General features: G+C 49.4%; 2 protein-coding genes across 2 annotated transcripts; both read left to right on the forward strand.

Moving 5' to 3' along the window:
* The first annotated feature begins 2,066 nt into the window (after positions 1 to 2,066).
* Positions 2,067 to 31,098, forward strand: LOC127676332 (epididymal protein 13-like). The gene is made up of 15 exons (XM_052172258.1): positions 2,067 to 2,151; positions 5,636 to 5,653; positions 8,313 to 8,318; positions 9,363 to 9,371; positions 11,736 to 11,744; positions 15,826 to 15,852; positions 18,497 to 18,553; positions 19,067 to 19,093; positions 21,084 to 21,089; positions 22,933 to 22,941; positions 24,007 to 24,033; positions 25,493 to 25,519; positions 27,272 to 27,393; positions 29,288 to 29,325; positions 31,071 to 31,098. Exons 1-15 carry the CDS (start codon positions 2,067 to 2,069, stop codon positions 31,096 to 31,098), a joined length of 495 nt encoding a protein of 164 aa, XP_052028218.1.
* Positions 31,099 to 47,006: 15,908 nt separating this feature from the next.
* On the forward strand, positions 47,007 to 68,179 carry LOC127673606 (epididymal protein 13-like). The gene is made up of 11 exons (XM_052169393.1): positions 47,007 to 47,151; positions 48,413 to 48,562; positions 55,746 to 55,802; positions 56,317 to 56,343; positions 58,308 to 58,313; positions 60,187 to 60,195; positions 61,180 to 61,206; positions 62,638 to 62,664; positions 64,344 to 64,465; positions 66,359 to 66,396; positions 68,152 to 68,179. The coding sequence occupies exons 1-11, from the start codon at positions 47,007 to 47,009 to the stop codon at positions 68,177 to 68,179; spliced, it is 636 nt and encodes a 211-aa protein (XP_052025353.1).
* The last annotated feature ends 2,419 nt before the right edge of the window (positions 68,180 to 70,598 follow it).

The raw sequence follows: 70,598 nt of genomic DNA on the forward strand, positions 1-70,598 counted from the left end.
GGAGAATGATCTCCTGAGGATGGAGAATCTTAAGTTCGAGGGGAGTCTGGACTACAAGACAAGAACTTGTTTTAAAAGAAAACACAAACACAGCGCTAGAAGAGAGCAAGGCGGGTGAATGACAGACAGCTGCTACGCCGGAGCCCGACCCCTGAAGCCCACCTCACCAAGCTGTCCCCTGAGCTGCGTCCATGTGCCTTGCATGCATGTGCACACACCCACGACACCCTGCCAAACAACTTCATGAGTAAGAGCTTGTAAAACAGAAGCAGGGGCCCAGGCGCAGCTTGGTTGGTTGAGTGCGTAGCGCCTGCCCGGGTTTGGTCCCCAGAACCACATAAGCTGAGTGTGGTGCTGATGCTTATCTCTTCAGCCTTGGAGAAGCAAAAGTAGAAAGGTCAGAAGCTCTCGGTCATTCTCAGTGACACAGTGAATTTCAGCCTAGGCGGTGCTGTGTGAGAGTTTGCCTCAAAAGAAAAAAAAGGAGATCTTGTTGCGGTTGCACATGACTGTAATTCTAGAATACAAAATCAGATTCTGTCTCAAAACAACAACAACAACAACAACAACAACAACAACAACAACAACAACAGTGAGCAAAATCCATCATGGGCTGGAGAGGTTAAGACCACCGGCTGCTCTTCCAGAGAACCTGGGTTTGATTTCCGACCCCCATATGGTTGTTCCCAATCATCCGAACTCTGATGCCAGGGAGTCTGACACCCGTTTCCGGCTTCTGAGGGCCATGAATTTGCATGTTGAACAAATGTACGTGTAGGCAAGACAGGCACAGGTATAAAATAAAAATGTAAGAAAAACCAAGCAACATCCATAAGGGTTGGAAAAAAGACTCAGCAGGTCAGAGTGCTCGCTGCTGTTGCCAAGGACTGGAGTTCAGGCCGAGGACCCGGGACAGCGGCCTGTAAATGCCTGGGACATGCTCCTGGGCCTGGACCTGCTCACGCTCTCTCTTGCACATGCATGCATACACACGCACAAATAAACACACATGCACAGAGACACACACAGAGAGCAAAACAGAGAGACAGAGACATACACAGAGAGAAAGACACAGAGAGAGACAGACATAAACAAGCACAGAGACCTAGAGAGAGATACACACAGAAAGAGACAGAGATACACATAGGGAAAAAAATCAGAAAGAGACAGAGACCCAGAGAGATACACACAGAAAGAGACAGAGATACACATAGAGAAAAAATCAGAAAGATACAGAGACCCAGAGAGAGATACACACAGAAAGAGACAGAGATACACATAGAGAAAAAAATCAGAAAGATACAGAGACCCAGAGAGAGATACACACAGAAAGAGACAGAGATACACATAGAGAAAAAATCAGAAAGAGACAGAGACCCAGAGAGAGATACACAAAGAAAGAGACAGAGATACACATAGAGAAAAAATCAGAAAGAGACAGAGACCCAGAGAGATACATAAACCCAGAGACACACAATAGAGACTCAGAGAGAGAGAGACACATGCAGAGACATACATGTATACATACATGTATACTTACATGTATGCATACATACATGTTCTAAGGCACACACACAGACATGCACACAGAAATATACCCACAGAGAAAAAGAGACAGAAAGACAGAAACTGAGACACAGAGGCATACAAAGAGAGACAGGCACACAAACACACAAAGAGACAGACATACATGCATAGATACACAGAGAAAGAGATTTAAAAACTAAAAAAAAAAAAAAAAACCAAAAAACCAAAAAACAAAAACCCAACAATTAAAATGTAAAACTCAATGTCACCAGACAAGAATACAAGCAAGTGGGCATACAATTACCATAGAATGATGCTTTAAAAAAAATCGCAGGTGCCAATGGGAAGGGGCAGTGGCTAGGCCAGCAGCTGGTGGCGTGGGTGTGGGCCTTGCCAGCTGGCTGCCTCCGGGTGGCTGGAGGGCACGTCTGGGCAGCAGGCTCTGTCTGGAGAGTCCGGGAGAGTCCAGCAGTGATCCTGGATCCCAGAGTCCCGTTGATCCTGGAAGGAGAGCACTGTCTCCCTATCCAGGCCCCACCATGTGCAGACTAGAGCCATTTCTGAAGAAGTCCCTGGTGGTCCTCCTTTTCCTGGGCCTGGCAGAGGCCTGTGTGCCTCGTGAGGGTAAGGCTTCCACTCCACGGTATCTTGGGGTGGGGAGGTCATCGAGGCTGGACTGGGCAAGCAATTTTGAGGTCTACCACAGGCTTCCTCGCTTTTGGTGTAGACAGCCTACTGTCTTCTCTCGTGTGAGTTTCTAGTTGATGACCATCCCCTTGGAGATATTGGAACTACACTAGTCCGAGGTCGGAGAATTTGCCCTTAGAGGAACTGGGAGCTTAGTGAATCGTGTGTTGGTGGGCCTAGACTTAGTGACACTGGGGGCTCTCCCAGGAGGATGGCTGTGTTGGGTCTCAGCAGTGACTTTTTTGCCATATTAGAGAGAGACACGGCGTGTGTTGGTCAGTCTCTTGTCTTCATCTAGTCGTCAGTAGTGACAGAGTCTGCTGGACTGCTCTGAGTGCTTGAAGGGCTCATTTGTGTGGTGCTGGAACTCACTAACCTGATTGTCAGAGTGCCAGTGAGGAAGATGCCTACTGGTTACCATGCAAGACTACACCAGAAAGGCTTGAGCCTTGTCATGAGACTGTCTTCCTCCCACTAAGGCAACAATGATTTCAAGTTTTAATTTGTACTCAATGCTGGGAATAGATCAGGGAAAGGGTGGGCATGGCTCTATCTTGATGTCATTTCCATAATAAGCGGCTGACCACACCCCAGCAGGGCTTTGTTTAGGTAACACTGTTCTGGGAAAGTGACTTTTGAGTAAAGACCCCAGCAAGAAGCAGAAGCTAGGCGACTGAAGGGCTAGAGACTGTTTCCTGCAGACAGGACTGTATGTGCGAAAAGGTGTTGGGCCAGGAGACACTGAGTCCCTTCAAGGCTCTGAGAACAGTCAGTGTGGCAGAAAGATAGTGGATAGAATGAGAACAGAGTGGGCGCAGCTAAGACACAGTAAGACCAGAGTGCGTGGGGGAACCAGGACACGCAGGCTTTGGGGGTCGGATGAGTCTTCTAATCCTCCTCCTCCCTCTCCTTCCTCCCTCTCCTTCCTTCCTCTTCTTCTCCTTCTATTTTAAAAGTTGTATTTTTTGTTTTATGTTTGTGTGTGCATGTGTGTGTGTGTGTGTGTGTGTGTGTGCAGATCAGAAGACAACTGTTAGGAGTTGGTTCTCTCCTTCCACCATGGAAGTCTCAGGAATCTGAACTCAAATCATCAGCCTTTGCTGGAGCCAGTCACTTTACCGGCTGAGGCATCCCTCCCCCTCCTCCTCCTCCTCCTTCCCCTCCTCCTCCTCCCCCTCCTCCTCCTCCTCCCCCCTCCTCCCCTCCTCCCCTCCTCCTCTTCCTCCACCTCCTTCTTTTTCTTTACCTTCTTCCGAGCACCAGTCTTTTCCTGTCTCTCATGAACTTCAAACATTTAAATGAGTCTGGTCAGTCAGTTTCAGGATGTCTCCTAGACTGAATTTCTCTGAGCTTTTCCCATGACTAGATTGAGGTTATGCATTAGGGTTAAGAATATACTGAAGTCACACTGTGCCCTCATGAAATATAGTCAAGTGATTGACAATGGTTTGTCTCTTACCTATGACACTGTATTGACTGGTTTGTGTGTCAACATGACAGTCTAGAATCATTGGAAAGGGGGGAGCCTCAGTGGAGGAAATGTCTCCTTGAAATCCAGCTGTAAGGATCGCACTTTGTGATCATGGTGGGCAGTGCTACCCCTGGAGCGTTTCTACAACAAAGTCCTAGTTTCTGTAAGAAAGCAGGCTGAGGGGGCTGGAGAGATGGCTCAGCAGTTAAGAGCACTGACTGCTCCTCCGAAGGTCCTGAGTTCAATCCCAGCAACCACATGGTGGCTCACAACCATCTGTAATGAGATCTGACATTCTCTTCTGGAGTGTCTGAAGACAGCTACAGTGTACTTACATACAATAAATAAAAATCTTATAAAAAAAGCAAGCAAGCAAGCAAGCAGCCTGAGCAAGCCATGGGCAACAAGCCAGTAAGCAGCGCCCCTCCATGGCCTTTGCATCAGCTCCTGTCTCCAGGGCCCTGCCCTGTTCCACTTCCTGTGCTGGCTCCGATAAGGAGGCGCAAGCCAAATGAGCGGTTTCCTCCCCATTGACTTTTTGGTTACAGTGTTTCGTTGTAGCAACATGACCCTGACTAAGTCAGATGCTGTCTTTGATCTCTTGGCTAAGGTTGTATCTACCAGGTTTCTCTCTAAGGTCTGTTACTATTTCTCTTCTTGTAACTGATACATATTTGGAGGAGATACTGAGACTATACACTTGTACTCTTTTTCTTTTCATGTTGGCCAATGAAATTTAGCAAAATCTGTAGATCTTGCCTTAAGAAGGGATTACTGTAGTGTTTATCAAATAGAGAATTTTCTATTCTCTTTATCCCATATATATATATATACATATACACATACACATACACACACATATATATACACATACATATACATATATTCAATATATATATTGAGTTTTCTAAGAGATGACCTGGAGTCTGGGGAGAGGGCTCAGTCATTAAGAGCACACACCAATTTTGCAGAGGAACTGGCTTTTGTTCCTAGCATTCAGATCGTGACGCTCACATGGCCTGTATCTCCAGGCCCTGGTCAATCTGTTGGTTCTGACTTTGGCAAGCCCCTTTACTCCCGTGCACATATCCTGACACCACCAGACACATAATTAAAGATAAAATGAACCCAAAATATTTAAAAGAAGAGACTGATCTGTTTGAATGTTTCTATCAATATGAACTCATAGCTTCCCGGGAATCCATCGATCATCTCTGATGGGTGGGAGGTTGACAATCACAGCTTCTCTTCTAGATGTGGTAAACTGAAGTGCGTGACTGAGGCAGCTGCAGGCACCAAGTCCCAGAAGAACACCCCAGGGATGCTCTGTTTACCCCTCTACCAGGGGTGGTTCCCCGTCGGCCGAGCAGATGTCCTTAGAACAGAGCTGAGTCCAGTTCCCAGGTGTCTCCTAAGCCCTAAGCGTAGGCCAGGCTGACCCAAGTGAACGTTGGCTGGCTGGGTTGGTAGATGGAGGGATGAATGGGTATGTGATGGACAAGTATGATAGATGGGCAGTGGATGGACAGATGGATGGGTGGACAGATGGATGGATGGATAGATGGATGGATGGAGGTGGGTATGGGTGTATGAGTAGATACAGGTATAGATGAATAGGCAGATGGATAAATAGGTGGATGGAAGAATGGGTTGATGCATGATGATAGGTATACAGTATGGGTGGTAGAAGAGTGGGTGGGGATTGGTAGATGATAGCTACATGGATGGAGAGAGAAGCAGATGGTTGGTAGACAGGGATGGGTTGACGGGTGGACGAGCAGATAAAAGACCCTGAGGAACTCTGATGAAACTGTGTGTGTTCGCCTCCAAAGAGATGGCAGCTGTGGTGATGGTGATGGTTGTAGTGATTTGAGTCTCATGTCTCATTCCCTCCCTGCACCTGCTCCCTGCTCCCGATGGAATCCACTTGAACGATGCTTTTGCCTCCAGTCGCAATGGAAGAGAAAAGTAAGAACTCTCCACCCCTATGTTTGTGCTGTCAGACGGCTCTTCGCAGACTCTGTTGGGCCTGGAGGGAATCTGGGAATCTTAAGGAAGGGCAGAGCTTCAATCTGCTATAAAATCTTGACTTGAGGATCAGAAAAAAAAATGATTAAAAATCAAGCAGATGCCAGGCATGATGAAATATGCATGTAATATCAGGTGGATGCAAGAGAGTTGAAAGTCCAAGGTCATTGTCAGCTACACACTTAGTACAAGGCTAGCTTGGGCTACATGAGACCCTGTTTAAAAAAATAGGTTAGGTTAATAGAAAGTAGCTGGTTTCTCACGTCTGTACCTGCATCCAGTCTGTTAGGATGTGTTACTTTGAGTGAAATAAATTAAAATGTAATCTCAAACGGAAGGAGCTGGAATGTTGTAGAAACACTGTTTTAGCCAGAGAGAATAGATAGAGCATAATGACATGGAAGTAGACTCAAATAAAAATAGGAATAAAGTATGATGCAAATACAACAAAAGTGGGTTAGCACTGGGTAGCACTTTAATCCCAGCATATAGGAGGTAGAGGGAGGTACTCTGTGAGTTCAAGGCCATCCTGGTCTAGAGAGTGAGATTTCACCTTTACATGGGTTCCAGGTATAAACTCAAGGTAAATAAAGATAGGCATAAATATAGGTTATAATAAATAATAAATAATAATAAATAAATAAAAATAATAAATAATAAATAAATATTACAGGATAAATATAGGTTATAATAGAAAATAGAGTATGTAAAAAAAAAAAAAAGAATAGAAATAGAAGAACAGAACAGACTAGGCCTGGCTATGATAAAATATAGAACCGAATCGAACCGAATCGAACCGAATCGAACCGAATCGAACCGAATCGAATCGAATCGAATCGAATCGAATCGACAGGTGTGGAGGAATTTATTGTGGATGCTCACCATTTCTCGCTAGAGAATCAGAGAGGTTGGTAGTGTGGCTCAGTCCAGAAATATAATTCTCAGTCTAATTTAGGGTTTTACTGCAGACACCATGACAATGGCAAGTCTTATAAATGACAGCATTTAGTTGGGGCTGGCTTACAGGGTCAGAGCTTCAGTCCATTTTCATCAAGGCAGGAGCATGGCAGCATCCAGGCAGGCATGGTGCAGGAGGAGCTGAGAGTTCCACCTCTTGCTCCAAAGGAAGCTAGCAAAAGATTCACTTCCAGGCAGCTAGGACTAGGGTATTAAAGCCCACACCCACAGCGACACATTCACTCCAACAAGGCCACACCTTAGTGCCACCTCCTGGGCCAAGCGTATACAAACCATCACTCAGTCCAAGGTACAGGTCCATGGGCCCAGGGAGCCACTGATGTCAGCCTGGGGATTCCAAAGGTGAGGAACCTGGGGTTTTGATGTCCAAGGTTAGGAAATAAAGGACATCACAGATGCAAGGGAGCAAAGATTTTCCCTTCCCCTGCTGGCCTGCAGAACAGTGTACACACCTGCAGACACTCCCAGGGCCACACAATCATTCAAAGCAAATGCTAAACCACTGAGGCTTCTGTTTCAGAAGAAGAGAAGGGCTTGGTGCTGCTGACACCAAGAACCGCGATGCAGTGATGAGATTCTGTGGGTTTGAATAGGCTTGGCCTCCACAGACTCACATGTGTGACTGCCTAGTTCACAGGGAGTGGCACTATTAGGAGGCATGGCCTTGTCAGAGGAAGTGTGTCACTGCGGGGGTGGACTTTAAGGTCTCCTATGTTCATGCTATGCCCAGTGTGGCACACAGTCTCCTGCTACCTGCAGATCACCATATAGAACTCTTGCCTCTTCTAACATCCTGCCATGATGACAGTGGACTGAGCCTCTGACCCTGTCAGCCAGCCCCAATTAAATGCCTTCCGATAGAAGAGTTGTCATGGTCACGGTGTCTCTTCACAGCAGTAAAACCCTAAGACAGAGATTAAATCGTGCTTTCCCAGAAACTCCCAGAGAGTGTCCCTTGGTTCAGTCAACCATCATACCTCGAAAAGTCCCAGGGATAGCTCAATGGTTCTTGGCTGACTTTTTGAGAATTTTCCCCCAATGGCACGTGGAAGGGGAAATGGCCTCTGAGGTTGTGAGTGACCGGGGAGCATGGGCCCTCATCTTTATTCCTGTGGCCGAGGAAAATTCCTGCCACTCGGCTGGACGGAATAAGTGGAAAGAGCTTTTCTGTGCAAATGTAAGATAATTTGATCATTTTGAAAGCAGAGAGAGGGAACCAATGGGCACTCAGTACCTAGCATACCTTGAGCACATCAGATGTGTCAAATGCAGGTGGCAGAAGGTCTAAGTTCCACAGTGAGCCATCCTTTCTCTGACTTTTGTGTGAGAAGGTCTATATGCTCAGTTGTGGCCCCAGCACAATCTTTCAAGCCTGACAGACTGAATTCAGCCTCCAGGACTGTTCTTATTCAAACCATCACAGAAAGTTCTGGACAATCAGTGTTACCACTGCATAAAAGCCCCTCCCTATGTAACAATGGGTGGGTGACCATTCCATGAAGGAACAAAGAAATGCTTGGGGGGAGACTGAGGTCACTTGCATTTGTACTGACCCTACCCTCTTCTTTGCCTTGCTTTTTCTGGATGACTCAATGGTTCGTGGTTTCCGCTTCTCTTCCAGTCAAATGTAAGTCACAATCACTCTCTATATAAGCAAGGGTTGGGGTGAGGGCGGTCCAACTCCAGGACAACTCCAGGAGACAAAACAGAGGGGGCAAACATCTAACCATCGCATTCTAGGAGCAGACTCAGAGAATACTCAACTCAAAGGTGGCCACTTGACCTAAATCTAAAGGTCTTTGGGTAGGGATAGATTTCAAGGCCAGCCACCCTCTCAGATCCAGTAGGAATGGTGCTTTCAAGAGAGGAAGAAAGAATCTTCATTGGTTTCCATGACTACAGTTTGATATTATTGTCAGTAGAATCAAAGAGCTGACCGCTTGGGAGCCCCACTTCTCTGTAGCCGGGTAGACTGTGTGTGTATTTCCTGGTGAGCAGAAGGTCAGGTGGGCGTTCTTCTCTTCTGAGAAGTGAGCATCCTGGCCTCCAGCTGAGAATGAAAAGTTGACAATCAGTTCTTTTTTTCCTAAAGATTTATTTATTTATTTCATGTATATGAGTGTACTGTAGCTGTACAGATGGTTGTGAGTCATGTAGTTGCTGGGAATTGAACTCAGGACCTCTGCTCACTCTGGCGCAAAGATTTATTTATTGTTATATTTACATATACAGTACAGTGTAGCTGTCTTCAGACACACCACAAGTGTCAGATCTCATTATGGATGGTTGTGAGCCACCATGTGGTTGCTGGGATTTGAACTCAGGACCTTTGGAAGAGCAGTCAGAGTCCTTAACCACTGAGCCATCTCACCAGCCCGATGCTCGGCTGTTATGTAGACCATATTCTGCTGATCTCCTGGAACAGGGAGGTTTTCGATTCCCTGGAGCTCCCCTCTCCAGAATGGATACATCTTCAAAGAGATGGGGGAACCAGAGGCTATTTCAGCGCTCCCCATCCTAGCTCTGTGCCCTTTTCGGGGACCTTTGAAGTACACTAAGGGACGATGCACAAAAGATGACTTAATTGATTCTATATTCCTTCTTAACTTTGGTTGGACAAATGTTCCCATGGCCCCGGCTCCCCTCCTTCCGGATGCCTGTGTGCCTACAGTGCTGAAAGGTAAGAGTCTCCCTTTCCCTCCCATCTGCTCTGGTGGTCTTTGTCCCTCAGAAACAATAAGCTGACTTTCAAGCAGCATTTTCTCTCCGGTGCCCAAAGCCTAGCTTCTAGTCTATGGACCGAAGAGAATCTGAGTAGCTAGAATGTCTCCTCTGATGGAATTCACACACGCTCTTCCCTCTCCCGCCAAATTCAGCATGTTCCCCCCTGGATCCTATGTAACTAGTTTGCATCTTGGTGAGAATCAGCAAAGGATCCTTACCCACAGAGGGCAAGGAGAGACCCCAGTCATTCCAGAGCTGTGCCCCCCTCCTTCTTCTCTCCCTCCTCCTCCCCCTCCTCCGCCCCCGCCTCCTCCGGAACAGTCCACACACAGTCAGATAGGAAAGCATTCCAGGAAGCCACATGCTTAGTTGGAGGAACTATCTAAGAAGGGACTACAGAAGACACATGGGTTTGTTTAGCTCAAGGTCATGGTGGGCAAATTAAAGATAGCAGCCAAAGACACATCTGCGCATGTCCATTTTGAATCACAAACACGGTGGAGAAACGGGTTTCTGGGCATGCTCCGCTGGTGTTTTAAGATGATTGGCAGACCATCTCTGAGCATGCTCTGTTCCAGTCATATAGACCGTGGACTGGAATCCTGGTATGTTCATTTTTAATTACAAAAAATTTTTTTTGTTCTTTTGTTGGTTTGTTTGTTTGTTTTTTTTGAGACAGGGTCTCACTATGTAGCCTGGCTGACAGTGAGTTTACTGTATAGATCGGGCTGGCCCTGAACTCACAGAGATCCACCTGGCTCTGCCTCCCAAGTGCTGAGATTAAAGGCATGCACCACCATGTGTAACTAATCACAAAATTTTGACTGAAAAAAAAAAAGGTGGAAAACCATTTTGTAAGAGTCTGTCCCTAAAAATGCCTTTTTGGCTTAGTGGCTAATACAAGCTTCAGGGTGTGACAGAAACAAAAAGCCACCCTAGATCTAATTTTGCCAGACACATGCAGACAGAAAAAGTCTCATGGTCTGGGAAGATGGCTCAGTGGTCAATGGTATTGCTCGAAGAAAGCATTAGGAGTGCAAATCCTCAGAGCCATTAATAAAGGCCAGTGGGCGGGGCTCTGCAGCCTGCCTGCAAGTCCAGCCTCAGAAGGCTGAGATTAAGGATCCAGGATCAAGCAGAGACCAGCCTAGCTCCTGCTCTGGAGCCAGCAAAGGAGGCCTTCCCTCTCCTCCCAGCACAGATGCAGACAAGCAGTTTGCCTGCAGCTCTGAGCCCACTAAATGCAGAGGTTACATCTCTGCTGGTCAAACAAGCCAGTTCAAACCGGATTAGATTAGAGTAAGTGCAGGGTTATAGGTGAATTCACTGGCCTCAAGGACCAAGGCCAGGGAAGTCACCAGGAGGAGAGAAGGGAAGGGAGGGGTAAAGAGAAAGAGCTTGCATGCTCAGGCAAGGGGGAGAGAGGGGAAGGGAGGGAGGGAGAGGGAGGAGAAGAGAAGGAGAGAGAAAGAGGGAGGGAGAGGGAGGGAGGGACAGGGAGGGAGGGAGAGGGAGAGAGAGAGAGGAAGGGGGAGAGAGAGGAGAAGAAGGAGGGGGAGGGAGGGGGGGGAGGGAGAGGGAGGGAAGGGGAAGGAAGAGGGAGGGAAGGGGAAGGAAGGGGGAGGGAGAGGGAAGGAAGGGGGAAGGAAGGGGAAGGAAGGGGAGGGAGAAGGAGAGAGGGGGAGGGAAGGGGAAGGAAGGGAGGAGAGGGAGGGAGGAGGGTGAGGGAGGAGGGGGAGAGAAAGAAAGAAAGAAAGAAAGAAAGAAGGGAGGAAAGAAAGAGAAAGAGAGAAAGGAAGGAAGGAAGGAAGGAAGGAAGGAAGGAAGGAAGGAAGGAAGGAAGGAAGGAAGGAAGGAAGGAAGGAAGGAAGGAAGACAGCTGTCTGGATTTTTAAGGAAAAGCATCCAGGGCAGCGGCCCAGGCTCTGGAGTGGAAAGTTGAGGGTTGGGGGCAGGGTTTGCAAGGCAGGGACTGAGAGGTGTTGGGAGAACATGGAGGCCCGGCCTGTTTTGATTTGTAACATCTGCACCTCAGTCCCTTGCCCCGGGTCTGAAACCAAACCTGTACCCCTCCCACCCCGTCCTGGACTCTGCGGGGTCTCGGGAACCTCACAGAACCTCGGTCTTCATTCCCAAGCGCGCGGCACGACCTATTATAGATTCCGTTTTCCAACAAGTTCCCAGCCCCCAGAGCCTGATGTTGTTTTGGCTTTCTGATTATGGCATTGTCTCCATGACCCGTCCGACTCGACGTCCTGTGCTGCATCTGTCGTCTCCGCCACCCACGCGGTGCCATCTCGCCTGGTCCTGATGCCGGCAGGAATCCTGGGTAAGTGTGTGAGTCACGTCGCATGGGCTGAGCAGTTCAATGGAAAACGTAGGAGCGAGAATCCATAGGCTGGGGACAGGTGTAGTGCTGGGCCTTCCATCCGCACTGGGAGGCGGAGGCGGAGGCAGAGGCGGAGGCGGAGGCGGGATCTCTGAACTCAGGCCAGCCTGACTCCAGGCTAGAAAGATGCTCTCCAAAAATTAAAATTATGGGTTGCACTTAAGGTTGTCTTTTGACCTCCACACACGAACCACAGTCCATGTACACACACACACAAACACACACACACACACACACCACTCAAACATATGCATAGTTTTTTAATTTTTATTTTTCTCTCATACATTACATCCTGAAGAGTCTCCCATCTGTCCACTCTTCCCAGTAACCTCTCCCACCACCCGTCCGACCCAAATCAACATCTACTCTGCTTCCCTGTTAAGAAAAACATTAGAGAGCAGGATATCAGTTGACTATGGCCTAACAATGCACAACAAGTCTGGGCACAGCCTTCACATCCCAGCTGGGCGTGGCAGCCCAGTGAGGACAAGGAAAAAGGTCCAAAGTGCAGGCAGTGTCAGACACACCCCACTCCCACCCACGAAAGCACACAAGAAAGCCAAGCTACAGCCGGTGGTGCGCGCCTGTAATCACAGCACTCTGGGAGGCAGAGGCAGGCGGATTTCTGAGTTCGAGGCCAGCCTGGTCTACAGAGTGAGTTCCAGGACAGCCACGGATACACAGAGAAACCCTGTCTCGAAAAAAAAAATCCAAAAAAACCAAAAAACAAGAAAAAAAAAAAGAAGAAGAAGAAAAAGAAAAAGAAAGTCAAGCTACACAACCACAACATGCAGTGGACCTAGCTGAGATCCACGCACAGTCTCTCTGAGCCCCACTTAGTCGGTTCTGTGGGCTGTATTCTGCGGGGTCCTCCACCCCTCCGGCCCCTACAATCCTTCCTCGTGCCTCCTCTGAGGGGCTCCTGTGGCTCTGCTGGATGTTGGGCTGTGGTCTGCGCATGTGCGCCCGGCAGTTGCTCTCTGCGGGTATAGCCGAGATTCATTAGCAATCATTTCATCGGCTTTCCCCAGGCATGTCTGGCGCTACCCTGGGTCCTTGGGTTTGGTTCCTGGCCGTCCAAGCGGTGTCAGGCATAAGGTCATCGATGGATGTCAGAGGGTTCCCACGGCACTGCATCCACCCCTAAATGCCCTCTCCCCTTCCGTTTCTTCCATCCCACAACCACCTGATCCCTCCAGTTCCTGTCCCTATTTGCCCCCAGTCCACCCCCAAATTCTATTCTAGTTCCCCTTCTTAGAAAGGCCCACTTCTCACCCCCCCCCACCCGTCCTTCTTGTTACTTAGCTTCTCTGGCTCTGTCGATTGTAGCGCGGTTATCCTCTCGTTAACAGCTACTGTCCACTTACCAGTCAGCACGCACCATGTTTGCCTCTCCGGGTCATCTCACTCCGGGTGACCTCACTCTTTTCTACTTCCATCCATTTGCCTGCGAATTTCTTAGTGTTCCAATGGAATATTACTCAGCTGTTAAAAAGAGTCTATGTACCATATTTTCTTTATCCATTATTCAGTTGCGGGACATCTAGGATTTGACTTTCCAGCTATTATGAATAAAACTGCAATATGGCCGTTCCTCAGAAAACTGGAAATCGACCTCCCTCAAGACCCAGCTATATATAAGGCATATACCTAAAGGACACTCTATCCTACCACAAGGACACTTGTTCAACCGTGTTCATTGCAGCTTTATTCATAATAGCTACATATGCATAAAAACATTTATTTATTTTATGTATATGAGTGCACTGTCGCTGTCTTCATGCACACCAGAAGAGGGCATCAGATCCCACTACAGATGGGTGTGAACCACCATGTGGTTGCTGGGAATTGAACTCAGGACCTCTGGAAGAGCAGTCAGTGCTCTTAACCACGGAGCCATCTCTCCAGCCCAACATGTGCATTTTTAAAGGGGGTGGGGGGTGGGGGCTACAAACTGGCTCAGGAGGTAGAAGGTGTAGCTGCTGGACGACCTGGCTTTTCCCAGAGACATACAAGGTGAGAGACCCAACTCCAGCCAGTTGTCCTGTGCCCTCCATGCGTGTTCTGCAGCACAAGCAACTCCTCCCTTTTAAAAATAAAGAACAGGGTAGGGGCTGGAGAGCTGGCTCAGGAGTTAGGCACGTCAACTACTTTTAGAGGATCAGAGTTCAATTCCCAACAGTCCTGTTCAGCTGCCCATAACTGCTTAGATCTCCAACTCCAGAGGATCTGCTGCCCTCTCCTGGTGCCTTCAGGCACTACACTCACAAGCACACACCCACACAGAGACACATAATTAAAAATAAAAATATTAAATCTTGGGGGGGGGGCAGGAACTTCAAGACAGATGACTCCTCAAACAACATTGGAGGTTGACCCTTGACCTCAGTATACACACATATATATCTTCATACACCTGAGCACAAACATACACATAGAGGATTGGTAAGGTCTTTTTAGCACAATGATAGAAGTCCAAAGACAGAACTACTTCAGAGTCTAGCAGGAATGTACTGTCTGACAAACCTGTGCTGTTGGGTCACATTCTCCTTCAATACTGAAGTGCATACACTCCAGCCGACCATGACATCATATACTGATACCGGCACCACCTCAGTTTGAGGGCATCCATTCTCTAATGTTTGTTCAGTGATGAAATTGCCTACTGCTTGGTGTTCAGCCCACACTGGGAGGAAACAGTGCCTTATTACACTGAGCTGGGTCAGAGAGTTGAGATTATTTTTATTTTTATTTATTTTTTGGTTTTTTGGATTTGTTTTTTTAGAGTCAGGGTTTCTTTGTGTAGCCCTGGCTGTCCTGGAACTCACTCTGTAGACCAGGCTGGCCTTGAACTCAGAAATCTGCCTGCCTCTGCCTCCCAAGTGCTGGGATTATACGCGAGTGTCACCACCGCCTGGCAGGGTTGAGATTATTAAAGGAACTCTAAATCAGTGGTTCAAAAACTTCCTGTGCCACAACCCTTTAATACAGTTCCTCATGTTCTGGTGACCCCGACCGTAAAGTGATTTCCTATCTGTAATTTTCTACTGTTATGAATTGTAATGAAATATCTGCCATGCACAGTATTTGATATCTGACCCCTGAAGGGTCGGGGCCCACAGGAGGTCGAGAACCCGTACTCTCAGTGATGTCGACACTGCCTGGTGGGTGGGCTCCTCTTCTCTAATAGTTAGAGGATGGAAAGACAAGAAAACAGTTGGGCACACAGCGGAGGTTTAGTGGCCGATGTCACAGATTTATTGGGTGAAGAAGGGACTCTGCGGAGCCCGCCAGCTCTGCGGGGTTAGGTTTTTATTTGGGTTTAGAGTGTCCCATTTGGTGGCTCTTCTCTCCTGTGTTATTCGTGTGGAGTTACCTATGTGTTCCTTCTAGGGCAGGGACTGGGTCTCTGTCTGTGTCCACCAGCCCGGAAATACCGGATTGGTTGGCTCGTTAGGGTCAGCGCATACATCCCGTCCTCCTTTTAAGTGTGATAAGTCCAGAAAGATGCACCTCATGCAAGGGGAAATGGGAATACAAATCAGAGAAGGGGAGACCGCTGGGGACAAAAGCCACAAAGAAATGGAAGTTCATTCTATATTGTTGGGGCAAAAATCCGTTAAAAAACCAAACTGGGCTTGTCATGGCCCCTCCCCCAGCTGTCCTATGGCCCCTCCCCCAGCCATCCTATGGCCCCTTCCCCAGCTGTCCTATGGCCCCTCCCCCAGTCGTCCTATGGCCCCTCCCCCAGCTGTCCTATGGCCCTTCCCCCAGCTGTCCTATGGCCCCTCCCCCAGCTGTCCTATGGCTCCTCCCCCAGCTGTCCTATGGCCCCTCCCCCAGCTGTCCTATGGCCCCTCCCCCAGCATCCTAAAAGGCCTTGGCCTTCTGGCTAAGGTACTATAGCCTCACTCTCCTGTACTTGGCTGGGAAAGTGCACTCACTGTGGATTTTTTTCTTCTGTTTTGATCGTTGTGTGTTGACATCATTTGTTTTTATTTTGTTTTGTCTCCTCCCTCAGGGTTAATGAGCAGATTGTCCAGGGACGGTAAGTGTGAATCTCTGCTCACAAGGAGCGACACAGCTTCAGAATGACTTATGCTTTGTTTATTTGGTTCTAAATTTAAAATAAAAAAAATTTATTTTGGGTGGTGGTACACCCCTTTAATCCCAGCTCTTGGGAGGCAGAGGCAGGAGGATCTCTGTGTTTATGGCCAGCCTGGTCTACAGAGTGAATTCCAGGACAGCCAGGGCTAAACAGAGAAACCTTGTCTCAAAAAAAGAAAAAGTTATACTGAACATGCACCCATGCCAAGGCATGCGGGAGTCAGATACCTTGCAGGAGCTGGTTTCCTTTCTCCACTGCGTGGGTCCTAGGAATAGAACTCAGATCTTCAGACTTGCTAGAAGGCACCTTCAATGCTGGCCCATATTTATGTCCCAATTGTGTGTGTGTGTGTGTGTGTGTGTGCGCGCGCACATGTATGTGTATGCATGTGTGCACATGTGTCTGCGTGTGTGCATAACTGTGTGCATGCGTGTGTGCACTCGTGTGTGTGCACGCACGCGCGCGTGTGTGTGTGTGTGTGTGTGTGTGTGCGCGCGAGTGTGCGTGCGCATGCAAAGAACAGGGGTGGACATTGCTGTCCGGTTCTACTTCTTTCCGTCTTACTTCCGTGAGACAGCATCTCTCACTCAACCTAGAGCTTGCTGTTTTTCCTGTTGGTTCTGGTCAGTAAGTGCCTGGGATTCTTCTGTCTCTGAATCTTCACACTATTGGGAATACAGACGTAGGTGGCCATAGCCAGCTTTTTATACAGGTGCCACAAGGATCAGAACTTAGATCCCCACACTTGCAAAGCGAGAGCCCTTCCCCACCTACCCGCCTCCCAAGCCTTCTATCTCTTATAGCAACCTTGTGGGGCACTGATAGCTATAATGCTAGATTACACACACACACACACACACACACACACACACATATATAAATCAGAGGTTCCTAATATTTCCACCCTCTAAGACACGTAGGTCCTCATGTTGTTGCGACCACCCCAACCAAAAAATGATTTTGTTGCTACTTCATAGCTGCAGTTTTGCTACTGTTTCAAGTTGTAATGTAAATATCTGAAATGCGGGATCCCTGATATGAAACCCCCAAATGGGTTTCAGCCCACAGGTTGAGAACCACTGGCATAAAGCATTAGGATAGAACAGCAGTCCCTTAATGTCTGTACAATTAGCTTGGAGTTGAGAGTGGGCAAGGTCAGAGTCGTCGGAAACAAAGTAGCAACTGACAAAAGTTTAGCAACCAGGCAGCAAAATGGCTCGCTGGGCAGAAGGCCCTGGCTGTGGAGCCTGAAGACCTGATTCCAGGCCTCAGGACCTACGAAGCAGAAAGAGAGTTAAACCTGGCAAGTCACACCCCTAACTCTGCCATTGAGGAGGCCAGCATGGGCTATGTAGTGAGTACCAGGCTATAGCTGTTACTTGTCTCATGCTGTGACAGAATACTCTGCTCTTAGGAAAGGAAGGGTCTGTTTAGTTCACAGGGGGTGGGGTGGCCTGGTGGGGAAAACATGATGACATACTATTATATGCTCTTGTGTGTGTGTGTTCAGTGTGTGTGTGTGTTGTCCAGGACGGCTCCAGTGTTAATAGTGACACCTCTCATTCTGGGATCCTCTGTAGGAACGTTGGTTGTTCTGCTTTGATTCCTGTTGGTGCGGGTGTGTGTGTGTGTGGGGGGGGCAAGATCTCCCTAAATGATGGCACATGCCCTTAGTTCCAGCACTCGGGAACAGAGGAAGGCAGATCTTTGGTGTACAAATCGAGTTCCAGGACAGCCAAGACCACACAGAGAAACCCTGTCTGAAAACAAAAAACAAACAAACAAACAAAAAAAAAACAAGAGAGAGAGAGAGAGAGAGAGAGAGAGAGAGAGAGCTAGTCTTGAACACCCAGTCCATCTTCCTGTGCCCCCGAGTCATGGATCACAGACGTACACCACCTGAATTTGATTCCGTCGTGTGTATGTGCACGTATGCGGGTGTGCACGCAGCTGTGCACCTGTGGAGACCAGAGTTCAGTGCTGGATGTCTTTTTCAGTCACTCTCCACATTATTTTTTCTTGAGACAGCCTTTCTTCAGGGAACCTGGAGTTCACCGTTTCCTTTCCGTTTCTTTTACATTTATTTATTTTTATTTTATGTGTTTGCATGTTTTGCCTGCTTGAGTGTCTGCGAACCATGCACATGCAGTACCCATAGTGGCCAGACGAGGGCATCAGATCCCCTGGAGCTGGAGTTACAGGAACTTGCAAGCCACCCTGTGGGTGCTGGGAATGAGAACTTCCGGCTGGCAAAAGCCAGTGCTCTTCTCTGCTGAGCCATCTCTCCAAGCCTTCCTGATGTTGTTTTTATGAGGAAATGTCGGAAGAGGCTCACACAGCTAGGAGGTGAAAGAACCAAGATTTGCACACAGATCCTGTTTGGTGTGCAACACCACTCTGGCTCGTAGAAAGGTACCCACAGGTCTTGGCCCCATCTAGCAGTAATCTCTCTGGTCTCGCAGCCCTTTTACAGCCGAGTGCTTTCCTCGTAGGACCATACCCGCACTCTTCCCCATGTCTGGGCTAAGTTCTCTTTTCCCCCTCCAAGCTCTTTCCACTCAGCTAACTCCTGCTCATCTTTCAGGTTTCAGACAAAACATCATATCCTCCTCCAGGACGCATCCCCTGGTAACCAGTCAGGGTCAGCAACCAGCATCCCTTTAAAAGTTCCTGCCCTGCCCTGCAGGTCGACCAGAACACTACTCCCACCTCTGTCCCACTTCACGAGGCGTTTGGTCCCCCTCCCCTGGAGGCTCCTGGAAAACCATGGATATTGTCCACTGTCTCACGTAAACCTTGCTTATGCCCAGCAATCAGCAGTGCTTCATAAATAGTTATTTTAGAAAGAGTGGCTGCAGACTTGAGTCCCTGTCCTATGCTGTACATTGAGACAGTTGGGTTGCCTGCTTTCTGATAGCGTCCTAATCTCTCGTCTCTGTCTGGTCCGGGATGCTTATCTGGTGGTAAAACTATTAATCAATCCCCCCTATGTCTCATCCTCCCCCTCCCTCCATGTCCTTCCCTCCCTCCCCCTCCCTCCCTGTCCCTCCCCCTTCCTCACCCTTCCTTCCCCACCTCCACTTCCATTTCCACACTTCTCTCTCCCTCTCCATGCACCCATGTCGAACACGGCTGCATCCATCCTTCCTTCCAGACAACTCAGAAGAAGAAAGTAAGTCCTGTGATATCTGTGACTCCCAACTCTTCCCTACCCCCACTTTGCCGGGGACTGAACTCAGAACCTGTGTGCTAGTCAGGGCTCTACCACAGAATCATGCCCCAGTCCTCCTTGGGGTACTCCAGCAAGTGCTGTACTGACACACTTTTAAAAAAAAGATTTATTTTTATTATATGTAAGTACACTGTAGTTGTCTTCAGACAAGCCAGAAGAGGGAGTCAGATCCCATTACAGATGGTTGTGAGCCACCGTGTGGTTGCCGGGATTTGAACTCAGGACCTTCAGAAGAGCAGTCAGTGCTCTTAACCGCTGAGCCATCTCTCCAGTCCCACTTTTTAACTTCCTATTTATTTTCTTTATTTTTTCTTTTTTTTTGGGGGGGGTGGTGGTAGTGGTTTTGTCCTTGTTTTTTGAGACAGGGTTTCTCTGTATATCTTTGACTGTCCTGGAACCAGTTCTGTAGACCAGGCTGGCTTTGAACTCACAGAGATTCATCTGCCTCTTGCCTCCCTAGCACTGGGATTAAAGGTATAATAAAGGCATGTGCCATGGTTGCCTGGCTTTTCACTTTCTATTTTCTAATGAGTTCTGCTAAGCTTCCCAGGGTATCCATGAACTGGACTGTCTCTAAATAAAAAGTAAAAAGAGGATATAACTTAGTGGTAGAGCCCCTGCCTAGAATCCCCCAGTGAGGGGGTCCGGGGTGTGGCTCAGTGGTAGAGCCCCTGCCTAGAATCCCCCAGTGAGCAGCTGGGGGCGTAGATCAGTGGTAGAGCCCCTGCCTAGAATCCCCCAGTGAGGAGCTGGGGGCGTGGCTCAGTGGAAGAGCCCCTGCCTAGAATACCCTGAGAGGCTGGGGGCGTGGCTCAGTGGAAGAGTGCTGTGTAAGATCCTTTATGGAATCCCCAGTATCACAACAAGAAAGTTTGTTAGGGCAAGTGATTCGCAAGTTACACAGAGAAAAACTAGAAGCAGTTTGAGGGAACTCTGTTCGGACAGGATTGCACACTGGGAGACAGAGGATGAAGGGACAGCAACGCAGACAGGTTCATGAAGGGGTCACAACAATTTATCGATTTGCTTGGTTCAGCCCATTGCAAAGTTCCAGATTGCACAATATGAGTATTTTGGATGTTTCTGATCGGCTGAGCCAAATCCTGCTTTTCTCTAGTCTGGTCTTGAGTCCTTAATTGAAATGTGAAGCTGGATGAGTTTCGAGTTTCAGACATTTTCAGAATTGTGAGCATTCCATGGACTCTATCAGTTCCGACTCTTACCCTGACCCCCCGCGGCCCCAGATCTGATCCGGGCAGCATGCAAAGCCTAACCTGGGTGTGTTGACTCAGTCTGGGAATCCCAGCACTGGGGAGATAGATGGAGGTGGTGGAGGTAGTTTGGCTGGATTTGAACCTGCGGAAAGAGTTGTGGGCTAGCCTTGGTCTGTGAGTGAGAGGCCAGAGCGGTGACTCGGCGGTTGAAAACACCTTCTGCTCTCCCAGGAGAGCTGACTTAGGCGCCACTCAAGACAGGTCACAATTGCCTGAGGTTCCGTGTGGCTCGCGAGGTCACATGCGCATGCTTACACAGGCGCATTCACGCAAATAAAGTGAAATAAACTTAAAAACAATCAATGAAAACAAGTCCAAGGGACACTATTCAAGCGTCACCTTGGCACTCAAAAGTGTCCTATGGAGCGATTTTGGATTAGGGACGTTCAGCGGGTGCAGGGAAGGAAACTGCTCTGGTTAGATTTTGTTAACGCTCCCAGATAAGGCAAGGGCAAGACTGTAGGAGCTGCTGGCTCTGTCTGCTCGGGGATTCTGCAAGCCTGGTTTCCTCTCTGAGTTCACCAGAACACAAGAAGAGTCGCCAAACACTGTATTTTATGAGAGAAAATGGAAGTGCCAGGACAGAAGGGACTAACATCCATTTTATTTTGTGGCCCGTTTTCCCCACACGAACTCCTTGATTCTGCTTCCAATCCGCCTCCCAGTGAAAAGTAAGTTATCTCTCCTTTATTATTGACGCCCTTTTGATGTTTGTTGTTTGATGGGAAAGTCTCAAGAGCCCAGGCTAGCCTTAAACTGTGTTTATAACCAAAGATAGCCTCTTGATCCTCCTGCCTCAGCCTCCTGAGTGCAGGGATTAGAGGTATATGCCACCATGCCCAGCAAAGAAAATGCTTTCCTAGTTTGTTTTCCCTCCCTTTCTTGTGGGTAGCTGAATGTTTCCAGATATTTGGAAGGAGGAACAAGAAAGGAGCGAACTAGGCATGGCCGTGTCTGCCTATGATCCCAGCACTGTGAAAGCTGAGTGAGGCAGGAGGATTAGCAGTTTAAGACTAGCCTCCGTTACATATCAAATTTGAGGTTAGCCTGGGCTACATAAGGTCTATAGCAAAAAAAGGGGGGGGGGGAGAGGAAAGGAGAAGAGAAAGCAATTTTTAGAGAAATTGACCCCACTGTGGAGGAGACTGGGTGGTCTTCAGGCTCTGCCCTCGTCCACGGACTGTAAACTGGGGTCTGGGACGGTATGTATTACTGGGGTCCCAGTGTTTGAGCAGAGTCTTAAACTGCCCCATTGTCCTAGAGCACAGGACAGCAAGAGTTATATATGTTTATAGGTAGAAAACAAAACCAAATAAAAAACGGGTTCCACGCCTTCCTCCCTGACTGGGGGCTGGGGGTGGGGGTGGGGTGGGGGAAGTGGGCAGGGTCGGGGGAGGCGTGATTGATAGAAGAGTGGAGGTGCTTTTCTGATGTCCTCTACATTGCTGGAACGTGAGTTCCTAGGGGAACCGGCCAGGCGATTCCAGGGATAGGGACGAATGTGTGTTAAAGCAGACAGGTCACAGATAAGCCAGCATCTCTGCATGCAGCCCCGCCTGAGCATGGCCTGGATGACAAGTCCATGTCCCTTGTGGGCGGGCCTCTCCTGGGGGCGGGCCCCTCCGGTGGGCGGGCCCCTTCTCGGGGCGGGCCTCTCCGGAGGGCACTCCAGGCTGAATGGGGAGGGTCAGTCATTGTTAACACCCTTTTCTTCATCTCTTCTGGCCTTGCCCCACAATTCCACCTGGATTTTCCTCTCCGTGGCGCTCCTGCTTAAGCAGTATTGAAACGTAAGTTCATGTGTTTCTTCTTTCGCCTGCTTCCCCTTCTCCCTCCTGCCTGGAGGCCCACAGCAGGGCAGGGATTCTTGGGAGTCGGGGCAGAGCAGGAATGCTTTACTCTCATCTTCCAAAGGGCAGGTGGAGGAACAGCAAGATGGCTCCGAGGGTGAAAAGAGTTTGCAGCTAAGCTGAGTTTGATCTCCAGTACCCACGTGGTGGAAAGAGAAAATTAGCTCCTTCTGTGGCCCTCTGACCGCACACGCGCACACACATGCATAAGACACTGTAGCTGTCTTCTGTCACCCCAGAAGAGGGCGTCAGATCTCATTACGGATAGTGGTGAGCCACCATGTGGTAGTGGGATTTGAACTCAGAACCTTCGGAAGAACACTCAGTGCTCTTAACCGCCGAGCCATCTCTCCAGCCCCGAACCTCTCCCTACCTGTGCACCAGGTCTACATGTGGTGCACAGACATATGCAGGCAAAACACACACACATGAAAGCAAATGCATAAAGAAGCACATAAAGACACTGGCAACTCTGAAGTGCCCTGCCTCGCCCTTGGGCCTTCACCGCTGCTGTCAGGTCTCTCAGGCTCAGCTCTGCTCTAAGGACCACTGACTGGGTATCCCACGCCGTCCATGTTGTGATTTATTTCTCCCTCCTGTGCTCTCCTCTTGCGTGGTGGACTGTGGACTCATCAACACCTCCTGTCCCCTGGATGGACCACAGGGATCCTTGGTAAGTACCTCATTCTTTGTGGGCCCTGGCCGCGTGTAACCAGCTCCTTGCTCTCACCTCCTGTGCTGGAGGGAGTGTGTGTGAAGATGGGAACCTGCGATGTGCCCCCAATGGGCTCAGGACCCCCTGGAAACTCAGGACCTGACTTAAATGCCCAGAACATGCCCTGGGAGTAACGGCGCACGCCCGGAACCCCGGTGCTAGGCCGCCCAGCCGGCTGGCTGAGCTCAAGGCCAATGAGAGACACTGTTTCTAAAAGTAAGATGGATAGCTCCTGAGAAATGACAAGTGGGGTTGGCCTCTGGCCTGCCTGCCATGCCAGCACACACGGCAGAAACACACCATGTGCCCGTACACACATGCACACACACAGGCACACACACAGACTAGTAGGATGCTTCAGTGGGTGAAGGGTCTTGTTGCTAAGACTGGTGGCCTAAGTTTGATCCCCAGGTCCTATGGAAGGACAGAATTGACTCCTACAAATTGTCCTCTGACCTCTACTTGCTTGCTATAATATGCTTGTGCCCATAGTCACGTGTGTAAACACATACACACATACATGATGATGATGATGGTGGTGATGATGATGGTGATGATATGAGATGGGGCGGTACTGAGCATAGTACTACACACCTCTAATCAATCCCAGAGGCAAAGGAAGGGAGAGCTCTGTGAGTTTGAAGTGAGCTCGGGCTACAAAGCAAGTTCCAGGTCAGCCAGAACTTCAGACAGACAGGCAGGCAGGCAGGCAGGCAGGCAGACAGACAGACAGGCAGACAGACAGGCAGACAGGCAGGTAAACAGGCAGGCAGGCAGGCAGACAGACAGATAGGCAGGCAGACAGACAGGTAGACAGGCAGGCAGACAGACAGACAGACAGGTAGACAGGCAGGCAGGCAGGCAGATAGACAGACAGGCAGGCAGGCAGGCAGGCAGGCAAGTGGGCCATAATTCTACAGGGCTCTTTAGGAGACAGGGATTTGGGGTGAGCTGTGGTCCGTATTGACCTGGGTTCTGTCTGGCTACCTTTGAGATTCTATTTGCATTTCTTTACTGTCACAGGTCTGCTGAGCCTCCAAGTACTGAATGGTGAGTTGGTGGCTTCATCATTTCTGGTTTTGGGTATACAGAGGCATTAGCTTTTCAGGTTGGAAGAGATGTCACCGAGCCTACATACCTCAACTCCACCATCGTTAGCAGCACAACCACATGACATCATGCATTCAAGCAACAGACAAACTTCATGTTCCATTTGCTGTGCTGACTCTTCTTCTAGGCATTGAGATAGAAGAGGGAATAAGAGAAATCAAATGTACCAGGTGCTGTTGATGAGCTGAGGGAGGTGGACAGACCTCTAGTGCAGCACTCTGGAGGTGGACACAAGAGGATCAGAAGTTCAAGGCCAGCCTGAACAACTAGAGACCCTGCCGCAAACAAACAAATAGCTGGAGAAATGGCTCAGTGAGAAAATGAACTTCTTTTTGTTTGTTTGTTTGTTTTTTGTATTTTGTTTTTTGGATTCGTTTTTTTCGAGATGGGGGTTTCTCTGTATAGCCCTGGCTGTTCTGGAACTCACTCTGTAGACCAGGCTGGCCTCGAACTCAGAAATCTGCCTGCCTCTGCCTCCCAAGTGCTGGGATTAAAGGCGTGCGCCACCACTGCCCAGTGAAAATGAACTTCTTGCCAAGGCTGACGATCTGAGTTCAATCCCTGGGCTGGAAGTAGTGGCAGGACAAGATGGACCGCTGTTAGTTGTGCTCTGACCTCCCCATGTGTACCCTGACACGCAAACTCATACCACACACACACAAATACGCACACCACCACCACAATACGCACCCATACACACACCCATATACTTACACAGACATCCCTCATATCACAGATATACATACATGCACACTATACATTCACACAAATACTCCCCACTAACACCACCACTACACATACACAAACAGATCCCACACTACACACACATACCCCCTACACATATGCGCGCGCGCGCACACTCACACACACACACACAAACACACAGCAAATAAAAAATCTAACTTTAAAACAAAACCAGACCATGCCGCTGGTGTTTTGGTGAGAGGACAAGGGAGTGGCCCAGTTGCAGGCTCGGGTCTGAAGAGCACTGTTGTCCTAGGGAGTGAGGAGAGCCCGGAGTCGGGGAGACTGAGGTGCTCTTAGAGGATGCTACAGGGAACTGGGCCATTACAGGCCACAGGAAGTGACCTCTAAGCAAAGGCTCGAAGGAACCAAGGCCATCAGTCCACACGTGCAAACTGTATGCATTTGCGTGCATGTGTGTGTATCTGTGGGTAGGGTGCTTCACACAGAGGGAAAGCCAAGGGGCAGCGGAGAGCCTGAGCCGAGCGACATTAAGCAGGTGACCGTCCCCCTTCCACCAAAGGGTCCCGTTTGTACCATGTGCAGCTGAATTTCCACCCAGTCCCTAATTTTCCTTTATTTGTCTTCCCTTTCCCCTTCTCTCCTTCTTTCTCTCCTTCCTCCCCTCCTCTACCCTCTCCATGTTTTTCCTTAGAAGAAACAAGTAACTGCAAAGAAGAAGGTGGGTGGGTCTGTGTGCTCGACCTGGCGACCTGGCTGCGGGGTGGCCTGGTGGTTAGCGCCGCCCCTGTGAATGAGTGAGGTACAGGGTAGTACTGGAGAACAGGTCAGACAGATGCGCCCACGCCCGAGGCTTCTGGGAGCATCCGCAGCCCCAGCTGCCCTCTCCCTTCCTCTGGGCTCATCCGAGTCAGCCGGGGCACTCCAAGGTAAGAAGTGGCTGCTTCCCTGGACCTCCAGACTCCCTCCTCCCCCCTGGAGATGCCTGGGTAAGTTGAGTGGCAGGCCAATGTGGCTGGAAACTAAGAGAGGGGAAGACCACAGATACAATCCCGATGCTGGTGGATCGCTCCGGTTAAACTGTCTTGGATTAGGATGCTCAGTGTGGCTCGGCGGAGTGTATGTCTAGTGGCACAAAGACCACGATCTGGTCCCTAGGGCCGCTCGCAGTGTGGGTGCCCGGGACCCTAGCTCCTGGCAAGGTCGGAAGTGCAAGGGCAACACGGACAGCTTTTGTTTGTTTGTTTGTTTGTTTGTTTTGTTTTTTTGTTTTTTGTTTGTTTTTGGAGACAGGGTTTCTCTGTGTAGCCCTGGCTGTCCTGGCTGTCACTCTGTAGACCAGGCTGGCCTCAAACTAAGAACTCCTCCTGCCTCTGCCTCCCAAGTGCTGGGATTAAAGGCCTGCACCACCACCACTCAGCTATGCCCGGCTATAAAGGTCCAAGGCCAGTTTGATTTAGTGAGACCCCTTTTCAAAACACAAACTAGAGAAATAACATCAGGAAAGGTTAGGTAAGAGTGCCAGGTGTCATTAGAGGGCAGCACAGACACAGAAGCAAGGGAATCTCAGGTCACAGCTGGATGAGGCCAATTTAGGACAGTGAGACTCATCTCAAAAACAAGACAAAACAACAGGTTGTGCAGTGGGAGGCAGAGGCAGAGGCAGGCAGATTTCTGAGTTCGAGGCCAGCCTGGTTTATACAGTGAGTTCCAGGACAGCCAGAGCTACACAGAGAAACCCTGTCTTGAAAAACCAAATTCAAAAAAACAAAACAAAAAAAACAAAACAAAAAAAAGAATAAATAAAATAAAAGGTAATAAAAATAAGATGGAGAGGGACTGCTGAAGGAACTGACGTGTGTATGTGTGTGTGTGTGTGTGTGTGTGTGTGTGCGCGCCCGCCCGCGCGCGCGCCTGCGTGAGTGTGCATGCATGTGCACATGTGCATGCGTGTGTGCACATGTGCATGCACGCGCGTGTGCGCACACAGAATGCACACATATGTGCAACGCACAGAGTAAGATGCACTTGAAGGTGCGTGCTTGTGATCCCAGTCCTTAGGAGGTGAGGCAGGAGGATCAAGAGGTCGTCCTTGGCTACATAATAAGTCTGAAGCCAGCCTGAGGTACACAGGTGGACCCTGTTTCAAAAAACCAACCAAATCGAACAGTCAAAAGGACAAAGAGGAAAATTAGTGAGGTTCCCTAAGACCTACAAGTGGTTTGCTAACAGGGTAGTTGTTGTTATTGTTCTTGTTGTTGTTGTTTTTGTTTTTGCTGAGTACAGGTTAGACTGTGCAAAAGAGCAAACAGTTTGTCTGGAAGTTGAGAGATTACCAAGATGGGAGAACATGGCCACAACCTTGAATATAAATGAAACTTCCAAGCCAGGAGACACCTAAGGGCACACGTTTGGAGTGCCAGGCGAAAAGGGGTCCTGGGTGTGATTAATGGTTGTCAGTGTTTGCCTTTAGTGAAGCCTCCTCCAGCCACCACCACAGCCAGGGGACTTGTGAGGAGCAGCGGATGGAACTTTCTGAGGTGTGCCTACATGGTGATAACGTTCTTCTTTGTGTCCTACAATAAAGGAGACTGGGTGAGGATGGACCTTTCTATCTATGGAGGGAGGGAGGGAGAGAGGGAGGGAGGGAGAGGTGGAGGAAGTATCATGGGAGAAGGGAGTCTGCCCAGAGCTGTCAGAAGGGGGAGGCAAGAGGGGAAGCGGTGGTCCTGCAAAGCCAGCTCGCCCAAGCACTCGCTCGTGTGCGTGCGTGCGTGTGTGGTGTGTGTGTGTGTCTGCGCACAGTCATGTAGGTGTCATCGGACAGCTTTTGGAAGCCAGGTCTCTCTTGCGGTTCTAGAATTGATATGTGTGCCTTTCCAGTAAGAAACCAATGCACACTCGGTGCACACTTGGAGATTAAAACGGAAAATTAGAATAATTGTACTGCTCTAACTAATACCCAAAGAGGAGCCGGCCATGGATAAGAGATTTTACCAACTTGTATCCACCTTGGATATGTGTATTTTACATCATACCAGCCCCAGGGTACATACACTTTGAGCAATTTAAACCGAGATTGGAGCTTGCGAATCTGGCCACTTGGGCAGATATGGGAGATGTACACAGCCGAGATATTGCCAGAATGATGTCATATGTACACTAGTGGTGATTTCCTCAAATGGTTGCTACCCGGGGTGATCCTACCCACCCGGCAGAATTATGCTTTTACTGAGAAGAGCACAGAGGCCTTAAGACAGCCAGGGCTCAGTGGTGGTTGCGACCCTGTGCTGCCCCCTTGAGCTGCTTCTTAGCATATTCCTGGAAGTGGGGCTGCTGTTTCTTAAGTCTGGGTTGCCTCCTTTTGTTATGGGAATGGAGCCTAATTGACAGACAGTCCTGGAGGAAAAAACATAAGCAGAAACTTTCTCAACATTGCCAAACTTTAATTACGAGGTGGAATGAAAATTCTGCAGCCGCCCGGTGAGAAGCACACTTCTTACCTGTCAGCCACACCGGAAGTAGCGATCTTTCCGCTAAATTCGTTGTGTAACTTAATATGTCCAAAGCAAGCTTGTGAGTACATCCGATATAGCGTTAGTCTTACTACTCCAATTTCCGGCATTACTGCCTCATTCAGTCTCAGAGACTGAATTCTTACTGGACTCGGCCACAGTGGCCTTAGTTACTGAGCCGCCTCCACAGATGGATGAGAGCCAGGCGGGCTCTGGTCTCCACTAGGAGTTGTTTCCTTTGAACGGACACTTTGTATCCTCCCCAAGCCCCTCCTTACTCAGGAGAGTCTTAAGGACCAAGTCCTCACATCTCTGCCCGCGGAGTCACCTCTTCAACTCGTGTTTGGTTGGTCGGGACAGGGTCTCTGACTCTGGCTGGGGTGACCTTGGATGAAAGTGCTGGGGTTATGGGTGTGTCCGGCCACATCTACTTTAGGGATGCTGGAGACCAGCTCAGCACGCCGCCGGCTGGGGAGACCCTGTACCAACCGAGCTGCATGCCATCTGAGTTGTGAAAGCAAATCTGTGGGGCACTGAGTATGCAATGAACTTGGAGCAGGAAACAAGAGCAAGAAAAGAGGCGGGGCGGCCAGGCCAGGGGCGCGAGCCAAGGACAACCCTGCTAGCTCTGCCAGAGCAGCGGCCCTCTCCCACCCTAGTGCGCTGAGCCTTTAATACGGTTCCTCAGGTTGTGGTAACATCCACAACCACAACATTATTTCACTGCTACTTCATAATTAATTTTGCTACTGTTATGAATTACAATGTCAACATCAGTGTTTTCCGGTGGTCTTAGGTGACCCCTGTGAGAGGGCCTGACCCGCAGGTGGAGACCTGCTGGCCTAGGCTCCCGGCAGGAGTGCGGCTCACGGACTGGGGTTGAAGGCTGAGGGAGACAGAGAGCTCAGGAGGTGAATGCCAGCTATTGTTTGATTTGTATTTTTTATATTATTTTTCTCTGTTGTCTTCTCTAGTGTTACTGCCACTATTGTAACCCGGACCTGGATTTGAGGTATAGCATGGAGGGCAAGGGCATCGCACCGGGCCCGTGGGTCCTGGACCTCACCTTCAAACCTCTTGTCTGGTTGTTTGGTTTTTGAGACAGGGTTTCTCTGTGTTGCCCTGGCTGTCTGGGAACCTTTAAACTTCTTTCATTACATTGTGTTGTTGTTGTTGTTGTTGTTGTTGTTGTCATTTGGGTATGTGTGCCTCGTGCCTGTATACTGTGCCTGGCGCACGAACGGAGGGGCAGACACTGGAGCAGTCCCTCCACTCTTCCTTACACATCCCGAGAACAGAACTCCATCTTCAGTCCTGGCAGTAGAGTGGCTTCACCTGCTGTAACGGGACTCAGCAGCTTGGCTTTAAATAACTAACTTTGAAGTTAGGCCCTGCCCCATGCTCCCAGAAATATGACTCGATTCAGAATATATCGACAACTGCCTTGCCTATGTAGCTAGGCTCTTCCCTGACTAGATGTCACTGAAAGCAGTCCATTTGTTCTAGCCTACATTCTACCATGTGGCTGGCTGGGCTAATCTCACATCTTTCTGGCATATCTATCGCTTGCTGGGTTCTATCCCAGAATCCTTTCTCTCTCCCGGATGTCCCACCTCCTATTTCCTGCCTAAGCCATAGGCCTTTTGACTGACAGGTGATGCATCCATACAACGCACAAGATAGTCTCTCTAAACCGAATGTCCAAGGTAGGGTTTATAGGCTCAAAGTCACAGAATCGCCCGGGAAGTCCTAAGTTAATTCTCCTTTACTGTGGGCGACACATGTGTACCCCCCAGCACAATATATAAAATAAAATTCTAAGTGGGATTATTGTTATTATATTTTAAAATTATTATTATTATTATTATTATTATTATTATTATTAGACAGTTAGGAAGATAGTTCAAAGGTTAAAAATACGGGTGCTGGTGGTATATGACTTTATTTCCGGCCCTCAGGAGGCAGACACAGGTAGATGTCTGCGTTCAAGGCCAGCTTGGGAGCCGACCCCTGACACATCATGTCTGCTTTTCCTGTCAGGCATATCCGGGCTCCTTGCCTGTTGAGGTGGACTGGAGGGAAAGAGAGCTTAGCTGCGGTGGGTGTGTACAATGCAGAATCTCACCTGGTGGTGAGTGCAGGAGAAACAGTCTTTGTGAGACAGCTTCAGCGAGATAGCTCGTTTAATGGGGTGGGGAGGCTATCAAAACCTTTTGGGAGAAGATGGAAGTTTTGGGGGTGTGTGCACATCACTGGCTGGGGCCAAGGTTCTGGAAATGCTGTATGTACATAAAAAGGAAGTTCAGATGTTTGCTGGACTTACCTTAAGGATGGAGAAAGTTGAACCTGTAACCGGCTGCCTGCCAGGTTACACGACCACTTCAAGGGTGGCAGGCTAGGGGCTCTGTGAGCTAGGATGTGCAGGCGCCACTCCTGCCAGTCTCAAGACGAGGTTTCTGGGGTTTGGTCACACCTCGACCTCACTCTTGCTCCAGACTTGCCCCGCTGGTTGCTCCCCCCCCCCCACAACCCCTCAAATCCTCACGAGGTCTGAGGGAAGTGAGGTCAGCTGGTGAAGCAGTTTGTGGGGGGAGAGGAGGAAAGTGGGCGGACCGTGGCCAGGAGGGGCCGGGTCCGAGAGGGAGGTCTGCAGCACAGGCTCGGGGTGTCCTGTGGGGTTGTTGGGGAGCTCTGAGAATATAGGATGATGTAAATGAGCGTCCCGATGTGACTTTCGCCCTTTCTCCTCTTCCGTAGAGATGACCCCTGCTGTTCCTTCCAGTGAAGCAGCTGTGTCTCCCTCAACCCTCACAAGCCCTCTGAGCACTTCACAGCTAAGGAAGCTCTCATTCTGGCCTGTCAACTCGCAGAGCATCGGTGTGTCCAGAGGCGCAGGAGGAAGCCTGTGTGAGGGCAGTGCGGCGTCACTAACCCAGGAGAGCAGCCGCGTGAGCCTCTGCAGGAGTTTCCCCCACACCTTCTCCTCTGGGTCGTTCTCATCGTTTCTTTACTGCACACGAATCAATAGCTGAATGTTTGTTTCCTACATTCACAAAACAGCATTCGGAATTAATGCCGGGTGGAGGGGTGCTGGGAGTCATCTATAATTGTCAAATTAAAAAACGTGTTACACTTTGATTCCGTGTCTATGCAACGAGTACCGTGTGATTCTGTGTGGATTGAGGGCACCAGCTCAGCAGCTCATCTTTAACGGCTAAGCCGCCTTGCTGGCCCTCAAACAGAAATCCAAGAGCAGAAAGCCCTGTCTGTGTCTCCCTGTTCTCAGATGCTGGCCCAAGCCTAAGTATGCTCTAAACCCGCCATGCTGGGCTTCCTGACTCCAGTGCAGCGCTCCCAGACTGCAGCAGGATGGCTGTGCAGGTCCTAACTTCTGATGTGTCAGTTCTTGGCGCTTGAGTGTCTGTCTGTGCCCCTTCTTATGCTTTTAATGAGACTAAGAGCCCCAAGATGAATCCTGGTATCCCCAGTCTCATGGCTCTGCCGGGACTCCCCTTGGCTTCTGGTAACATGTTTTCCTGCCCCTCCCCTTTTTCGTTTTTTTTTTTAAAGACAGGGTTTCCCTGTGTTTGCCTGGCTGTCCTGGACTCGCTGTGTAGAACAGGCTGGCCTTGAACTCACAGAGATCCTCCTTCCTCTGCTTCCTGAGTGGTGAGATTAAAGGTAAGCACCACCACCATTATTTCCTGTCTTTTAATACTTTAATTGGCAGAGAAAATGGACGCATGTCCTGCACCTCTATTAAACAGTAGGTATGGAGAATCAGGCGTTGAGAGCCATTTTGACTATATAGTAAATTTCAAGCTAACCTGGAATACATGAAAATTTGTCTCAAAACAAAATAGAAGAGGATGGCTCAGCGGATAGGAACAGGACTCCTCAGGCTGGTGAAATGGCTCAGCGGTAAAAAGCACTGACTGCTCTTCCAAAGGTCCTGAGTTCAAATCCCAGCAACCACATGGTGGCTCACAACCATCTGTAATGGGATCAGATGCCCTCTTCAGTTCCCAGCATTCACAGGACAGTTCAGGACTGTCCCAGTTACAGTTACAGAGCATCTTGTGCCCTCCTCTGGTCTCTGTTGGTACTACACACAGATGCAATACTTATATCCGTGAAGGCAAATCACACATATAAAACAAAAACATCTTAAAAAAATAAAGTGAGGTTCAAGGCCATGCCGGTTCTATGCACTGCTTTATCCTTGGCAACCACACTAATTTGGCTCCTAATAAGCTACATTCAGAGCAACAAGGACGCTCATTAGAGCGGGCAGGCAGTGACCCAGTTTGCCTCAGGAGTCGGATTTCGGATTTCCTGTCCAATTTGGAGAACGAAAAACAAACCTGAGTGCTCCACATTGTCGCTCTCTGCTCACTCACTATAACCCAGGAAGCCAGACACAACGTGAGGGTTTGCACAGATACTGTTGCACGAATGCTGTCCCTCGACCTACACCCCCCTCAACTCCAATCCCCTGACACCCCAATCCCCACACCTCGCCGGTGCTCTCAGGAAGGCCATGAGATTCCTTATGGGAATCAGCCTTTTTAGTTGACCTTGGAACCCTGGCTAGGGGAAAAAGCAGGCTAAATGCAGGGCATGCTGTCCACATAGGCGCAGGCTTGTGATTTCCCTCTCCAGACCGGCACAGAGTGCAAAACTATAACTCCCACAATCCTTGGCGCTCTGCCCTTTCTTCTCCTCTCTCTTACCTAAGGAAATGCCAGCATCCTAAAACTATCTGCAAAGCGTTTTCAGTCTCCCAAACCATTCCTTGAATCAGACGTTTCTGCTAACTCCGTTTTACTCACAAGCGCACCTCCTACCCCTCTGCTTCCTCGACACTACAACACCCAGAATTCGCTGCACCACTTTAAGACTACAATTGTGTTGCCTTGGAGACAGAGACAAGCTAGAAGGCCAGTAGGGTATTGGGGTTCTCTCTCTCTCTCCTCCTTCCTTTCTTTTTCTTTCTTTCTTTACTTATTCATTTTAATTTGTTTTTTTTAATGTCAGTATACAAGTTCTAAGTTTCTTTATGGCCTTTCTCATGCATTTTTCCATGGTTTTACTCTGGACTCCATGCCTGATCTTCTCCCCAAACACCTTCCCCAGCCTTGTATCCTTCACCCCCAGTAGGCAAAAGGACACATTTCCGGGTGGCATGAGTGTCCTAAGGCGAGCCCCCTCCTCATTTCCTCTGCGTCTACTGGACAGCTGCGAGTTTGACAGGAGAGACGAGTGTGGGCCTGCAAGGCGCGTTAGGCACGTTCCCGAGGGCCCAAGAGCTTTCCTGAGCGCTAAGTTTCAAGCCCCAGTCAAAAGGGCCACCAGGCTCTCGCAGCCCCACAGTCTGTACGGAGACTGAGGTGTGACAGGGCCCTGGCGGCAGGCACACCCTGCACCCTACCCTAAACTTCTCCAATGCTGGATTGGGTTGTCCTTCCCCAGCTGTCTGTCCCCAGGCAATCTAATCCTTTTGGTGACCTGATAAGGTAGCATCAGAAATCATCAGGGTTGCTCAGGAGTTTAGGACAGCCTTTGCCCTTTACGTTGGGATTTCTAGAAAATGCCCGGTTTATAGTTTGGGAGGGAGTGAGGCCTTAATAAGCAGTGTTAACTGTGCTGTGCAGAGTCTTCAATTACACTCCAAGGCGGGACGCGCCTCTTCTCATGTGTCCAGCATTCCCCATCGCTTTCTTAAACAGCCACAGAAGAAAATGTGCCCTGCCTCTCAGGGTCACGAGGTCTCCAGACCTGAGACAGCGAGGGGGAGCAACGCCCTTCCTCCAGGTTCTGGGCGTGGACCGCCAGAGTCCCTGGCGGAAGCCTAAGGTTGGCAGTACAAACTCGCGGTTGCGCATGGCGTGAAGCGTGTGGAAGTGCGTGAGCCCGAAGTGTGGGACGCTGGGAGAAGCACCCCAGAATGGAGGCGTGCGGAGTGGACTCAGACGCGCACGGCGGAGCCGCTCAGAAAAGCGATTCGCGTTGGAGCGCGCACTCACTTCTTCTGAACAGGTCGCCCCTCTGCACTATGCCCTGTCTATGATAAGATAACGATTCGAACCGAATCGAACCGAATCGAACCGAATCGAACCGAATCGAACCGAATCGAACCGATTCGAACCGATTCGAACCGAATCGAACCGATTCGAACCGAATCGAACCGAATCGAACCGATTCGAACCGAATCGAATCGACAGGTGTGGAGGAATTTATTGTGGATGCTCACCATTCCTCCCTAGAGAATCAGAGAGGTTGGTAGTGTGGCTCAGTCCAGAAATATAATTCTCAGTCTAATTTAGGGTTTTACTGCAGACACCATGACAATGGCAAGTCTTATAAATGACAGCATTTAGTTGGGGCCGGCTTACAGGGTCAGAGCTTCAGTCCATTTTCATCAAGGCAGGAGCATGGCAGCATCCAGGCAGGCATGGTGCAGGAGGAGCTGAGAGTTCCACCTCTTGTGCCAAAGGCAGCTAGCAAAAGATTAACTTCCAGGAAGCTAGGACTAGGGCATTAAAGCCCACACCCACAGCGACACATTTACTCCAACAAGGCCACACCTTAGTGCCACCTCCTGGGCCAAGCATATACAAACCTCACTCAGTCCAAGGTACAGGTCCATGGGCCCAGGGAGCCACTGATGTCAGCCTGGGGATTCAAAAGGTGAGGACCCCGGGGTTTTGATGTCCAAGGTTAGGAAATAAAGGACATCACAGATGCAAGGTAGCAAGGATTTTCCCTTCCCCTGCTGGCCTGCAGAACAGTGTAGACACCTGCAGACACTCCCAGGGCCACACAATCATTCAAAGCAAATGCTAAACCACTGAGCTTTCTTCAAGCAAGTGCATTGACCACTGAGCCATCTTCCCAGACCAGGAGACTTTTTCTGTCTGCATGTGTCTGGCAAAATTAGATCTAGGGTGGCTTTTTGTTTCTGTCACACCCTGAAGCTTGTATTAGCCACTAAGCGAAAAAGGCATTTTTAGGGACAGATTCTTACAAAATGTTTTTCCACCTTTTTTTTTTCAGTCAAAATTTTGTGATTAGCTAGACATGGTGGTGCATGCCTTTAATCTCAGCACTTGGGAGGCAGAGCCAGGTGGATCTCTGTGAGTTCAGGGCCAGCCCGATCTATACAGTACACTCACTGTCAGCCAGGCTACATAGTGAGACCCTCTCTCAAAACAAACAAACAAACAAACAAACAAAAAACAAAAAACAACAACCCAACCAACCAAACAAACAAAAGAACAAAAAAAAATTTTTGTAATTAAAAATGAACATACCAGAAGGATTCCAGTCCACGGTCTATATGATGGGAACAGAGCATGCTCAGAGATGGTCTGCCAATCATCTTGAAACACCAGCGAAGCATGCCCAGAAACTGTTTCTCCACTGTGTTTGTGATTCAAAATGGACATGCGCAGATGTGTCTTTGGCTGCCATCTTTAATTTGCCCACCATGACCTTGAGCTAAACAAACCCCATGTGTCTTCTGTAGTCCCTTCTTAGATAGTTCCTCCACCTAAGCATGTGGCTTCCTGGAAGTGCTTTCCTATCTGACTGTGTGTGGACTGCTCCAGAGGAGGAGGGGGAAGAGGAGGAGGAGGAGGAGGGAGAGAAGAAGGAGGGGGGGGAGAAAAAGGAGGGGGGCACAGCTCTGGAATGACTGGGGTCTCTCCTTGCCCTCTGTGGGTAAGGATCCTTTGCTGATTCTCACCAAGATCCAAACTAGTTACATAGGATCCAGGGGGGAACATGCTGAAGTTGGCGGGAGAGGGAAGAGCGTGTGTGAATTCCATCAGAGGAGACATTCTAGCTACTCAGATTCTCTTCGGTCCATAGACTAGAAGCTAGGCTTTGGGCACCAGAGAGGAAATGCTGCTTGAAAGTCAGCTTATTGTTTCTGAGGGACAAAGACCACCAGAGCAGATGGGAGGGAAAGGGAGACTCTTACCTTTCAGCACTGTAGGAACACAGGCATCCGGAAGGAGGGGAGCCGAGGCCATGGGAACATTCGTCCAACCAAAGTTAAGAAGGAATATAGAATCAATTAAGTCATCTTTTGTGCATTGTCCCTTAGTGTACTTCAAAGGTCCCCGAAAAGGGCACAGAGCTAGGATGGGGAGCTCTGAAATAGCCTCTGGTTCCCCCATCTCTTTGAAGATGTATCCATTCTGGAGAGGGGAGCTCCAGGGAATCGAAAACCTCCCTGTTCCAGGAGATCAGCAGAATATGGTCTACATAACAGCCGAGCATCGGGCTGGTGAGATGGCTCAGTGGTTAAGGACTCTGACTGCTCTTCCAAAGGTCCTGAGTTCAAATCCCAGCAACCACATGGTGGCTCACAACCATCCATAATGAGATCTGACACTTGTGGTGTGTCTGAAGACAGCTACACTGTACTGTATATGTAAATATAACAATAAATAAATCTTTGCGCCAGAGTGAACAGAGGTCCTGAGTTCAATTCCAGGCACAGATGCAGACAAGCAGTTTGCCTGCTGCTCTCAGCCCACTAAATGCTGAGGTTAGATCTCTGCTGGTCAAACAAGCCAGTTCAAACCGGATTAGATTAGAGTAAGTGCAGGGTTATCAGTGAATTCACTGGCCCAAAGGACCAAGGCCAGGGAAGTCTCCAGGAGGAGAGAAGGGAAGGGAGGGGTAAAGAGAAAGAGCTTGCATGCTCAGGGGAGGGGGAGAGAGGGGAAGGGAGGGAGGGAGAGGGAGGAGGAGAGAAGGAGGGAAAGGGAGGGAGGGAGGGAGGAGGAGAGAGGGAGGGGGAGAGAGGAGAGAGGAAGGAGGAAGAGGGAGGAGGGGGAGGGAGGAGGGGGAGGGAAGGGGAAGGACTGGGTAGGGAGAGGGAAGGAAGGGGGAAGGAAGGGGAAGGAAGGGGAGGGAGGGAGGAGGAGAGAGGGGTAGGGAGGGGGAAGGATGCGGAGAGAGGGAGGGAGGGAGAGAGGGAGGGAGGAGGGGGAGAGAAAGAAAGAAAGAAAGAAAGAAAGGAGGAAAGAAAGAGAAAGAGAGAGAGGAAGGAAGGAAGGAAGGAAGACAGCTGTCTGGATTTTTTTACTGAAAAGCATCCAGGGCAGCGGCCCAGGCTCTGGAGTGGAAAGTTGAGGGTTGGGGGCAGGGTTTGCAAGGCAGGGACTGAGAGGTGTTGGGAGAACATGGAGGCCAGGCCTGTTTTGATTTGTAACATGTGCACCTCAGTCCCTTGCCCCGGGTCTGAAACCAAACCTGTACCCCTCCCACCCCGCCCTGGACTCTGCGGGGTCTCGGGAACCTCACAGAACCTCGGTCTTCATTCCCAAGCGAACATCACGACCTATTATAGATTCCCGTTTTCCAACAAGTTCCCAGCCCCCAGAGCAGGCTCGGGGTGTCCTGTGGGGTTGTTGGGGAGCTCTGAGAATATAGGACGATGTAAATGAGCATCACGATGTGACTTTCGCCCTTTCTCCTCTTCCGTAGAGATGACCCCTGCTGTTCCTTCCAGTGAAGCAGCTGTGTCTCCCTCAACCCTCAGGAGCCCTCTGACCACTTCACAGCTAAGGAAGCTCTCATTCTGGCCTGTAAACTCGCAGAGCATCGGTGTCCAGAGGCGCAGGGGAAGCCTGTGTGAGGGCAGTGCGGCTGACTAAATCAGGAGAGCAGCCGAGTGAGCCTCTGCAGGAGTTTCCCCACACCTTCTCTTCTGGGTCGTTCTCATCGTTTCTTTACTGCACACGAAACATCAGCTGAATGTTTGTTTCCTACATTCACAAAACAGCATTCAGAATTAATGCCGGGTGGAGGGGTGCTGGGAATCATCTATAATTGTCAAATTAAAAAACCTGTCACACTTTGATTCCGTGTCTATGCAACGAGTACCGTGTGATTCTGTGTGGATTGAGGGCACCAGCTCAGCAGCTCATCTTTAACGGCTAAGCCTCCTTGCTGGCCCTCAAACAGAAATCCAAGAGCAGAGAGCCCTGTCTGTGTCTCCCTGTTCTCAGATGCTGGCCCAAGCCTATGTGTGCTCTAAACCCGCCATGCTGGGCTTCCTGACTCCAGTGCAGCGCTCCCAGACTGCAGCAGGATGGCTGTGCAGGTCCTAACTTCTGATGTGTCAGTTCTTGGCGCTTGAGTGTCTGTCTGTGCCCCTTCTTATGCTTTTAATGAGAACAAGAGCCCCAAGGTGAATCCTGGTATCCCCAGTCTCATATGATGGCTCTGCCGGGACTCCCCTTGGCTTCTGGTAACATGTTTTCCTGCCCCTCCCCTTTTTCGTTTTTTTAAAGACAGGGTTTCCCTGTGTTTGCCTTGCTGTCCTGGACTCGCTGTGTAGAACAGGCTGGCCTTGAACTCACAGAGATCCACCTTCCTCTGCTTCCTGAGTGGTGAGATTAAAGGTAAGCACCACCACCATTATTTCCTGTCTTTTAATACTTTAATTGGCAGAGAAAATGGACACATGTCCTGCACCTCTATTAAACAGTAGGTATGGAGAATCAGGAGTTGAGAGCCATTTTGACTATATTGTAAATTTCAAGCTAACCTGGAATTCGTGAAAATTTGTGTCAAAACAAAATACAAGAGGATGGCTCAGCGGTTAGGAACAGGACTCCTCAGGCTGGTGAAATGGCTCAGCGGTTAAGAGCACTGACTGCTCTTCCAAAAGTCCTGAGTTCAAATCCCAGCAACCACATGGTGGCTCACAACCATCTGTAATGGGATCAGATGCCCTCTTCAGTTGCCAGCATTCACAGGACAGCTCAGGACTGTCCCTAACTCCAGTTACAGAGCATCTTCTGCCCTCCTCTGGTCTCTGCTGGTACTACACACAGATGCAATACTTAAATCCGTGAAGGCAAATCACACATAGAAAACAAAAACATCTTAAAAAAATAAAGTGAGGTTCAAGGCTATGCCGGTTCTATGCACTGCTTTATCCTTGGCAACCACACTAATTTGGCTCCTAATAAGTTACAATTCAGAGCAACAAGGACGCTCATTAGAGCGGGTGGGCAGTGACCCAGTTTGCCTCAGGAGTCGGATTTCGGATTTCCTGTCCAATTTGGAGAAGGAAAAACAAACCTGAGTGCTCCACATTGTCGCTCTCTGCTCACTCCCTATAACGCAGGAAGCGGGACACAACGTGAGGGTTTGCACAGATACTGTTGCACGAATGCTGCCCCTTTACCTACACCCCCCTCAACTCCAATTCCCCGACACCCCAACCCCCACACCTCGCCGGTGCTCTCAGGAAGGCCATGAGATTCCTTATGGGAATCAGCCTTTTTAGTTGACCTTGGAACCCTGGCTAGGGGAAAAAGCAGGCTAAGTGCAGGGCATGCTGTCCACATAGGCACAGGCTCGTGATTTCCCTCTCCAGACAGGCACAGAGTGCAAAACTACAACTCCCACAATCCTTGGCGCTCTGCCCTTTCTTCTCCTCTCTCTTACCTAAGGAAATGCCAGCATCCTAAAACTATCTGCAAAGCGTTTTCAGTCTCCCAAACCATTCCTTGAATCAGACGTTTCTGCTAACTCCGTTTTACTGACAAGCGCACCTCCTACCCCTCTGCTTCCTCGACACTACAACACCCCGAAGTCGCTGCACCACTTTAAGACTACAATTGTGTTGCCTTGGAGACAGAGACAGGCTAGAAGGCCAGTAGGGTATTGGGGTTCTCTCTCTCTCTCCCCCTTCCTTTCTTTTTCTTTCTTTCTTCACTTATTCATTTTGATTCCTTTTTTTAATGTCAGTAAACAAGTTCTAAGTTTCTTTATGGCCTTTCTCATGCATTTTTCCATGGTTTTACTCTGTACTCCGTGCCTGTTCTTCTCCCCAAACCCCAGCCATCCTATGGTCCCTCCCCCCAGCCGTCCTATGGCCCCTCCCCCAGCATCCTAAAAGGCCTTGGCCTTCTGGCTAAGGCACTGTAGCCTCACTTCCCTGTACTTGGCTGGGAAAGTCCACTCACTGTGGATTTTTTCTTCTGTTTTGATCGTTGTGTGTTGACATCATTTGTTTTTATTTTGTTTTGTCTCCTCCCTCAGGGTTAATGAGCAGATTGTCCAGGGACGGTAAGTGTGAATCTCTGCTCACAAGGAGCGACACAGCTTCAGAATGCCTTATGCTTTGTTTATTTGGTTCTAAATTTAAAATAAAAAAAAATTATGTTGGGTAGTAGTACACCCCTTAATCCCAGCTCTTGGGAGGCAGAGGCAGGAGGATCTCTGTGTTTATGGCCAGCCTGGTCTACAGAGTGAGTTCCAGGACAGCCAGGGCTACACAGAGAAACCTTGTCTCAAAAAAAGAAAAAGTTATACTGAACATGCACCCGTGCTAAGGCATGCGGGAGTCAGATACCTTGCAGGAGCTGGTTTCGTTTCTCCACTGCGTGGGTCCTAGGAATAGAACTCAGATCTTCAGACTTGCTAGAAGGCACCTTCAATGCTGGCCCATATTTCTGTCCCAATTGTGTGTGTGTGTGTGTGTGTGTGTGTACATGTATGGGTATGCATGTGTGCACCTGTGTGTGCGTGTGTGCATATCTGTGTGCATGCGTGTGTGCACATGTGTGTGTGTGTGCACACGTGCGCGTGCATGCAAAGAACAGGGGTGGACATTGCTGTCCGGTTCTACTTCTTTCCGTCTTACTTCCGTGAGACAGCATCTCTCTCTCAACCTAGAGCTCACTGTTTTTCCTGTTGGCTCTGCTCAGTAAGTGCCTGGGATTCTTCTGTCTCTGAATCTTCATATTATTGGGAATACAGGCGTAGGTGGCCATAGCCAGCTTTTTATATAGGTGCCACAAGGATCAGAACTTAGATCCCCACACTTGCAAAGCGAGAGCCCTTCCCCACCTAGCCGCCTCCCAAGCCTTCTGTCTCTAATAGCAACCTTATGGGGCACTGATAGCTATAATGCTAGATTACACACACACAAACACACACACATACACACACACACACACATGTATATATAAATCAGAGGTTCCTAATATTTCCACCCTCTAAGATACATAGGTCCTCATGTTGTTGTGACCCCCCCCAACTAAAAAACGATTTTGTTGCTACTTCATAGCTGCAGTTTTGCTACTGTTTCAAGTTGTAATGTAAATATCTGAAATGCAGGATCCCTGATATGAAACCCCCAAATGGGTTTCAGCCCACAGGTTGAGAACCACTGGCATAAAGCATTAGGATAGAACAGCAGTCCCTTAATGTGTGTACAATTAGCTTCGAGTTGAGAGCGGGCAAAGTCAGAGTCGTCGGAAACAAAGTAGCAACTGACTAAAGTTTAGCAACCAGGTAGCAAAATGGCTCGCTGGGCAGAAGGACCTGGCTGCGGAGCCTGAAGACCTGATTCCAGGCCTCAGGACCTATGAAGCAGAAAGAGAGCTAAACCTGGCATGTCACACCCCTAACTCTGCCATTTAGGAGGCCAGCATGGGCTATGTAGTGAGTACCAGGCTATAGCTGTTACTTGTCTCATGCTGTGACAGAATACTCTCCTCTTAGGAAAGGAAGGGTCTGTTTAGTTCACAGGGGGTGAGGTGGCCTGGTGGGGAAAGCATGATGACATACTATTATATGCTCTTGTGTGTGTGTGTTCAGTGTGTGTGTGTGTTGTCCAGGACGGCTCCAGTGTTAATAGTGACACCTCTCATTCTGGGATCCTCTGTACGAACATTGGTTGTTCTGCTTTGATTCCTGTTGGTGCGGGTGTGTGTGTGGGCGGGGGGGGGGTGGTGGAGGGGGGAGATCTCCCTAAATGATGGCACATGCCCTTAGTTCCAGCACTCGGGAACAGAGGAAGGCAGATCTTTGGTGTACAAATCGAGTTCCAGGACAGCCAGGACCACACAGAGAAACCCTGTCTGAAAACAAAAAACAAACAAAAAAAAAAAATGAGAGAGAGAGAGAGAGAGAGAGAGAGAGAGAGAGAGAGAGAGAGCTAGTCTTGAACACCCAGTCCATCTTCCTGTGCCCCGGAGTCATGGATCACAGACGTACACCACCTGAATTTGATTCCGTCGTGTATGTGCGCGAATGCAGGTGTGCACGGCGCTGTGCACCCGTGGAGACCAGAGGTCAGTGCTGGATGTTTTTTTCAGTCACTCTCCACATTATTTTTTCTTGAGACAGGATTTCTTCGGAGAACCTGGAGTTCACCATTTCCTTTCCGTTTCTTTTACATTTATTTATTTTTATTTTATGTGTTTGCGTGTTTTCCCTGCTTGAGTGTCTGCGAACCATGCACGTGCAGTACCCATAGTGGCCAGAAGAGGGCATCGGATCCCCTGGAGCTGGAGTTACAGGAACTTGCAAGCCACCCTGTGGGTGCTGGGAATGAGAACTTCCAGCTGGCAAAAGCCAGAGCTCTTCTCTGCTGAGCCATCTCTCCAAGCCTTCCTGATGTTGTTTTTATGAGGAAATGTCGGAAGAGGCTCACGCAGCTAGGAGGTGAAAGAACCAAGATTTGCACACAGATCCTGTTTGGTAGCAACACCACTCTCGCTCTTAGAACGGTACCCAAAGGTCTTGGCCCATCTAGCAGTAATCTCTCTGGTCTCGCAGCCCTTTTACAGCCGAGTGCTTTCCTCGTAGGTCCATACCTGCGCTCTTCCCCATGTCTGGGCTAAGTTCTCTTTTCCCCCTCCAAGCTCTTTCCACTCAGCTAACTCCTGCTCATCTTTCAGGTTTCAGACAAAACATCATATCCTCCTCCACGACGCCTCCCCTGGTAACCAGTCCAGGTCAGCAACCAGCATCCCTTTGAAAGTTCCTGCCCTGCCCTGCAGGTCGACCAGAACATTACTCCCACCTCTGTCCCACTTCACGAGGCGTTTGGTCCCCCTCCCCTGGAGGCTCCTGGAAAACCATGGATATTGTCCACTGGGGGTAGATACTGTCTCACGTAAACCTTGCTTATGCCCAGCAATCAGCAGTGCTTCATAAATAGTTATTTTAGAAAGAGTGGCTGCAGACTTGAGTCCCTGTCCTATGCTGTACATTGAGACAGTTGGGTTGCCTGCTTTCTGATAGCGTCCTAATCTCTCCTCTCTGTCTGGTCCGGGATGCAAAACTACAACTCCCACAATCCTTGGCGCTCTGCCCTTTCTTCTCCTCTCTCTTAACTAAGGAAATGCCAGCATCCTAAAACTATCTGCAAAGCGTTTTCAGTCTCCCAAACCATTCCTTGAATCAGACGTTTCTGCTAACTCCGTTTTACTGACAAGCGCACCTCCTACCCCTCTGCTTCCTCAACACTACCACACACAGAAGTCGCTGCACCACTTTAAGACTACAATTGTGTTGCCTTGGAGACAGAGACAAGCTAGAAGGCCAGTAGGGTATTGGGGTTCTCTCTCTCTCCCCCTTCCTTTCTTTTTCTTTCTTTCTTTACTTATTCATTTTAATTTGTTTTTTTAATGTCAGTATACAAGTTCTAAGTTTCTTTATGGCCTTTCTCATGCATTTTTCCATGGTTTTATTCTGGACTCCGTGCCTGATCTTCTCCCCAAACCCCTTCCCCAGCCTTGTATCCTTCACCCCCAGTAGGCAAAAGGACACATTTCCGGGTGGCATGAGTGTCCTAAGGCGAGCCCCCTCCTCTTTTCCTCTGCGTCCACTGGACAGCTGCGAGTTTGACAGGAGAGACGAGTGTGGGCCTCCAAGGCGCGTTAGGCACGTTCCCGAGGGCCCAATAGCTTTCCTGAGCGCTAAGTTTCAAGCCCCAGACAAAAGGGCCACCAGGCTCTCCCAGCCCCACAGTCTGTATGGAGACTGAGGTGTGACAGGGCCCTGGCGGGAGGCACACCCTGCACTCTACCCTAAACTTCTCCAAAGCCGGATTGGGTTGCCCTTCCCCAGCTGTCTGTCCCCAGGCAATCTAATCCTTTTGGTGACCTGATAAAGTAGCATCAGAAATCATCAGGGTTGCTCAAGAGGTTTAGGACAGCCTTTGCCCTTTAAGTTGGGATTTCTAGAAAATTTCCGGTTTATAGTTTGGGAGGGAGTAAGGCCTTAATAAGCAGTGTTAACTGTGCTGTGCAGAGTCTTCAATTACACTCCAAGGCGGGACGCGCCTCTTCTCAGGTGTCCAGCATTCCCCATCGCTTTCTTAAACAGCCACAGAAGAAAATGTGCCCTGCCTCTCAGGGTCACGAGGTCTCCAGACCTGAGACAGCGAGGGGGAGCAACGCCCTTCCTCCAGGTTCTGGGCGTGGACAGCCAGAGTCCCTGGCGGAAGCCTAAGGTTGGCGGTACAAACTCGCGGTTGCGCATGGCGTGAAGCGTGTGGAAGCCCGTGAGCCTGAGGTGTGGGACGCTGGGAGAAGCACCCCAGAATGGAGGCGTGCAGAGTGGACGGAGAAGTGCATGGCGGAGCCGCTCAGAAAAGCGCTTCATGTCAGAGCGCGCACTCTCTTCTTCTGAACAGCTCGCCCCTCTGCACTATGCCCTGTCTATGATAAGATAACCATTCGAACCGAATCGAACCGATTCGAACCGAATCGAACCGATTCGAACCGAATCACACCGATTCGAACCGATTCGAACCGAATCGAACCGATTCGAACCGAATCGAACCGAATTGAACCGATTCGAACCGAATCGAACCGATTCGAACCGAATCGAACCGATTCGAACCGATTCGAACCGAATCGAACCGAATCGAACCGAATCGAACCGATTCGAACCGAATCGAACCGAATCGATTCGAATCGAACCGAATCGAACCGAATCGAATCGACAGGTGTGGAGGAATTTATTGTGGATGCTCACCATTCCTCCCAAGAGAATCAGAGAGGTTGGTAGTGTGGCTCAGTCCAGAAACATAATTCTCAGTCTAATTTAGGGTTTTACTGCAGACACCATGACAATGGCAAGTCTTATAAATGACAGCATTTAGTTGGGGCCGGCTTACAGGGTCAGAGCTTCAGTCCATTTTCATCAAGGCAGGAGCATGGCAGCATCCAGGCAGGCATGGTGCAGGAGGAGCTGAGAGTTCCACCTCTTGTGCCAAAGGCAGCTAGCAAAAGATTCACTTCCAGGAAGCTAGGACTAGGGCATTAAAGCCCACACCCACAGCGACACATTTACTCCAACAAGGCCACACCTTAGTGCCACCTCCTGGGCCAAGCATATACAAACCTCACTCAGTCCAAGGTACAGGTCCATGGGCCCAGGGAGCCACTGATGTCAGCCTGGGGATTCCAAAGGTGAGGACCCTGGGGTTTTGATGTCCAAGGTTAGGAAATAAAGGACATCACAGATGCAAGGGAGCAAGGATTTTCCCTTCCCCTGCTGGCCTGCAGAACAGTGTAGACACCTGCAGACACTCCCAGGGCCACACAATCATTCAAAGCAAATGCTAAATCACTGAGCTTTCTTCGAGCAAGTGCATTGACCACTGAGCCATCTTCCCAGACCAGGAGACTTTTTCTGTCTGCATGTGTCTGGCAAAATTAGATCTAGGGTGGCTTTTTGTTTCTGTCACACCCTGAAGCTTGTATTAGCCACTAAGCGAAAAAGGCATTTTTAGGGACAGATTCTTACAAAATGTTTGTCCACCATTTTTTTTTCAGACAAAATTTTGTGATTAGCTAGACATGGTGGTGCATGCCTTTAATCTCAGCACTTGGGAGGCAGAGCCAGGTGGATCTCTGTGAGTTCAGGGCCAGCCCGATCTATACAGTACACTCACTGTCAGCCAGGCTACATAGTGAGACCCTGTCTCAAAACAAACAAACAAACAAACAAACCAAAAAACAAAAACCCAACCAACCAAACAAACAAAAGAACAAAAAAATTTTTTTGTAATTAAAAATGAACATGCTAGAAGGATTCCAGTCCACGGTCTATATGATGGGAACAGAGCATGCTCAGAGATGGTCTGCCAATCATCTTAAAACACCAGCGGAGCATGCCCAGAAACCCGTTTCTCCACCGTGTTTGTGATTCAAAATGGACATGCGCAGATGTGTCTTTGGCTGCCATCTTTAATTTGCCCACCATGACCTTGAGCTAAACAAACCCCATGTGTCTTCTGTAGTCCCTTCTTAGATAGTTCCTCCAACTAAGCATGTGGCTTCCTGGAAGTGCTTTTCTATCTGACTGTGTGTGGACTGCTCCAGAGGAGGAGGGGGAAGGAAGAGGAGGAGGAGGGAGAGAAGAAGGAGGGGGGGAGAAGAAGGAGGGGGGCACAGCTCTGGAATGACTGGGGTCTCTCCTTGCCCGCTGTGGGTAAGGATCCTTTGCTGATTCTCACCAAGATGCAAACTAGTTACATAGGATCCAGGGGGGAACATGCTGAATTTGGCGGGAGAGGGAAGAGCTTGTGTGAATTCCATCAGAGGAGACATTCTAGCTACTCAGATTCTCTTCGGTCCATAGACTAGAAGCTAGGCTTTGGGCACCAGAGAGGAAATGCTGCTTGAAAGTCAGCTTATTGTTTCTGAGGGACAAAGACCACCAGAGCAGATGGGAGGGAAAGGGAGACTCTTACCTTTCAGCACTGTAGGCACACAGGCATCCGGAAAGAGGGGAGCCGAGGCCATGGGAACATTTGTCCAACCAAAGTTAAGAAGGAATATAGAATCAATTAAGTCATCTTTTGTGCATTGTCCCTTAGTGTACTTCAAAGGTCCCCGAAAAGGGCACAGAGCTAGGATGGGGAGCTCTGACATAGCCTCTGGTTCCCCCATCTCTTTGAAGATGTATCCATTCTGGAGAGGGGAGCTCCAGGGAATCGAAAACCTCCCTGTTCCAGGAGATCAGCAGAATATGGTCTACATAACAGCCGAGCATCGGGCTGGTGAGATGGCTCAGTGGTTAAGGACTCTTACTGCTCTTCCAAAGGTCCTGAGTTCAAATCCCAGCAACCACATGGTGGCTCACAACCATCCATAATGAGATCTGACACTTGTGGTGTGTCTGAAGACAGCTACACTGTACTGTATATGTAAATATAACAATAAATAAATCTTTGCACCAGAGTGAGCAGAGGTCCTGAGTTCAATTCCAGGCACAGATGCAGACAAGCAGTTTGCCTGTTGCTCTCAGCCCACTAAATGCTGAGGTTAGATCTCTGCTGGTCAAACAAGCCATTTCAAACCGGATTAGATTAGAGTAAGTGCAGGGTTATCAGTGAATTCACTGGCCCAAAGGACCAAGGCCAGGGAAGTCTCCAGGAGGAGAGAAGGGAAGGGAGGGGTAAAGAGAAAGAGCTTGCATGCTCAGGGGAGGGGGAGAGAGGGGAAGGGAGGGAGGGAGAGGGAGGAGGAGAGAAGGAGGGAAAGGGAGGGAGGGAGGAGGAGAGAGGGAGGGGGAGAGAGGAGAGAGGAAGGAGGAGGAGGGAGGAGGGGGAGGGAGGAGGGGGAGGGAAGGGGAAGGACTGGGTAGGGAGAGGGAAGGAAGGGGGAAGGAAGGGGAAGGAAGGGGAGGGAGGGAGGAGGAGAGAGGGGTAGGGAGGGGGAAGGATGCGGAGAGAGGGAGGGAGGGAGAGAGGGAGGGAGGAGGGGGAGAGAAAGAAAGAAAGAAAGAAAGAAAGAAAGAAAGAAAGAAAGAAAGAAAGAAAGAAAGAAAGAAAGAAAGAAAGGAGGAAAGAAAGAGAAAGAGAGAGAGGAAGGAAGGAAGGAAGGAAGGAAGGAAGGAAGACAGCAGTCTGGATTATTACGGAAAAGCATCCAGGGCAGCGGCCCAGGCTATGGAGTGGAAAGTTGAGGGTTAGGGGCAGGGTTTGCAAGGCAGGGACTGAGAGGTGTTGGGAGAACATGGAGGCCAGGCCTGTTTTGATTTGTAACATCTGCACCTCAGTCCCTTGCCCCGGGTCTGAAACCAAACCTGTACCCCTCCCACCCTGCCCTGTACTCTGCGGGGTCTCGGGAACCTCACAGAACCTTGGTCTTCATTCCCAAGGGCAAGTCACGACCTATTATAGATTCCGTTTTCCAACAAGTTCCCAGCCCCCAGAGCAGGCTCGGGGTGTCCTGTGGGGTTGTTGGGGAGCTCTGAGAATATAGGACGATGTAAATGAGCATCACGATGTGACTTTCGCCCTTTCTCCTCTTCCGTAGAGATGACCCCTGCTGTTCCTTCCAGTGAGGCAGCTGTGTCTCCCTCAACCCTCACAAGCCCTCTGAGCACTTCACAGCTAAGGAAGCTCTCATTCTGGCCTGTCAACTCGCAGAGCATCGGTGTGTCCAGAGGCGCAGGAGGAAGCCTGTGTGAGGGCAGTGCTGCATCACTAAACCAGGAGAGCAGCCGCGTGAGCCTCTGCAAGAGTTTCCCCACACCTTCTCTTCTGGGTCGTTCTCATCGTTTCTTTACTGCACACGAATCAATAGCTGAATGTTTGTTTCCTACATTCACAAAACAGCATTCGGAATTAATGCCGGGTGGAGGGGTGCTGGGAATCATCTATAATTGTCAAATTAAAAAACCTGTCACACTTTGATTCCGTGTATATGCAAAGAGTACCGTGTGATTCTGTGTGGATTGAGGGCACCAGCTCAGCAGCTCATCTTTAACGGCTAAGCCGCCTTGCTGGCCCTCAAACAGAAATCCAAGAGCAGAAAGCCCTGTCTGTGTCTCCCTGTTCTCAGATGCTGGCCCAAGCCTAAGTGTGCTCTAAACCCGCCATGCTGGGCTTCCTGACTCCAGTGCAGCGCTCCCAGACTGCAGCAGGATGGCTGTGCAGGTCCTAACTTCTGATGTGTCAGTTCTTGGAGCTTGAGTGTCTGTCTGTGCCCCTTCTTATGCTTTTAATGAGAATAAGAGCCCCAAGATGAATCCTGGTATCCCCAGTCTCATATGATTGCTCTGCCGGGACTCCCCTTGGCTTCTGGTAACATGTTTTCCTGCCCCTCCCCTTTTTCGTTTTTTTAAAGACAGGGTTTCCCTGTGTTTGCCTGGCTGTCCTGGACTCGCTGTGTAGAACAGGCTGGCCTTGAACTCACAGAGATCCTCCTTCCTCTGCTTCCTGAGTGGTGAGATTAAAGGTAAGCTCCACCACCATTATTTCCTGCTTCCTCGACACTACAACACCCCGAAGTCGCTGCACCACTTTAAGACTACAATTGTGTTGCCTTGGAGACAGAGACAAGCTAGAAGGCCAGTAGGGTATTGGGGTTGTCTCTCTCCCCTTCCTTTCTTTTTCTTTCTTTCTTCAAAATTCATTTTGATTCGTTTTTTTTAATGTCAGTACACAAGTTCTAAGTTTCTTTATGGCCTTTCTCATGCATTTTTCCATGGTTTTACTCTGTACTCCGTGCCTGTTCTTCTCCCCAAACCCCAGCCATCCTATGGCCACTCCCCGAGCCGTCCTATGGCCCCTCCCCCAGCATCCTAAAAGGCCTTGGCATTCTGGCTAAGGCACTGTAGCCTCACTTCCCTGTACTTGGCTGGGAAAGTCCACTCACTGTGGATTTTTTCTTCTGTTTTGATCGTTGTGTGTTGACATCATTTGTTTTTATTTTGTTTTGTCTCCTCCCTCAGGGTTAATGAGCAGATTGTCCAGGGACGGTAAGTGTGAATCTCTGCTCAAAAGGAGCAACACAGCTTCAGAATGCCTTATGCTTTGTTTATTTGGTTCTAAATTTAAAATAAAAAAAAATTATGTTGGGTAGTAGTACACCCCTTTAATCCCAGCTCTTGGGAGGCAGAGGCAGGAGGATCTCTGTGTTTATGGCCAGCCTGGTCTACAGAGTGAGTTCCAGGACAGCCAGGGCTACACAGAGAAACCTTGTCTCAGAAAAAGAAAAAGTTATACTGAACATGCACCCGTGCCAAGGCATGCGGGAGTCAGATACATTGCAGGAGCTGGTTTCCTTTCTCCCCTGCGTGGGTCCTAGGAATAGAACTCAGATCTTCAGAATTGCTAGAAGGCACCTTCAATGCTGGCCCATATTTCTGTCCCAATTGTGTGTGTGTGTGTGTGTGTGTGTTCATGTATGGGTATGCATGTGTGCACATGTGTGTGCGTGTGTGCATATCTGTGTGCATGTGTGTGTGCACATGTGTGTGTGTGCACACGTGCGCGCGCATGCAAAGAACAGGGGTGGACATTGCTGTCAGGTTCTACTTCTTTCCGTCTTACTTCCGTGAGACAGCATCTCTCACTCAACCTAGAGCTCACTGTTTTTCCTGTTGGCTCTGCTCAGTAAGTGCCTGGGATTCTTCTGTCTCTGAATCTTCATACTATTGGGAATACAGGCGTAGGTGGCCATAGCCAGCTTTTTATACAGGTGCCACAAGGATCAGAACTTAGATCCCCACACTTGCAAAGCGAGAGCCCTTCCCCACCTAGCTGCCTCCCTAATATTTCCACCCTCTAAGACAGGTAGGTCCTCATGTTGTTGCAACCCACCCAACCAAAAAATGATTTTGTTGCTACTTCATAGCTGCAGTTTTGCTACTGTTTCAAGTTGTAATGTAAATATCTGAAATGCAGGATCCCTGATATGCAACCCCCAAATGGGTTTCAGCCCACAGGTTGAGAACCACTGGCATAAAGCATTAGGATAGAACAGCAGTCCCTTAATGTGTGTACAATTAGCTTGGAGTTGAGAGCCGGCAAGGTCAGAGTCGTCGGAAACAAAGTAGCAACTGACAAAAGTTTAGCAACCAGGCAGCAAAATGGCTCGCTGGGCAGAAGGACCTGGCTGCGGAGCCTGAAGACCTGATTCCAGGCCTCAGGACCTATGAAGCAGAAAGAGAGCTAAACCTGGCATGTCACACCCCTAACTCTGCCATTTAGGAGGCCAGCATGGGCTAAGTAGTGAGTACCAGGCTATAGCTGTTACTTGTCTCATGCTGTGACAGAATACTCTGCTCTTAGGAAAGGAAGGGTCTGTTTAGTTCCCAGGGGGTGGGGTGGCCTGGTGGGGAAAACATGATGACATACTATTATATGCTCTTGTGTGTGTGTGTGTTGTCCAGGACGGCTCCAGTGTTAATAGTGACACCTCTCATTCTGGGATCCTCTGTACGAACATTGGTTGTTCTGCTTTGATTCCTGTTGGTGTGGGTGTGTGTGTGCTTCTGGTAACACGTTTTCCTGCCCCTCCCCTTTTTCGTTTTTTTTTTTAAAGACAGGGTTTCCCTGTGTATGCCTGGCTGTCCTGGACTCGCTGTGTAGAACAGGCTGGCCTTGAACTCGCAGAGATCCACCTTCCTCTGCTTCCTGAGTGGTGAGATTAAAGGTAAGCTCCACCACCATTATTTCCTGTCTTTTAATACTTTAATTGGCAGAGAAAATGGACGCATGTCCTGCACCTCTATTAAACAGTAGGTATGGAGAATCAGGAGTTGAGAGCCTTTTTGACTATATAGTAAATTTCAAGCTAACCTGGAATACATGAAAATTTGTCTCAAAACAAAATATAAGAGGATGGCTCAGCGGTTAGGAACAGAACTCCTCAGGCTGGTGAAATGGCTCAGCGGTTAAGAGCACTCACTGATGGCTCTTCCAAAGGTCCTGAGTTCAAATCCCAGCAACCACATGGTGGCTCACAACCATCTGTAATGGGATCAGATGCCCTCTTCAGTTGCCAGCATTCACAGGACAGCTCAGGACTGTCCCTAACTCCAGTTACAGAGCATCTTCTGCCCTCCTCTGGTCTCTGCTGGTACTACACACAGATGCAATACTTAAATCCGTGAAGGCAAATCACACATAGAAAACAAAAACATCTTAAAAAAATAAAGTGAGGTTCAAGGCTATGCCGGTTCTATGCACTGCTTTATCCTTGGCAACCACACTAATTTGGCTCCTAATAAGTTACAATTCAGAGCAACAAGGACGCTCATTAGAGCGGGCGGGCAGTGACCCAGTTTGCCTCAGGAGTCGGATTTCGGATTTCCTGCCCAATTTGGAGAAGGAAAAACAAACCTGAGTGCTCCACATTGTCGCTCTCTGCTCACTCCCTATAACGCAGGAAGCCGGACACAACGTGAGGGTTTGCACAGATACTGTTGCACGAATGCTGCCCCTCGACCTACACCCCCCTCAACTCCAATCCTGGACACCCCAATCCCCAAACCTCACCGGTGCTCTCAGGAAGGCCATGAGATTCCTTATGGAAATCAGCCTTTTTAGTTGACCTTGGAACCCTGGCTAGGGGAAAAAGCAGGCTAAGTGCAGGGCATGCTGTCCACATAGGCGCAGGCTCCTGATTTCCGTCTCCAGACAGGCACAGAGTGCAAAACTACAACTCCCACAATCCTTGGCGCTCTGCCCTTTCTTCTCCTCTCTCTTACCTAAGGAAATGCCAGCATCCTAAAACTATCTGCAAAGCGTTTTCAGTCTCCCAAACCATTCCTTGAATCAGACGTTTCTGCTAACTCTGTTTTACTGGCAAGCCCACCTCCTACCCCTCTGATTCCTCGACACTACAACACCCAGAAGTCGCTGCACCACTTTAAGACTACAATTGTGTTGCCTTGGATACAGAGACAAGCTAGAAGGCCAGTAGGGTATTGGGGTTCTCTCTCTCTCTCTCCCCCTTCCTTTCTTTTTCTTTCTTTCTTCACTTATTCATTTTGATTCGTTTTTTTAATGTCAGTAAACAAGTTCTAGGTTTCTTTATGGCCTTTCTCATGCATTTTTCCATGGTTTTACTCTGTACTCCGTGCCTGTTCTTCTCCCCAAACCCCAGCCATCCTATGGCCCCTCCCCCAGCTGTCCTATGGCCCCTCCCCCAGCATCCTAAAAGGCCTTGGCCTTCTGGCTAAGGCACTGTAGCCTCACTTCCCTGTACTTGGCTGGGAAAGTCCACTCACTGTGGATTTTTTCTTCTGTTTTGATCGTTGTGTGTTGACATCATTTGTTTTATTTTGTTTTGTCTCCTCCCTCAGGGTTAATGAGCAGATTGTCCAGGGACTGGAAGTGTGAATCTCTGCTCACAAGGAGCGACACAGCTTCAGAATGCCTTATGCTTTGTTTATTTGGTTCTAAATTTAAAATAAAAAAAATTTATGTTGGGTAGTAGTACACCCCTTTAATCCCAGCCCTTGGGAGGCAGAGGCAGGAGGATCTCTGTGTTTATGGCCAGCCTGGTCTACAGAGTGAGTTCCAGGACAGCCAGGACTACACAGAGAAACCTTGTCTCAGAAAAAGAAAAAGTTATACTGAACATGCACCCGTGCCAAGGCATGCGGGAGTCAGATACCTTGCAGGAGCTGGTTTCCTTTCTCCCCTGCGTGGGTCCTAGGAATAGAACTCAGATCTTCAGAATTGCTAGAAGGCACCTTCAATGCTGGCCCATATTTCTGTCCCAATTGTGTGTGTGTGTGTGTGTGTGTGTTCATGTATGGGTATGCATGTGTGCACATGTGTGTGCGTGTGTGCATATCTGTGTGCATGTGTGTGTGCACATGTGTGTGTGTGCACACGTGCGCGCGCATGCAAAGAACAGGGGTGGACATTGCTGTCAGGTTCTACTTCTTTCCGTCTTACTTCCGTGAGACAGCATCTCTCACTCAACCTAGAGCTCACTGTTTTTCCTGTTGGCTCTGCTCAGTAAGTGCCTGGGATTCTTCTGTCTCTGAATCTTCATACTATTGGGAATACAGGCGTAGGTGGCCATAGCCAGCTTTTTATACAGGTGCCACAAGGATCAGAACTTAGATCCCCACACTTGCAAAGCGAGAGCCCTTCCCCACCTAGCTGCCTCCCTAATATTTCCACCCTCTAAGACAGGTAGGTCCTCATGTTGTTGCAACCCACCCAACCAAAAAATGATTTTGTTGCTACTTCATAGCTGCAGTTTTGCTACTGTTTCAAGTTGTAATGTAAATATCTGAAATGCAGGATCCCTGATATGCAACCCCCAAATGGGTTTCAGCCCACAGGTTGAGAACCACTGGCATAAAGCATTAGGATAGAACAGCAGTCCCTTAATGTGTGTACAATTAGCTTGGAGTTGAGAGCCGGCAAGGTCAGAGTCGTCGGAAACAAAGTAGCAACTGACAAAAGTTTAGCAACCAGGCAGCAAAATGGCTCGCTGGGCAGAAGGACCTGGCAGCGGAGCCTGAAGACCTGATTCCAGGCCTCAGGACCTATGAAGCAGAAAGAGAGCTAAACCTGGCATGTCACACCCCTAACTCTGCCATTTAGGAGGCCAGCATGGGCTACGTAGTGAGTACCAGGCTATAGCTGTTACTTGTCTCATGCTGTGACAGAATACTCTGCTCTTAGGAAAGGAAGGGTCTGTTTAGTTCCCAGGGGGTGGGGTGGCCTGGTGGGGAAAACATGATGACATACTATTATATGCTCTTGTGTGTGTGTGTTCAGTGTGTGTGTGTGTTGTCCAGGACGGCTCCAGTGTTAATAGTGACACCTCTCATCTGGGATCCTCTGTACGAACATTGGTTGTTCTGCTTTGATTCCTGTTGGTGCGGGTGTGTGTGTGTGTGTGGGGGGGAAGATCTCCCTAAATGATGGCACATGCCCTTAGTTCTAGCACTCGGGAACAGAGGAAGGCAGATCTTTGGTGTACAAATCGAGTTCCAGGACAGCCAGGACCACACAGAGAAACCCTGTCTGAAAACAAAAAACAAACCAACAAACAAACAAAAAAAAAAACGAGAGAGAGAGAGAGACAGAGAGAGAGATGGAGAGAGAGAGAGAGAGAGAGAGAGAGAGAGAGAGAGAGAGAGAGCTAGTCTTGAACACCCAGTCCATCTTCCTGTGCCCCCGAGTCATGGATCACAGACGTACACCACCTGAATTTGATTCCGTCGTGTGTATGTGCGCGAATGCAGGTGTGCACGGCGCTGTGCACCCGTGGAGACCAGAGGTCAGTGCTGGATGTTTTTTTCAGTCACTCTCCACATTATTTTTTCTTGAGACAGGCTTTCTTCAGAGAACCTGGAGTTCACCATTTCCTTTCCGTTTCTTTTACATTTATTTATTTTTATTTTATGTGTTTGCGTGTTTTCCCTGCTTGAGTGTCTGCGAACCATGCACATGCAGTACCCATAGTGGCCAGACGAGGGCATCAGATCCCCTGGAGCTGGAGTTACAGGAACTTGAGAGCCACCCTGTGGGTGCTGGGAATGAGAACTTCCGGCTGGCAAAAGCCAGAGCTCTTCTCTGCTGAGCCATCTCTCCAAGCCTTCCTGATGTTGTTTTTATGAGGAAATGTCGGAAGAGGCTCACGCAGCTAGGAGGTGAAAGAACCAAGATTTGCACACAGATCCTGTTTGGTAGCAACACCACTCTCGCTCTTAGAATGGTACCCACAGGTCTTGGCCCCATCTAGCAGTAATATCTCTGGTCTCGCAGCCCTTTTACAGCCGAGTGCTTTCCTGGTAGGACCATACCTGCGCTCTTCCCCATGTCTGGGCTAAGTTCTCTTTTCCCCCTCCAAGCTCTTTCCACTCAGCTAACTCCTGCTCATCTTTCAGGTTTCAGACAAAACATCATATCCTCCTCCACGACGCCTCCCCTGGTAACCAGTCCAGGTCAGCAACCAGCATCCCTTTAAAAGTTCCTGCCCTGCCCTGCAGGTCGACCAGAACACTACTCCCACCTCTGTCCCACTTCACGAGGCGTTTGGTCCCCCTCCCCTGGAGGCTCCTGGAAAACCATGGATATTGTCCACTGTCTCACGTAAACCTTGCTTATGCCCAGCAATCAGCAGTGCTTCATAAATAGTTATTTTAGAAAGAGTGGCTGCAGACGTGGGTCCCTGTCCTATGCTGTACATTGAGACAGTTGGGTTGCCTGCTTTCTGATAGCGTCCTAATCTCTCGTCTCTGTCTGGTCCGGGATGCTTATCTGGTGGTAAAACTATTAATCAATCCCCACTTTGTCTCATCCTCCCCCTCCCTCCATGTCCTTCCCTCCCTCCCCCTCCCTCCCTGTCTCTCCCCCCTTTCTCCCCCTTCCTTCCCCACCTCCACTTCAATTTCCACACTTCTCTCTCCCTCTCCATGCACCCATGTCGAACACGGCTGCATCCATCCTTCCTTCCAGACAACTCAGAAGAAGAAAGTAAGTCCTGTGAAATATGTGACTCCCAACTCTTCCCTACCCCCACTTTGCCGGGGATTGAACTCAGAACCTGTGTGCTAGGCAGGGCTCTACCACAGAATCATACCCCAGTCCTCCTTGGGGTACTCCAGCAAGTGTTGTACTGACACACTTTAAAAAAAAGATTTATTTTCATTATATGTAAGTACACTGTAGCTGTCTTCAGACAGGCCAGAAGAGGGAGTCAGATCCCATTACAGGTGGTTGTGAGCCACCTTGTGGTTGCCGGGATTTGAACTCAGGACCTTCAGAAGAGCAGTCAGTGCTCTTAACCGCTGAGCCATCTCTCGAGTCCCACTTTTGAACTTCCTATTTTCTTTCTTTCTTTTTTCTTTTTTTCTTTTTTTTGGGGGGTGGTGGTGGTGGTTTTGTCCTTGTTTTTTGAGACAGGGTTTCTCTGTATATCTTTGACTGTCCTGGAACCAGTTCTGTAGACCAGGCTGGCTTTGAATTCACAGAGATTCATCTGCCTCTTGCCTCCCTAGCACTGGGATTAAAGGTATAATAAAGGCATGTGCCATGGTTGCCTGGCTTTTCACTTTCTATTTTCAAATGATTTCTTACTAAGCTTCCCAGGGTATCCATGAACTCGATTGTCTCTATATAAAAAGTAAAAAGAGGATATAACTTAGTGGTAAAGCCCTGCCTAGAATCCCCCAGTGAGGAGGTCCGGGGGTGTGGCTCAGTGGTAGAGTCCCGCCTAGAATCCCCCAATGAGAGGCTGGGGACATGGCTCAGTGGTAGAGCCCCTGCCTAGAATCACCCAGTGAGGAGCTGGGGGCGTGGCTCAGTGGTAGAGTGCTGTGTAAGATCCTTTATCGAATCTCCAGTATCACAACAAGAAAGTTTGTTAGGGCAAGTGATTCGCAAGTTACACAGAGAAGAAAAACTAGAAGCAGTTTGGGGGAACTCTGATCGGACAGGATTGCACACTGGGAGACAGAGGATGAAGGGACAGCAAAGCAGACAGGTTCCTGAAGGGGTCAAAACAATTTATCGATTTCCTTGGTTCAGCCCATTACAAAGTCCCAGATTGCACAATAGGAGTATTTTGGATGTTTCTGATCGGCTGAGCCAAATCCTGCTTTTCTCTAGTCTGGTCTTGAGTCCTTAATTGAAATGTGAAGCTGGATGAGTTTCGAGTTTCAGACATTTTCAGAATTGTGAGCATTCCATGGACTCTATCAGTTCTGACTCTTACCCTGACCCCCCCCCCCCCCCCGCGGCCTCAGATCTGATCCGGGCAGCATGCAAAGCCTAGACTGGGTGTGTTGACTCAGTCTGGGAATCCCAGCACTGGGGAGATAGATGGAGGTGGTGGTGGTAGTTTGGCTGGATTTGAACCTGCGGAAAGAGTTGTGGGCTAGCCTTGGTCTGTGAGTGAGAGGCCAGAGTGGTGACTCGGTGGTTTCAAACACCTTCTGCTCTCCCAGGAGAGCTGACTTAGGCGCCACTCAAGACAGGTCACAATTGCCCGTGGTTCCGTGTGGCTCGCGAGGTCACACGTGCATGCTTACACAGGCGCATTCACGCAAATAAAGTGAAATAAACTTATAAACAATCAATGAAAACAAGTCCAAGGGACACTATTCAAGTGTGACCTGGGCACTCAGAAGTGTCGTATGGAGCGATTTTGGATTAGGGACGTTCAGCGGGTGCAGGGAAGGAAACCGCTCCCGTTAGATTTTGTTAACGCTCCCAGATAAGGCAAGGGCAAGACTGTAGGAGCTGCTGGCTCTGTCTGCTCGGGGATTCTGCAAACCTGGTTTCCTCTCTGAGTTCACCAGAACACAAGAAGAGTCGCCAAACACTGTAAAAGGTATTTTATGAGAGAAAATGGAAGTGCCAGGACAGAAGGGACTAACATCCATTTTATTTTGTGGCCCGTTTTCCCCACACGAACTCCTTGATTCTGCTTCCAATCCGCCTCCCAGTGAAAAGTAAGTTATCTCTCCTTTTATTATTGACGCCCTTTTGATGTTTGTTGTTTGATGGGAAAGTCTCAAGGAGCCCAGGCTAGCATTAACCTGTGTTTATAACCAAAGATGACCTCTTGATCCTCCTGCCTCAGCCTCCTGAGTGCAGGATTAGAGGTCTATGCCACCATGCCCAGCAAAGAAAATGCTTTCCTAGTTTGTTTTCCCTCCCTTTCTTGTGGGTAGCTGAATGTTTCCAGATATTTGGAAGGAGGATCAAGAAAGGAGCGAACTAGGCATGGCCGTGTCTGCCCATGATCCCAGCACTGTGAAAGCTGAGTGAGGCAGGAGGATTAGCAGTTTAAGACTAGCCTCCGTTACATATCAAATTTGAGGTTAGCCTGGGCTACATAAGGTCTATAGCAAAAAAAGGGGGGAGGGGAGAGGAAAGGCGAAGAGAAATATGTTTTTAGAGAAATTTACCCCATTGTGGAGGAGACTGGGTGGTCTTCAGGCTCCGCCCTCGTCCATGGACTGTAAACTGGGGTCTGGGTCTGTATGTATTACTGGGTTCCCAGTGTTTGAGCAGAGTCTTAAACTGCCCCATTGTCCTAGAGCACAGGACAGCAGGAGTTATATATGTTTATAGGTAGAAAACAAAACCAAATAAAAAACGGGATCCACGCCTTCCTCCCTGACTGGGGGGTGGGGTGGGTGGGGTTGGGTGGGGGTGGGTGGGGGTGAGTGGGGGTGGGGGAAGTGGGTAGGGTCGGGGGAGGCGTGATTGATAGAAGAGTGGAGGTGCTTTTCTGATGTCCTCTACATTGCTGGAAGGTGAGTTCCTAGGGGAACCGGCCAGGCGATTCCAGGGATAGGGACGAATGTGTGTTAAAGCAGACAGGTCACAGATAAGCCAGCATCTCTGCATGCAGCCCCGCCTGAGCATGGTTGGGATGACAAGTCCATGTCCCTTGTGGCTGGGCCTCTCCTGGGGGCGGGCCCCTCCGGTGGGCGGGCCCCTTCTCGGGGCGGGCCTCTCCGGAGGGCGCTCCAGGCGGAATGGGAGGGTCAGTCATTGTTAACACCCTTTTCTTCATCTCTTCTGGCCTTGCCCCACAATTCCACCTGGATTTTCCTCTCCGTGGCGCTCCTGCTTAAGCAGTATTGAAACGTAAGTTCATGTGTTTCTTCTTTGGCCTGCTTCCCCTTCTCCCTCCTGCCCGGAGGCCCACAGCAGCGCAGGGATTCTTGGGAGTCGGGGCAGAGCAGGAATGCTTTACTCTCATCTTCCAAAGGGCAGGTGGAGGAACAGCAAGATGGCTCCGAGGGTGAAAAGAGCTTGCAGCTAAGCTGAGTTTGATCTCCAGTACCCACGTGGTGGAAAGAGAAAATTAGCTCCTTCTGTGGCCCTCTGACCGCACACGCGCACACACATGCATAAGACACTGTAGCTGTCTTCTGTCACCCCAGAAGAGGGCGTCAGATCTCATTACGGATAGTGGTGAGCCACCATGTGGTAGTAGGATTTGAACTCAGAACCTTTGGAAGAGCAGTCAGTGCTCTTAACCGCCGAGCCATCTCTCCAGCCCCGAACCTCTCCCTACCTGTGCACCAGGTCTACATGTGGTGCACAGACATATGCAGGCAAAACACACACACACATGAAAGCAAATGCATAAAGAAGCACGTAAAGACACTGGTAACTCTGAATTGCCCTGCCTCGCCCTTGGGCCTTCACCCCCGCTGTCAGGTCTCTCAGGCTCAGCTCTGCTCTAAGGACCACTGACTGGGTATCCCACGCCGTCCATGTTGTGATTTATTTCTCTCTCCTGTGCTCTCCTCTTGCGTGGTGGACTGTGGACTCATCAACACCTCCTGTCCCCTGGATGGACCACAGGGATCCTTGGTAAGTACCTCATTTTTTGTGGGCCCTGGCCGCGTGTAACCAGCTCCTTGCTCTCACCTCCTGTGCTGGAGGGAGTGTGTGGGAAGATGGGAATCTGAGATGTGCCCCCAATGGGCTCAGGACCCCCTGGAAACTCAGGACCTGACTTAAATGCCCAGAACATTCCCTGGGAGTAACGGCGCATGCCCGTAACCCCAGTGCTAGGCCGCCCAGCCGGCTGGCTGAGCTCAAGGCCAATGAGAGACACTGTTTCTAAAAGTAAGATGGATAGCTCCTGAGAAATGACAAGTGGGGTTGGCCTCTGGCCTGCCTGCCATGCCAGCACACACGGCAGAAACACACCATGTGCCCGCACACACACAGGCACACACAGACTAGTAGGATGCTTCAGTGGGTGAAGGGTCTTGTTGCTAAGACTGGTGGCCTAAGTTTGATCCCCAGGTCCTACAGAAGGACAGAATTGACTCCTACAAATTGTCCTCTGACCTCTACTTGCTTGCTATAATATGCTTGTGCCCATAGTCACATGTGTAAACACATACACACATACATGATGATGATGATGGTGGTGATGATGATGATGTTGATGATATGAGATGGGGCGGTACTGGGCATAGTACTACACACCTCTAATCAATCCTAGAGGCAAAGGAAGGGAGAGCTCTGTGAGTTTGAAGTCAGCTTGGGCTACAAAGCAAGTTCCAGGTCAGCCAGAACTTCAGACAGACAGGCAGGCATACATACAGACAGGCAGGCAGGCAGGCAGGCAGGCAGGCAGGCAGACAGACAGGCAGACAGACAGACAGACAGGAAGACAGGAAGACAGACAGGCAGGCAGGCAGGCAGGCAGGCAGACAGCCAAGTGGGCCATAATTCTAGAGGACTCTTTAGGAGACAGGGGTTTGGCGTGAGCTGTGGTCTGTATTGACCTGGGTTCTGTCTGGCTACCTTTGAGATTCTATTTGCATTTCTTTACTGTCACAGGTCTGCTGAGCCTCCAAGTACTGAATGGTGAGTTGGTGGCTTCATCATTTCTGGTTTTGGGTATACAGAGGCATTAGCTTTTCAGGTTGGAAGAGGTGTCACCGAGGCTACATACCTCAACTCCACCATCGTTAGCAGCACAACCACATGACATCATGCATTCAAGCAACAGACAAACTTCATGTTCCATTCGCTGTGCTGTCTTCTTCTAGGCATTGAGATAGGAGAGGGAATAAGAGACATCAAATGTACCAGGTGCTGTTGATGAGCTGAGGGAGGTGGACAGACCTCTAGTGCAGCACTCTGGAGGTGGACACAAGAGGATCAGAAGTTCAAGGCCAGCCTGAACAACTAGAGACCCTGTCGCAAACAAACAAATAGCTGGAGAAATGGCTCAGTGAGAAAATGAACTTCTTTTTGTTTGTTTTTTGTTTTTTGGATTTGGTTTTTTCGAGATGGGGGTTTCTCTGTGTAGCCCTGGCTGTCCTGGAACTCACTCTGTAGACCAGGCTGGCCTCGAACTCAGAAATCCTCCTGCCTCTGCCTCCCAGAGTGCTGGGATTAAAGGTGTGTGCCACCACCGCCCAGTGAAAATGAACTTCTTGCCAAGGCTGATGATCTGAGTTCAGTCCCTGGGCTGGAAGTAGTGGCAGGACAAGATGGACCGCTGTTAGTTGTGCTCTGACCTCCACATGTGTACTCTGATACGCAAATTCATACCACACACACACATATACATACACAGACATCCCTCATATCACAGATACACATACATGCACACTATACATACACACAAATACTCCCCACTAACACCACCACTACACATACACAAACAGATTCCACACTACACACACATACCCCCTACACACATGCGCGTGCACTTGCTCACGCGCGCGCGCGCGCGCGCGCGCGCACACACACACACACACACACACACACACAAAACAAATAAAAAATCTAACTTTAAAACAAAACCAGACCATGCCGCTGGTGTTTTGGTGAGAGGACAAGGGAGTGGCCCAGTTGCAGGCTCGGGTCTGAAGAGCACTGTTGTCCTAGGGAGTGAGGAGAGCCCGGAGTCGGGGAGACTGAGGTGCTCTTAGAGGATGCTACAGGGACCTGGGCCATTACAGGCCACAGGAAGTGACGTCTAAGCAAAGGCTCGAAGGAACCAAGGCCATCAGTCCACACGTGCAAACTGTATGCATTTGCGCACATGTGTGTTTATCTGTGGGTAGGGTGCTTCACACAGAGGGATAGCCAAGGGGCAGCGGAGAGCCTGAGCCGAGCGACATTAAGCAGGTGACCGTCCCCCTTCCACCAAAGGGTCCCGTTTGTACCACGTGCAGCTGAATTTCCACCCAGTCCCTAATTTTCCTTTATTTGTCTTCCCTTTCCCCTTCTCTCCTTCTTTCTCTCCTTCCTCCCCTCCTCTACCCTCTCCATGTTTTTCCTTAGAAGAAACAAGTAACTGCAAAGAAGAAGGTGGGTGGGGCTGTGTGCTTGACCTGGCGACCTGGCTGCGGGGTGGCCTGGTGGTTAGCACCGCTCCAGTGAGTGAGTGAGGTACAGGGTAGTATTGGAGAACAGGTCAGACAGCCAGAAGCCAGCGCCTGAGGTTTCTGGGAGCATCCGTAGCCCCAGCCGCCCTCTCCCTTCCTCTAGGCTCCTCCGAGTCACTCGGGGCACACCGAGGTAAGAAGTGGCTGCTTCCCTGGACCTCCAGACTCCCTCCTCCCCCCTGGAGATGCCTGGGTAAGTTGAGTGGCAGGCCAATGTGGCCGGAAACTAAGAGAGGGGAAGACCACAGATACAATCCTGATGCTGGTGGATCGCTCCGGTTAAACTGTCTTGGATTAGGATGCCCAGTGTGGCTCGGCGGAGTGTATGTCTAGTGGCACAAAGACCACGATCTGGTCCCTAGGGACCGCTCGCAGTGTGGGTGCCCGGGACCCTAGCTCCTGGCAAGGTCGGAAGTGCAAGGGCAACATGGACAGCTTTTGTTTGTTTGTTTATTTGTTTTTGGAGACAGGGTTTCTCTGTGTAGCCCTGGCTGTCCTGGCTGTCACTCTGTAGACCAGGCTGGCCTCGAACTAAGAACTCCTCCTGCCTCTGCCTCCCAAGTGCTGGGATTAAAGGCTAGCACCACCACCACTCAGCTATGCCCGGTTATAAAGGTCCAAGACCTGTTTTGATTACGTGAGACCCCTTTTCAAAACACAAACTAGAGAAATAACATCAGGAAAGGGTAGGTAAGAGTGCCAGGTGTCATTAGAGGGCAGCACAGACACAGAAGCAAGAGAATCTCAGGTCACAGCTGGATGAGGCCAATTTAGGACAGTGAGACTCATCTCAAAAACAAGACAAAACAACAGGCTGTGCAGTGGGAGGCAGAGGCAGAGGCAGGCAGATTTCTGAGTTTGACGCCAGCCTGGTTTATACAGTGAGTTCCAGGACAGCCAGAGCTACACAGAGAAACCCTGTCTTGAAAAACCAAATTCAAAAAAACAAAACAAAACAAAACAAAACAAAAAAAAGAATAAATAAAATAAAATGTAATAAAAATAAGATGGAGAGGGACTGCTGAAGGAACTGACGTGTGTATGTGTGTGTGTGTGCCTGCCCGCGCGCCTGCGTGAATGTGCATGCATGTGCACATGTGCATGCGTGTGTGCACACAGAATGCACACATATGTGCAACGCACACAGTAAGATGCACTTGAAGGTGCATGCTTGTGATCCCAGTCCTTACGAGGTGAGGCAGGAGGATCAAGAGGTTGTCCTTGGCTACATAATAAGTCTGAAGCCAGCCTGAGGTACACAGGTGGACCCTGTTTCAAAAAACCAACCAAATCAAACAGTCAAAAGGACAAAGAGGAAAATTAGTGAGGTTCCCTAAGACCTACAACTGGTTTGCTAACAGAGTAGTTGTTGTTATCGTTCTTGTTGTTGTTGTTTTTGTTTTTGCTGAGTACAGGTTACACTGTGCAAAAGAGCAAACAGTTTGTCTGGAAGTTGAGAGATTACCAAGATGGGAGAACTTGGCCACAACCTTGAATATAAATGAAACTTCCAAGCCAGGAGCCACCTAAGGGCACACGTTTGGAGTGCCAGGCGAGAAGGGGTCCTGGGTGTGATTAATGGTTGTCAGTGTTTGCCTTTAGTGAAGCCTCCACCAGCCACCACCACAGCCAGGGGACTTGTGAGGAGCAGCGGATGGAACTTTCTGAGGTGTGCCTACATGGTGATAACGTTCTTCTTTGTGTCCTACAATAAAGGAGACTGGGTGAGGATGGACCTTTCTATCTATGGAGGGAGGGAGGGACAGAGGGAGGGAGGGAGGGAGAGGTGGAGGAAGTATCATGGGAGAAGGGAGTCTGCCCAGAGCTGTCAGAAGGGGGAGGCAAGAGGGGAAGCGGTGGTCCTGCAAAGCCAGCTCGCCCAAGCACTCGCTCGTGTGCGTGCGTGCGTGTGTGGTGTGTGTGTGTCTGCGCACAGTCATGTAGGTGTCATCGGACAGCTTTTGGAAGCCAGGTCTCTCTTGCGGTTCTAGAATTGATATGTGTGCCTTTCCAGTAAGAAACCAATGCACACTCGGTGCACACTTGGAGATTAAAACGGAAAATTAGAATAATTGTACTACTCTAACTAATACCCAAAGAGGAGCCGGCCATGGATAAGAGATTTTACCAACTTGTATCCACCTTGGATATGTGTATTTTACATCATACCAGCCCCAGGGTAAATACACTTTGAGCAATTTAAACGGAGATTGGAGCTTGCGAATCTGGCCACTTGGGCAGATATGGGAGATGTACACAGCCGAGATATTGCCAGAATGATGTCATATGTACACTAGTGGTGATTTCCTCAAATGGTTGCTACCCAGGGTGATCCTACCCACCCGGCAGAATTATGCTTTTACTGAGAAGAGCACAGAGGCCTTAAGGCAGCCTGGGCTCCGTGGTGGTTGGGACCCTGTGCTGCCCCCTTGAGCTGCTTCTTAGCATTTTCCTGGATGTGGGGCTGCTGTTTCTTAAGTCTGGGTTGCCTCCTTTTGTTATGGGAATGGAGCCTAATTGACAGACAGTCCTGGAGGAAAAAACATAAGCAGAAACTTTCTCAACATCGCCAAACTTTAATTAGGAGGTGAAATGAAAATTCTGCAGCCGCCCGGTGAGAAGCACACTTCTTGCCTGTCAGCCACACCGGAAGCAGCGATCTTTCCGCTAAATTCGTTGTGTAACTTAATATGTCCAAAGCAAGCTGTGAGTACATCCGATATAGCGTTAGTCTTACTACTCCAATTTTCTGGCATTACTGCCTCATTCAGTCTCAGAGACTGAATTCTTACTGGACTCGGCCACAGTGGCCTTTGTTACTGAGCTGCCTCCACAGATGGATGAGAGCCAGGCGGGCTCTGGTCTCCACTAGGAGTTGTTTCCTTTGAACAGACACTTTGTATCCTCCCCAATCCCCTCCTTACTCAGGAGAGTCTTAAGGACCAAGTCCTCACATCTCTGCCCGCGGAGCCACCTCTTCAACTCGTGTTTGGTTGGTCGGGACAGGGTCTCTGACTTAGGCTGGGGTGACCTTGGATGAAAGTGCTGGGGTTATGGGTGTGGCCTGCCACATCTACTTTAGGGATGCTGGAGACCAGCTCAGCACGCCGGCTGGGGAGACCCTGTACCAACCGAGCTGCACGCCATCTGAGTTGTGAAAGCAAATCTGTGGGGCACTGAGTATGCAATGAACTTGGAGCAGGAAACAAGAGCAAGAAAAGAGGCGGGGCGGCCAGGCCAGGGGCGCGAGCCAAGGACAACCCTGCTAGCTCTGCCAGAGCAGCGGCCCTCTCCCACCCTAGTGCGCTGACCCTTTAATACGGTTCCTCAGGTTGTGGTAACACCCACAACCACAACATTATTTCACTGCTACTTCATAATTAATTTTGCTACTGTTATGAATTACAATGTCAACATCAGTGTTTTCCGGTGGTCTTAGGTGACCCCTGTGAGAGGGCCTGACCCGCAGGTGGAGACCTGCTGGCCTAGGCTCCCGGCAGGAGTGCGGCTCACGGACTGGGGTTGAAGGCTGAGGGAGACAGAGAGCTCAGGAGGTGAATGCCAGCTATTGTTTGATTTGTATTTTTTATATTATTTTTCTCTGTTGTCTTCTCTAGTGTTACTGCCACTATTGTAACCCGGACCTGGATTTGAGGTACAGCATGGAGGGCAAGGGCATCGCACCGGGCCCGTGGGTCCTGGACCTCACCTTAAACCTCTTGTCTGGTTGTTTGGTTTTTGAGACAGGGTTTCTCTGTGTTGCCTGTTTGGTTTTTGAGACAGGGTTTCTCTGTGTTGCCCTGGCTGTCTGGGAACATTTAAACTTCTTTCATTACATTGTGTTGTTGTTGTTGTTGTTGTTGTTGTCATTTGGGTATGTGTGCCTCGTGCCCGTATACTGTGCCTGGCACACGAATGGAGGGGCAGACACTGGAGCAGTCCCTCCACTCTTCCTTACACATCCCGAGAACAGAACTCCATCTTCAGTCCTGGCAGTAGAGTGGCTTCACCTGCTGTCACGGGACTCAGCAGCTTGGTTTTAAATAACTAACTTTGAAGTTAGGCCCTGCCCCATGCTCCCAGAAATATGACTCGATTCAGAATATATCGACAACTACCTTGGCTATGTAGCTAGGCTCTTCCCTGACTAGATGTCACTGAAAGCAGTCCATTTGTTCTAGCCTACATTCTACCATGTGGCTGGCTGGGCTAATCTCACATCTTGCTGGCATATCTATCTCTCGCTGGGTTCTATCCCAGAATCCTTTCTCTCTCCCGGATGTCCCACCTCCTGGTTCCTGCCTAAGCCATAGGCCTTTTGACTGACAGGTGATGCATCCATACAACGCACAAGATAGTCTCTCTAAACCGAATGTCCAAGGTAGGGTTTGTAGGCTCAAAGTCACAGAATCGCCCGGGAAGTCCTAAGTTAATTCTCCTTTACTGTGGGCGACACATGTGTACCCCGCAGCACAATATATAAAATAAAATTCTAAGTGGAATTATTATTCTTGTATTTTAAAATTATTATTATTATTATTATTATTATTAGACAGTTAGGAAGATAGTTCAAAGGTTAAAAACACGGGTGCTGGTGGTATATGACTTTAGTTCCGGCCCTCGAGAGGCGGACACAGGCAGATCTCTGCGTTCCAGGCCAGCTTGGGAGCCGACCCCTGCCACATCATGTCTGCTTTTCCTGTCGGGCTCCTTGCCTGTTGAGCTGGACTGGAGGGAGAGAGAGCTTAGCTGCGGTGGGTGTGTACAATGCAGAATCTCACCTGGTGGTGAGTGCAGGAGAAACAGTCTTTGTGAGACAGCTTCAGCGAGATAGCTCGTTTAATGGGGTGGGGAGGCTATCAAAACCTTTTGGGAGAAGATGGAAGTTTTGGGGGTGTGTGCACATCACTGGCTGGGGCCAAGGTTCTGGAAATGCTGTATGTACATAAAAAGGAAGTTCAGATGTTTGCTGGACTTACCTTAAGGATGGAGAAAGTTGAACCTGTAACCAGCTGCCTGCCAGGCTACACGACCAGTTCAAGGGTGGCAGGCTAGGGGCTCTGTGAGCTAGGATGTGCAGGCGCCACCCCTGCCAGTCTCAAGACGAGGTTTCTGGGGTTCGGTCACACCTCGATCTCACTCTTGCTCCAGACTTGCCCCCCTGGTTGCTCCCCCCACACCCCCTCAAATCCTCACGAGGTCTGAGGGTAGTGACATCAGCCGGTGGAGCAGTTTGGGGGGGGGGCGAGGAACAAAGTGGGTGGACCGTGGCCAGAAGGGGCTGGGTCCCAGACAGAGGTCTGCAGTGCAGGCTCGGGGTGTCCTGTGGGGTTGTTGGGGAGCTCTGAGAATATAGGACGATGTAAATGAGCGTCCCGATGTGACTTTCGCCCTTTCTCCTCTTCTGTAGAGATGACCCCTGCTGTTCCTTCCAGTGAGGCAGCTGTGTCTCCCTCAACCCTCACGAGCCCTCTGAGCACTTCACAGCTAAGGAAGCTCTCATTCTGGCCTGTCAACTCGCAGAGCATCAGTGTGTCCAGAGACGCAGGAGGAAGCCTGTGTGAGGGCGGTGCGGCTGACTAAACCAGGAGAGCAGCCGCGTGAGCCTCTGCAGGAGTTTCCCCACACCTTCTCTTCTGGGTCGTTCTCATCGTTTCTTTACTGCACACGAATCAACAGCTGAATGTTTGTTTCCTACATTCACAAAACAGCATTCGGAATTAATGCCGGGTGGAGGGGTGCTGGGAATCGTCTATAATTGTCAAATTAAAAAACCTGTCACACTTTGATTCCGTGTATATGCAACGAGTACCGTGTGATTCTGTGTGGATTGAGGGCACCAGCTCAGCAGCTCATCTTTAACGGCTAAGCCGCCTTGCTGGCCCTCAAACAGAAATCCAAGAGCAGAAAGCCCTGTCTGTGTCTCCCTGTTCTCAGATGCTGGCCCAAGCCTAAGTGTGCTCTAAACCCGCCATGCTGGGCTTCCTGACTCCAGTGCAGCGCTCCCAGACTGCAGCAGGATGGCTGTGCAGGTCCTAACTTCTGATGTGTCAGTTCTTGGCGCTTGAGTGTCTGTTTGTGCCCCTTCTTATGCTTTTAATGAGAACAAGAGCCCCAAGATGAATCCTGGTATCCCCAGTCTCATGGCTCTGCCGGGACTCCCCTTGGCTTCTGGTAACATGTTTTCCTGCCCCTCCCCTTTTTCGTTTTTTTAAAGACAGGGTTTCCCTGTGTATGCCTGGCTGTCCTGGACTCGCTGTGTAGAACAGCCTGGCCTTGAACTCACAGAGATCCACCTTCCTCTGCTTCCTGAGTGGTGAGATTAAAGGTAAGCACCACCACCATTATTTCCTGTCTTTTAATACTTTAATTGGCAGAGAAAATGGACCCATATCCTGCACCTCTATTAAACAGTAGGTATGGAGAATCAGGAGTTGAGAGCCATTTTGACTATATAGTAAATTTCAAGCTAACCTGGAATACATGAAAATTTGTCTCAAAACAAAATATAAGAGGATGGCTCAGCGGTTAGGAACAGGACTCCTCAGGCTGGTGAAATGGCTCAGCGGTTAAGAGCACTCACTGACTGCTCTTCCAAAGGTCCTGAGTTCAAATCCCAGCAACCACATGGTGGCTCACAACCATCTGTAATGGGATCAGATGCCCTCTTCAGTTGCCAGCATTCACAGGACAGCTCAGGACTGTCCCTAACTCCAGTTACAGAGCATCTTCTGCCCTCCTCTGGTCTCTGCTGGTACTACACACAGATGCAATACTTAAATCCGTGAAGGCAAATTACACATAGAAAACAAAAACATCTTAAAAAAATAAAGTGAGGTTCAAGGCTATGCCGGTTCTATGCACTGCTTTATCCTTGGCAACCACACTAATTTGGCTCCTAATAAGTTACAATTCAGAGCAACAAGGACGCTCGTTAGAGCGGGCGGGCAGTGACCCAGTTTGCCTCAGGAGTCGGATTTCGGATTTCCTGTCCAATTTGGAGAAGGAAAAACAAACCTGAGTGCTCCACATTGTCGCTCTCTGCTCACTCCCTATAACGCAGGAAGCCGGACACAACGTGAGGTTTTGCACAGATACTGTTGCACGAATGCTGCCCCTCGACCTACACCCCCCTCAACTCCAATCCCGGACACCCCAATCCCCAAACCTCGCCGGTGCTCTCAGGAAGGCCATGAGATTCCTTATGGGAATCAGCCTTTTTAGTTGACCTTGGAACCCTGGCTAGGGGAAAAAGCAGGCTAAATGCAGGGCATGCTGTCCACATAGGCGCAGGCTCGTGATTTCCGTCTCCAGACCGGCACAGAGTGCAAAACTACAACTCCCACAATTCTTGGCGCTCTGCCCTTTCTCCTCTCTCTTACCTAAGGAAATGCCAGCATCCTAAAACTATCTGCAAAGCGTTTTCAGTCTCCCAAACCAGTCCTTGAATCAGACGTTTCTGCTAACTCCGTTTTACTGACAAGCGCACCTCCTACCCCTCTGCTTCCTCGACACTACAACACCCAGAAGTCGCTGCACCATTTTAAGACTACAATTGTGTTGCCTTGGATACAGAGACAAGCTAGAAGGCCAGTAGGGTGTTGGGGTTCTCTCTCTCTCTCTCTCTCTCTCTCTCTCTCTCTCTCTTTCTCTCTCTCTCTTCCTTTCTTCTTCCTTCTTTCTTCACTTATTCATTTTAATTCGTTTTTTTAAATGTCATATACAACTTCTAAGTTTCTTTACAGCCTTTCTCATGCATTTTCCATGGTTTTACTCTGGACTCCGTGCCTGATCTTCTCCCCAATCCCCTTCCCCAGCCTTGTATCCTTCACCCCCAGTAGGCAAAAGGACACATTT

Source organism: Apodemus sylvaticus, chromosome 1 (assembly GCF_947179515.1).
Source record: "Apodemus sylvaticus chromosome 1, mApoSyl1.1, whole genome shotgun sequence".
NCBI classification, from domain to species: Eukaryota; Metazoa; Chordata; class Mammalia; order Rodentia; family Muridae; genus Apodemus; species Apodemus sylvaticus.

Coding starts and splice junctions, on each gene's coding strand:
- LOC127673606 (XM_052169393.1), top strand. CDS start 47,007: ATGGGGAGCTCTGACATAGCCTCTGGTTCCCCCATCTCTTTGAAGATG. Junction 47,152..48,412: donor AACAGCCGAGCATCGGGCTG/GTGAGATGGCTC, acceptor CCTCTTCCGTAG/AGATGACCCCTGCTGTTCCT. Junction 66,397..68,151: donor AACCCGGACCTGGATTTGAG/GTACAGCATGGA, acceptor CCTCTTCTGTAG/AGATGACCCCTGCTGTTCCT.
- LOC127676332 (XM_052172258.1), top strand. CDS start 2,067: ATGTGCAGACTAGAGCCATTTCTGAAGAAGTCCCTGGTGGTCCTCCTT. Junction 24,034..25,492: donor GAGCCTCCAAGTACTGAATG/GTGAGTTGGTGG, acceptor GTTTTTCCTTAG/AAGAAACAAGTAACTGCAAA. Junction 25,520..27,271: donor AAGTAACTGCAAAGAAGAAG/GTGGGTGGGTCT, acceptor GTTTGCCTTTAG/TGAAGCCTCCTCCAGCCACC.